Below are 72,089 nucleotides of genomic sequence, written 5' to 3' on the forward strand. Positions count from 1 at the left end.
CTTCCAATGTAAAGTTCCTGTGTGAACATTTACATTTTATGGTTTATTGATGAAACAATCAAATCACTCAAAATCCTTTTTGAAAGAAGTCTGGCATTTATCCTAACAACATGAAATCTGTAATTGCCAAAATAAGGTTTTAAACAGAATTTCAAAAATCAAAAAATATAGATTTCCAAATAACATGGTTAAATTTACATGTCAAAAGCTATTTGCTTCCATTAAATGGTTAAATGGCTTACCAAGGACTCCAACAACGGCAAGAAAAGGGTAGTAAATGTCTTCTATCTGGTGGAATATTGTTGGTTCACGCATGTTCTGTGAGACGTGATGGTTTCTGTTGATGCCTGAGACACCAACTGTGTTTGGCTGCACAAAGCATCCAGAAGAACCTTGTATTTATACAGAAGGGAAATCTCCAGTGAGATATCAGTTACATCATTCTGGATATTAATTACAATTCATTGAACAAACAAGTGGAGACAATCATATGAAAACTAACATTATCTTCATGTAATAAAATATAATTAACTGGAGCTAATAATGTCTTAAAGCTAATTATTTCATAGAAAACTTAACTCAATGTGACCTGGTTAGAGGAGCATTATTGATCCATTAAAGGTAGGTCGTTTCATCTGCGGTATTGAAAATTTCTATGGATCATGTCCTTTCAATTAAATATTAAATGTCTTATTTTTATACAGTTTGTAGTGTATTTGTCTTGTGTCTTTGACACAGAAATTGTAAAAAAAATGTCTGATTTTCTGTGCTTAGCAAATCGAGAGGCTTAGTTTTTAAAAGAAATAAACTTCTTGCAAACCATATTATCTATCACAAAAATTTTTCATAAAGGGCTTATACATTGTAGATGGTGATACCTGTGGACCTGTATGTTGTAACAATAACTTGCATTTCTACACCACCTATGACATAGAACAATGTCCCAAGGTATCTCACAGAGACAATCGGAAGATGGCGCTGAGCAAAGGAATGAGAGACCACAGAATCATAGAACTGTTACAGTGCAGAAGGAGTTCATTCAGTCGATGGTGTCTGCACTGGCTCTTCATAAGAGAAATTCACTTAGTTCCATTCCTCTGCCTTGTCCCTGTAATCCTGCACATTCTTCCAAAAGAGCAAAGAACAAAGAACAGTACGGCAGAGGAACAGGCCATTCGGCCCTCCAAGCCTGCGCCGATCTTGATGCCTGCCTAAACTAAAACCTTCGGCACTTCCGGTGTCCGTATCCCTCTATTCCCATCCTATTCATGTATTTGTCAAGATGCCTCTGAAACGTCTCTATGGCACCTGCTTCCACAACCTCACCCGGCAACAAGTTCCAGGCACTCACCACCATCTGTGTAAAGAACTTGCCTCGCACATCCCCTCTAAACTTTCCCCTCTCACCTTAAACCTATGTCCCCTAGTAACTGACTCTTCCACCCTGGGAAAAAGCTTCTGACTATCCACTCTGTCCATGCTGCTCATAACTTTGTAAACCTCTATCATGTCACCCCTCCACCTCCGTCATTCCAGTGAAAACAATCCGAGTTTGTCCAACCTCTCTTCATAGCTAATGCCCTCCAGACCAGGCAACATCCTGGTAAACCTCTTCTGTACCCTCTCCAAAGCCTCCACGTCCTTCTGGTAGAGTGGCGACCAGAATTGTACGCAATATTCTAAGTGTGGCCTAACTAAAGTTCTGTACAGCTACAGCATGACTTGCCTATTTTTTATACTCTATGCCCCGACCGATGAAGGCAAGCATGCCGTATGCCTTCTTGACTACCTTATCCACCTGCCTTGCCACTTTCAGTGACCTGTGGACCTGCACGCCCAGATCTCTCTGCCTTACAATACTCCTAAGGGTTCTGCCATTTACTGTATACCTCCCACCTGCATTAGACCTTCCAAAATGCATTACCTCACATTTGTCCGAATTAAACTCCATCTGCCATTTTTCCGCCCAAGTCTCCAACCGATCTATATCCTGCTGTATCCTCTGACAATCCTCATCACTGTCCGCAACTCCATCAACCTTTCTGTCGTCCGCAAACTTACTAATCAGACCAGCTACATTTTCCTCCAAATCATTTATATATACTACAAACAGCAAAGGTCCCAGCACTGATCCCTGCAGAACACCACTAGTCACATCCCTCCATTCAGAAAAGCACCCTTCCACTGCTACCCTCTGTCTTCTATGACCGAGCCAGTTCTGTATCCATCTTGCCAGCTCCCCTCTGATCCCATGTGACTTCACCTTTTGTATCAGTCTGCCATGAGTGACCTTGTCAAAGGCTTTACTGAAGTCCATATAGATAACATCCACTGCCCTTCCTTCATCAATCATCTTCGTCACTTCCTTAAAAAACTCAATCAAATTAGTGAGACATGACCTCCCCTTCACAAAACCATGCTGCCTCTCGCTAATTCCTTCTCATGTAAAAGTCTAATTCCCTTTTGAATGCTTCAATTGAACCTGCCTGTACCACACTGTCAGGCAGTGCATTCCAGCACTTAACACTCGCTACGTGAAAAAGTTTTTCCTCATGTCATTTTTGCTTTTCTTACCAAATACTTTAAATCTGTGCCCTCTCAATCTCGATCCTTTCATGAGTGGGAACAGTTTCTCTCTATCTACTCTGTCCAGACCCCTCATGATTTTGAATACCTCTATCAAATCTCCTCTTAGACTTCTCTTCTCCAAGGAAAATAGTCCCAGCTTCTCCAATCTATCTTCATAACGGAAGCTCCTCATCCCTGGAACCAGTCTGGTGAATCTTTTCTGTACTCTCTGCAATGCCGTCATGTCTTTCCTAAAGTGCGACACAATACTCCAGCTGAGGCCGAAATAGTGTCTTCTTCCAAGTTTAACATAACCTCCTTGCTCTTGTACTTAATAAAGCCCAGGATACTGTATGCTTTATGAATTGTTCTCTCAACCTGTCCTGCCACCTTTAATGACTTATACACATATACACCCAGATCTTTCTGCTCCTGCATACCTGTTACGACCAGATGAAAAAGATGTCCACATGTCTTCTGTAACAGGGTTTATTTTTGAACACACTGTGTTTTGAGCTCCCCCTCGGTGAATCCTTGTTCACCACTTTCCAATTATAAGTCAAAGAAATGAGCATAAACAAGCTTTCTTAGGTTTAAAGAAGAAAAATTATATTTATTAAAACTTAAACTCTAATACAGTTGATGCCTATGGATACACACGGCGGCCCACGCCACCACGCAGACACGATACAGACATGCAAATGGAGACAGAAAAGAGCAGAAGAAAAATGAAGTAGAGAGGTTTGACGCAATCGGAAGAGTTTCTTGTTTACTGTCCTTCAAGCTCACTGTAGACCCTTTGTAAGTCGTCTTGCTTTTCGTTGGGACCCTGTATTCTTCTTAAACCTTGTTCACTGTCGGAGACCTTTCTCTCTTGGGGTCCATGCGTCTTCAATGGGTCTTCAGTGAGAAAGAGATGAGAGCAGACAGGAGAGAGGTGTTCTCAGTCCAGGAGAAAACAGCTTCTTGAGCTTCATTCTCTCAGCAAGTTCAAATTCAAATAACTCCAAAAGTCAGTTAGTCATGTGACTAAACTGGTCTGACCACATCTTCTGTGTATTGGGGAAGCAAGGACTGGGACCCTTGTTCCAACAGTGTCTGCCAGCATGCAAATTCTTTCTGGTCAGGAGATTTGTGATTCCTTGCGATGGGCCCTCTTTTCTTCCCAGCTACAATTTTAAGCTTTAATGTTGATGTGGTGCAATAATGTGTGCCTCAGTCTTGGCAGGTGGGCATGACAATCCACTTTAGAATTTTCCCCTTTATTTTATATTGTCTCTCCATGTTCTTCCTACCAAAATTAATCACTTCTCATTTCTCCGCATTGAACTTCACCAGCTACGTGTCTGCCAATTCCACCAACTTGTCTCTGTCCTTTTGGAGTTCTACACTATCCTTCTCACAGTTCACGATGCTTCCAAGTTTCATATCATCCACAAATTTTGAAATTGTACCCTGTACACCAAGGACTAGCTCATTAATATATATCAGGAAAAGCAAGGGTTCCAAAATTAAGCCCTGGGGAACTCCATTACAAACCTTCCTCCAGCCCGAAAAAACGTCCATTAACCACTACTCTGTTTCCTGTCACTCAGCCAATTCCGTATCCATGTTGCTACTCTCACTTTTATTCCATAAGCTATAACATGCTCACAAGTCTGTTGTGTGGCACCAGATCAAATGCCTATTGAAAGTCCATATCAACAGCATTGCACTCATTAATGCTCTCTGTTACCTCTTCAAAAAACTCCAGCAAATTAGTTAAACATGATATTCCCTTCAGAGGTCCATGCTGGCTTTCTTTAAACCCGCATTTGTCCATGTGACGACTAATTTTGTCCCAAGGTATTCTTTCTAGAAATTTCCCCACCAATGAAGTTCAACTGACTGACGTGTAGTTGCTGGACTTATAGTTACACACCTTTTTGAACAAGGGTGTAATGTTTGGAATTCTCCGGTCCTCTGACACCATTCCCGAGTCAAAGGAAGACTGAAAGATTATGGCCCGTGCCTCCACCTTCACTTCCCTCAGTATCCTTGTATGCATCTCATCCGGTCCTGGTGCTTTATCCACTTTAAGTGCAGACAGCCTATCTGATACGTCCTCTTTATCAATTTTAAACCGTTCTAGTGTCTGAATTACCTCCTCTTTCATCATTGCCTGGGTTGCACCTTCTTCCTCGGTAAAGACAGATGCAAAGTATTCATTAAATTCTTCAGCTATGCCCTCTGCCTCCATATGTAAATCCCCTTTATGGACTTTGATTGGACTCACTCCTGCTTTTGCCACACTTTCACTATTTATATGTCTGCAGAAAACTTTGGGATTCCCTTTAATGATAGCTGCCAGTCTCTCTCTTTGTGTTCTCTCTTTGCTTTTATTATGAGGAGGGGTGGCCAAATTTTCATCAAAGAGATGGGTTTTAAAGGTGGTCCATGACTTTGTCACTTCCAGCTTCAGTAATTATGATGCTCCCCCAGCCAAGTCCCCATCCTCCATTTAAACATCAGCTTATTTGAATATCTACAGCCCATATCCTAACCCAAACCAAATCCATCACACCTCTCAGCCCTGTCCCTGTTAACCGACATTAGCCAGTGGTCCTCCGATCGCTCAAGTTTAAAATAAACATCCCCAAGTTTAAATCTCTTTGCAGCTTCCCCGTCTCTATCTCTGTAACTACATACCTTCTTCCCCACCCCAGAATTGTCCTTTTCTCTGACACTGGTCTTTTGTGTATTGCTCCCTTCTTTTAACCTCCACTTGGTGGTCAAGCCTTCACACTCTGGTATTCCTTTTCTAAATCCTGCTGCCTCCCTATCTCCCTGTCCTTTTGTGGACTCTGCATAAACCAATATCTTCCACTCAGCTTTTGACCACTCCTCTAAATATCCCCTTCTTTAACTCAATATAAAGTTTTGAATTGTTACACTTCTGTAAAGCAACTTCGGAGGTTTTTTATGTTAAAGGTGAGATGGGAAACCAAATCCTCTTCTGCCCTCTCAGGTGAATATAAAATATTCCAGTGCGAAAGCAAACTCACCGATGTGAGATTATCTGTGCTGATGGAGGGGACGGGGGAAAGATTTGATGGTGCACTGTCTGAGGATCCTTCCTGCTCCTAAGAGATCAACAGTTGGTTTCCCTCCCCCTGCACTCTCCAACTGTGCATCCTTCAGGATTACAAAGACCTGCATGAGGGAATATAAATATTTAGGGTTGAATGCTTCACATCTCCTCATCCCAACCATGCCTAATGTGGATCTCCATGTGTCCAGTGGTGGATACATGAGCACTGTACCTCATGTGTGGGTCAGATGCATGAAGACTAGCACAACACTTATGCTGGTGGCAGCCCTTTAGTCCATGAGTGGGTCACAGGAATACCATATACCATACATCTGCTCTTGAGAGACCTTGTGAACGTGAGCAGAGATGGACTGCTACCTCTCCCTGAGAGGCAGCCATGCATCTGACAGGAATTGTTTGTGACTGAACCCCTTGCTGGCTGTGTCATCACTCCCTCCCACCGAGCCCAACCTCTTGCACTGCCAGATCACCCCAAAGTGGCAGGCGGTGTGGAGAACTTACCTTGGCAGAGTGATACAACCTTGTTCGGTGACTGGGTGGAGGTTGGGGCGGGATTCCACAGCTGTTGACCTCCTCTGCAATCTCCATCCAGGCTTCTTAGTCAGGCGGCCTGGTTTTTCCTTCCCATCCAGGACAATATCCAGGCTTGGGCTGATAAGTGGCAAATCACATTCGCGTCACACAAGTGCCAGGCAATGACCTTCTCCACCAAGAGAGAATCTAACCATTTCCCCTTGACATTCAATGGCATTACCACAGCTGAATCCCCCACTATCAACATCCCAGGAGTTCCCATTGACCAGAAACTGAACTGGAGTAGCCATATAAATACCGTGGCTACAAGAGAAGGTCAGAGGCTAGGAATCCTGAGGCGAGTAACTCACCTCCTGACTCCCCAAAGCCTGTCCACCATCTACAAGACACAAGTCAGGAGTGTGACTCCATGCTGCGATATCTCAGGTGTATGAGCACATGTTTTCCTCTATCTAGAGAATTGGTGACCCTCATGGAGAGGCAAATCCCACAAATGCTCGCAGACCTGCAGAACATCACCTTGGCCATGAGGTCAATGTAGCAGCACCAAGGCGAGGGAAGGAAAATGTGCCTGCAATCTTCTCCCGCTCCTCTTCCTCCTCTGGTTAGTAGGGTGGTTTAATCATCTTGGAAAGGGAGGAGGAGAGGCTGACCTCCATAGGTGGTGGCTCCATTCAGGGCACTCCGAGTTTGGGCAGCGGCTCTTGAGCACCTCCAGCAGTGAGCTCAGCTCCAGCAGCCGTGATGCTTGAAGGAAATGCAGAAAACTCTCAGGCAGCCGGAGACCTCCAGGCCTCAGGCAGCCGGAGGACAGCCACTGAAATCATCCCAGGCCAAGGGACAGCCTGATCAGCAGGTTGCCTCCAGCCCAATGTACATAATCTTTAAGTGATAGGGCTGCGATGGTAAACTCCATCGAAATAGTCTGGCATTCTGGTTTTTGACTTTTTCCACAAAGGCTAGGGGTTATGGTCAGTATATACCAGAGTCTCCCTGTAGCTGTGGCGGACATATACTCCAAAATGTTTAAGAGCTAGGGTTTATTTTTCCACTGGAGTGTATCTTTTTTGGTGTCAATTCAGCTTTTTTCAAAAGTATCCCACTGTCCTTTCTCTGTCCGATCCATCACCTTGTAACAGGACTGCACCTACCGTCAGGTCACTGGCATCAATTACTACCTTGAAGGGCTTATTGAAATTCGGGACATCCAACACTGGTTCATTGATCAAAATTGCTTTAAGCTTCTCAAATGATGCTTGGCATTCCCATCATCACAGTTCCTTGGCTTTCTTTTGTAGCAAATCCGTCAGTGGAGGAGCTACAGTGCTGCAATTTGGTACAAACTTGAGATCGAAATCACACATTCCCAAAATTCTCATGATTTCTAGTTTAGTCTTAGGGACAAGGGTCTCCACCAATGATTGCGCCTTTGCTGTTCTTGGAAAAGCTTGTCCTTGCCCTGATATATGCCCTAGATAGGTTATTCTCGCTTTTGCAAATTCACTTTTGGCAAGGTTTATCACTAAATCTGCTGACTGTAATTTTCTAAACAGAGCTTCTCGTCATTCCAAGTGGTCATTCAAAGTGTCACTGTGTACCAGCACTTCATCAAGGAAAGCCACACAGTTAGGAACACTGGCTACCACTTGGTTCATTAGTCTCTGGAAAGTAGCTGGCACATTTTGTTTAGCCCAAATGGCATCACTCAGCATTGGAAAAGATCATCTAGCGTGACAAAAGCCGATATTTATTTAGCTCGGGGTGTTAAAGGAACCTTCCAGTACCCCTTTAAGAAATCTATTTCGGTAAGAAACATGGTGCTGTCTACTCTGCCAATACAGTCTTCCAAGTGAAGAATTGGGTAGGAGTCTGCCTTTACTACTGCATTAACCTTTCTGTAGTCTATGCAAAATCTAGTTGAGCCATCAGGCTTAGGCGTTACCACAATTGGGGAACTCCAGCTGTTTGACTGCGTTCAACATGTATTGAATTTTTGATTTCACCTGGGCCTGTTTCTCTGGACCGAAGTGATAAGGATGCTGCTTTATAGGAGAGGACATCCACATCATGTGTGGCTAAGTTTGTACCTCCTTGTTAGTCCCTTACAGACTCCTTTAAATGCTGTGAGTAGCCTTGCCAGGTCTCCTCATTGTTCTGCTTCTAAATATGAAAGCATAGTGCCTAATCTCACTAACAATTCAGTATAGGATAACTGGATAGGAGGAGGTCCAATTTGTGAATTGTCTGGGCCTCCGTCTGCCTCATCCTCACTATCCTTTTCATCCTTCACAGTGCTTACTACCTGACATACCTGTGCTTGCTTATCCTCCTCCTGGCAGTGATATTGTTTCAACATATTGATATGACACAGCTGATTCTTTTTCCAGTGATCTGGAGTGTCAATTAAATAATTTACTTGACCAATCCTTTTGATTACTCTATATGGACCACTGAGCCTTGCTTTCAGCAGTTCACCCTGTAAAGGCAGTAATACTAATGCATCATCCCCTGGTTGAAATGTCCGGGTCTTGGCATGCTTGTCTGCCCATTTCTTCATTGTTGTTTGGGAAGCTTTAGGGTGTTCTGGAGCCATTTTGAAGGCTCTAGTGAGCCGATCTTGGATACATAATCTGACACAGAAGCTTCGTCCCTCTGTTCTAAAAACCTTTACTTGATCAGTTTTAGAGGACCTGTTACCTCATGTCCATAAACTAATTGAAAAGAATAAAACTGGTCGACACATTTGGTGCATTCCTGGTGACACACAAAATAAATTCCAGCTCTTTGTCCCAATCATGGGGATATTCTTGACAATATACCCAGATCATCGTTTTGAGGGTCTGATGGTACCGTTCTGAAGCCCCTTATATCTGTGGGTGGTATGCTCAAGACATTCATTGTGCTACACCCGGAATACTCATAAGGTCCTGAAAAATTTTAGACATAAAATTGGAACCTTGATCCGACTGATCTCAATTGGTAATCCATATCGAGTGAAGAACTGAGTTAACTTCTCTACCTCCAGCTTAGCAGAAATTGTTCTCAAAGGCATGGCCTCCAGGAATCGAGTAGCTGTATTATAATAGTGAGTATATATTGATGTCCCGATTTTGTTTTTGGTAAATGCCCACTCAGTCTAACAACACCCTACTAAATGGTTCCCCAAAAACCGGTTTTGAGAATTAGAGCTGACGGTTTTATTGCAGGTTGCAGCTTTCCCACAATCTAGCACATATGCCACATTTTACAAAACGCCACCACATCCTTGTGAAGACCTGGCCGTAAAAATATCGACTTATATGTGCTTCAGACTTCCAGATCCCTATATATCCCACCACAGGAATTTCATGGGCTCTCCTTAATATTTCCTGGCGATACTTGGGCAGTACTTTATCTGCCATTCTTTGGCCGCAGGTCTGTGAGGAGGTCTCCACTTCCTCATCAGAGTCCCATTCTTAATACAGCAACATTCAGGAACTCCACTTGCTTCAGCTTCACTTTGAGCTGATTGTGCCATTTTACTTCACTCTGGATTGGCTTGCTGAGCCTTGGTCAGAGAAGACTTATTGAAAATTTCCTTCGGATTATCCAAATCCCCCAAAAGGTTTCAGATAGCCAAATATATGCCTGTGATGCCAATTTGACCACTGACAATGGAACTTGTTTAGCCATCGCTCAGGTTACTACAGATGAAGGAAAAATTCCTGGAACCTTTGCCTGAAACTGCTGACTCCTTGACTTCACTTGGTCTTTCCGTCACTACTGGAGAAGATACTACCTTCGCTCTGGCCAAATCATTCCCCAGGAGCGGAACAACTCTGTCTATAGACAAACTATAGACAACACCTACGGTTACCATTCCAGACATTAGGCCACACTCCAGGTGCATCTGATACAAAGATATTGGTGTAGAAGCCCCGCCAATACCATTCTCTATAACCTTGGCATTCAATGCACTCTCTGGTGGAAAAATCATGACTTTCCCCAGCAAAAGAGTTTATGTGGCTCCTGCATCCCTAAGTAGAACTATAGGTTTAGCTGCCTCTCTTGACGGATAGGGCATTACTTTCCCTTTCAACAAGAATTCCCTGTAGCTCTCAGGTATCTTGTTGATATTCCCTGTACTCACAGTGGTGGCTTTACTTGACCTTAGAGCTGCAGTCTGAGCTAGAAGTTGGTCTGTCGTACTCTCAGTCAGGGCCCCTTTCGCTGTATTGGCCTTGTATAGCCAAATAAGTCCCATGGGTTTACCCCGCAACTTCCAGCATTCTGCACAAAGGTGTCCTACCTTGTGGCAATTAAAACACTTAGGTTTTTTCACCTCACTTTTACCCTCAGCATCTTCCTTTCTTGCTTGAGGAGGAGATCCCAGGGCATTCCCAGCTGTCCCTTCTCATCCCTGGCTATCTGCTTTCCTTTCACCCTCCCACCTTCTATCCTTCTCAGGTTTGTGGAGGTGATGGAAAAAGGGTTTGAGCTTGTGGACAAGCTCGTGATCATCAGTGATCTCGGCTGCTTAACTGGCTTTTGAAACTTTCTGGTTCTCGATGTGGGTTCTTATGAACGAAGAGAGTGAATTTTGAAATTCTTCCAGGAGCATTATTTCTCTAAGCATCTCATACATGGCCTCTACCTTTAGTGTTCACATCCGACGATCAAAGCTAATTTGCTTTACCCTCTCAAATTCTATATAAGTCTGCCCAGGCTGTGTCTGGATGTTCCAAAGTTTGTGCCTGTAAGCTTCAGGGACCAAACCATAAGTAGTGAGAATAGCCTTTTTTGCCATCTCAATCTGCAGAACTCTCCTCAGAAAGCATAGCATAAACTTCATGTGCTTTGCCTATCAACCTGCTTTGCAGGTGTCCAGTTTTCTTTCGGCCACCTCATCTGTTTGGCTATCGTTTCAAAAGAAATGAAAAAATGCCTCTACATCCCTTTCCTCAAACTTTGGGATGGCTTGCACATTTTTAAATAGCTCCCCACTGGGTCGTGGTTTGGAGTCAGGTCTTCCCTCACCAGAAATTTCATCAAGGTCAAGGGCATCCTTCTTTTTTAGTTCCAGCCTTTTTTAAAAAATTGGAATACCCCTTCTTGCTTCCTTCCTCTCTCCTGCCTCTCTTCTCTTTCCCTTTGCAATTCAAGCTCCAGATTATGAAATGCTCTTTCATTTCGCTTTTTCTCTCTGAAGTACTTCTCTTTCAAGTTCAAGTTTTCTCATATCTTTTTCCTGTTTAAGCTATTTCATCTGCAACAGACTCTAGCTAATTCAATTGAATTACCATCTGGGTTGCAGTTTCTTTCTTCCAATTTCAGATGCTATGCTATTACCTCAATTATGTCTGATTTCCTAGCCTCTGCTTTTGACTCTATCTCCAACTTTTCTGTCAATGCTATTAACCTAGCCTTGGTTAAGTTTTGCAAATCACTCAGCTCCGGATGTTTACTTGCTTTAAGACATGTGACTTCAGTATGTTTCGAGTTGAGAAAGATACAGCACTGAAACAGGCCCTCCGGCCCACCGAGTCTGTGCTGATCATCAACCACCCATTTATACTAATCCTATACTAATTTCATATTCCTACCACATCCCCACCTGTCCCTATATTCCCCTACCACCGACCTATACAAGGGGCAATTTATAATGGCCAATTTACATATCAACCTGCAAGTCTTTGGCATGTGGGAGGAAACCGGAGCACCCGGAGGAAACCCACGCAGACACAGGGAGAACTTGCAAACTCCACACAGGCAGTACCCAGAATTGAACCCGGGTTGCTGGAGCTGTGAGGCTGCGGTGCTAACCACTGCACCACTGTCCTTCCAGTGACTATTAAAAAAAAGAAGTCCAGCATTTCCTCAGGTATTGTCCACAGTCGTTAAAACACAAGTCCTCAAAAATATTAAAAGTGGTAACACTTTCATGATATAAAGAGGAATCCAAATCACACCTGCACTGGCAAGGGCAAAAGATTTCAGCAATCTTGATACCAGAAATGTCTACTGGAATGTGAAGCCAGATGAGGAATTTCCGCTGTTGATGCAATTCAACATAACCTTTGGATGATACAAATTCTTTCATCTACCTTTTGGCCTTAAAGTGAGTCAGGATTCGTTCCAGCAGGAAGAAGAGAAGATATACCAACGCAGTAAAGGAACAGTTGGCATAGCTGATGATATCCAGATAAATGATGCAGATGGAAAAGATCATGACTACTATCTGCAGGAAGCTACGGGGATAAGCAGAAACTTTGGAATCAAGCTAAACACAGACAAATGAATTACAAAAGTGACAGGATGCCAGTTCTTCTGAGTAGTGTACACACCCAGCGTAGTCATACAGAGTCCTGAAAGAATCTCAGTTTTATCTTGGTTTCGAAGCCCCAGGACACAAGAGAGACCTGAGAAGTTTCCTTGCTTTGATCCAATATATGAGCTCCTTCACACAATACATGTCAGAACACACAGTAAACCTGCGGGATCTGATGAAAGAAGATGTAGAGTACCAGTGGTCAGAACCACATGACAGAAATTTCAACAAACTCAAAAAGGTAGGTTGCAAGGAGACAAGTCTGTCATACTATGACAGGAAGAAAACGGTCATGCTGCAAGTAGACGCTTCGACAAAAGGACTGGGAGCAATCCTGATAAAAGAGAGAAAGCCAATAGCCTTCGCATCAAAAAAAGAGAGCTTTTGTCAATCTTGTACGAATGTGAGAAAGTCTATACATATCTATATGGGAGAAAGTTTATATTGCAGATTGATCATCATCCACTGGAGCAGAAATACAAGACAAATCTATGTAAAGAACCAGCAAGACTGCAAAGGTCACTCTTGTGGCTTCAGTTATGATTTCACTCTGAAATATAAGCCAGGAGGAGAAATGATCCTGGCAGATACCCTATCTCAGTTGTCGCCACAGGAGAAATACGAGATAGAAGATCTAAGTATAAAGATTCATCACCTCATGAAGGCGACACCACTGAAACTGAGTCAGATTAGAGATAAGACCAGCAAAGACTAGGAGTTACAAATGTTGAGTCAGCAAGGTGATCCAGGGATGGTCTGATGAGATAGAGCAAACACAACCAGCAATAAGGCAGTACTGGTCTATCAGAGATGACATCTCATGAGAAGATGGTGTTCTGCTGGCCAGATCCAGAATAAATCATACCCAAAACAATGCAGGAAGAATTTCTCCAGAAAATACACGAAAGCCACATTGGAATAGAGAGGTGTAAACTCAGAGCCAGATTAGCTGTGTACTGGATAGGTAAATACAGAGACATCACAAATATGGTATTTACATGCAATTTATGGTGGAGGTACAGAAAGAGACAGCAGAAATAGGAGATGATACGTGGTGAAGTAGTACTCAGACCATGGCATACTGTCGGAGCTGATTTATTCACACACAACCAAGAATGGTATCTCATAGTCACAGACTACAACGCAAAGTTCCCTCTTATCCAGAATTTGAAAGTGTTTAGAGGCACAATGACAATGTCAGTAGTACGAGTTCTGTTTGCTGAGCAAGGGATTCCTGAAAGATTAATATATGACAATGGCATCCAATTCACCTCTAGTGAATTTAAGGAATTCCCTGAACAGTCTGGGTTCAACACCATTCCCTCATCATCACACAACCCACAGGAACACGTGTTTATAAAAAGACAAGCCCAGATGGTCAAAGGAAACCTTGCAAAATGCTGCGAGATGAAGGAAGACCCAAAGCTTGCCTTATTGTCACTCTGATCCAAACCTTTCAAGGCTGACATGAGATCACCTGCAGAGCTGTTGAATGGAAGAAAGTATAAGCCAACACTGTCAAGCTGAATACATCCTCCAAGTGAGCAGGAGGAAGGGAGACAACAACTCACTGAAGCACATCAATGGCGAACAATTACACAAGTAACAGGAGGAGGAGGCTGCACAAATATTCCCATCCTCAATGATCCAGGAGCCCAGCACATCAATACAATAGACAAGACTGAAGCATTTGCACCCATCTTCAACCAGGAGTGCCCAGTGGATGATCCATCTTGGCCTCCTCCTGAGGTCCCCAACATCACAGATGCCAGTCTTCAGCCAATCCGATTCACTCCATGTGATATGAAGACACAGCTGAAGGCACTGGATTCTGCAAAGGCTATGGGCCCTGACAATAATTCTGACGACGGGTGTTCAAGAACTAGCCATGCCTCTAGCCAAGCTGTTCCAGTACAACTACAACACTGGCATCTACACGCAATGTGGCAAATTGCTGTATTACGGAAATTTGGTTTAAAGAGGGGCAGGAATGGCAGCTCAACATCCTTGGATATAGAGTTTTCAGGTGAGATAGAGAGGAGGATAAAAAGGAAGGGGTGCAGCATAAATAGTTAAGGAATCAATAACAGCTTTGAGGAGGGATGTTATGCTAAATGAATCATCAAATGAGGCCATATGGGTGGAGCTCAGAAATAAAAAAGGAGCAGCCACACTACTAGAAGTGGACTATACACCCCCAAATAGTGAGAGGGAGATAGAAGAACAAATATGCAAGCAAATTTCTGAGTGCAAAATCTATAGGGCAATAATAGTTGGGGATTTCAACTACCCTAATATCAACTGGGATACAAACAGTGTGAGGGGCACAGAGGGCACAACATTCTTGAACTGCATTCAAGAGAACCTTTTTAGCCAGCATGCAACAAGCCCAGTGAGAGGGGTCGCAATTCCAGACTTAGTTTTAGGAAATGAAGCTGGCAAATGGCTGAAGTATCAGTGGGTGACCATTTTGGAGATAGTGACCATAAGTTTTAGCATAATCATGGAAAAGGACAAGGATAAAACAGGAGTAAAAGTTCTAAATTGGGGGAAGGAAAATTTTATGAAGCTGAGAGGTGACCTGGCGAAATTAGATTGGATACAGCTACTTGAAGGAAAATCAGTGGCAAACCAGTGGGAGGCATTCAAAAGTGAGATACTACAGGCACAGCGTCGGCATGTTTGCATAACGATAAAGAGTGGTACGGCCAAATCTAGAGCCCCCTGGTTAACTAGAAGTTTACAGGATAAGTTAAAGCAGAAAAAAGAAAGCTTAAGATGATCACAAGAATCTTAATACTTGAGAAAGCCCAGAGGAGCATAGAAAGTGCATGGCTGAGGTAAAAAAAAAAAAGCAAATTAGAAAAGCAAAGAAGGACATGAAAAATTATTGGCAGGTAAAATCAAGGAAAACCCAAAAATGTTTTATCAGTACATTAAGAGCAAGACTTAACTAAGGAAAGGGTTGGGCCGATCAGTGATGTACAAGGGAACTTATGCATGGATGCAGAAAATGTGGGCATGGTCTTTAATGAGTTTTTTGGCTCTGTCTTCGCAAAGGAAAAGGTTGATGCAGACATTGTAGTTAAAGAGGAGTGTAAAATATTAGATACCATCAGCATAATGAGAGAGGAAGTACGAGAGGGTCTGACATACTTGAAAGTGGATAGGTCTCCAGGGCCTGATGGATTGCATTCCAGCTTTTTAAAGGAAGCCAGGGAGGAAATGGCGGATGCACTGAGGATCATCTTCAAATCCTCACTGGATACCAGTGAGGTGCCATATGATTGGATGTCTGCGAACGTTATACCATTGTGTAAAAAGGATGCGGGGGATAGGCCAAATAATTATAGGCCGGTCAGTCTGACCTCGGTGGTGGGTATATTATGTAACATGTCCATCATTTCCTTATTTTCACTGATAATATCACCATTATCAGTTTTAAGGGGCCCACATTGCTCTTAATGACTCTTCTGAATTAAATATAAAGGTTTTTTCACTTCTTTTTATATTCTTTGCAAGTTTCCTTTTGTACTCCTTTTAGCTCTTACTATGAGTTTTGTCCCTTTGTAATGCTGAATGGGAAGGTCAGGGAAGATGTGATTGGTGTTGCCAAGACACTTGAAGATGGTGGAAAGGGCAGAGAATGGAGGCTGGTGAGGTGAAAGGTGAGGATGAGGGAAACCCCATCATGATTATGAAACGGTGAGGACAGAAGTGTTGAAAAAGGGACGAACATGGTCGAGATCCCTGTAAACTTTGGTGAAGGGGAATCATCAGTTGAAGAAATAGGAAGACATATTGGAACACTCATTTGGAATGTAGTATCGTTAGAACTAGAACGGAGGTGATGGACACAGAGAAACTGAGAGAATGTAATAGAGTTCTTACATGAAGTGTAATGGGAGCGTGGTCATCGAGGTAGCTGTGGGAGTCAGTGGGTTTAAAATAGATACTTGTTGACAGCCTAACCTCAGAAAAGATAGAGAAGTTGAGAAAGGGAAGGGTTGGTGATGGACCATGTTAAAGTAAGGGGAAGGATTGAATTTTGAAGTGAAGCAGTTGAAACTGGAAATTGTTGAAGTAATAGAGAAGGTCGGATCAATTGTGGATCTATGTCAGAGGAGACTGGACAGGGAGAGGTAAAATAGCCCACAGACAGGAAGAAGTATTTCTGTGTGACGACAAGATCAACAAATGGGTTTACCAGGACATTTGTGTTTGTGGACCTTGGGAAGAAAAGCCAGATGGCTTGGATTTTACTGAGCCCCTGATCTCAGGCTCCACTGTGGGGGCGGGGTCAGTACTGGGCAGAGGTTCGTTCCACCTGTCACAGGGCCAGACGTCAGGAGTGCTGGGCCCCATCGTCCCAGCAACAGTGAAGCTCCATGGCGGCCTGCCCGCTGCTGGGCGATGGGACCCAGCTTTAAATATTTAAATGAAGGCACTAATGCACTTAAATATCATTCATCAGGATCTTACCTTCTTCCCAGGATCTTCTGAGCAGTGGCCTGCACTCACAAGCTTTCACTTTCCCATCCAGGGAAAGCCAGAGCCACCATGGTGGGGAAGGCGGGAAACTTATGATTTTTAGTGCAGCACAAACTTCAACTCCCCTTTTAAATTATCTGGAACCAATTGCTCAAATTTGGCAGAAAATCCCCACAGAAAATCAACATGCATCCTCAAGATACTTGTGCATTTCTCTCTGTGAAACTGGTAGAAAATTGCCAGATTTGCTTTCAGATGAATACAATTTACTTTCAGCAAGGCAGACATAACTGAAAAACACCACACTCTTGATGCATCATTCAATCCCTAAACTGATTTGTTTAGTATCAACAGCTTCTCTTCTACATCACCTGTTCCTTTAGGTGGTTTCAAAAAATACAGCATTGACATTTTTCACCCTGCAAAAATGCAACTTTTACATCAACCTACATTCCATGAGTAAGTGGTGAAAAAGTGCTAAGAAATTTTTCAAGATCACTTTTCCTGCTTTGGGGACCGATGGGGATGGAGAAGGGAGTGGTGGAGTCCACTCTCATCTTGATGTACAAGCTTCTCTTCAAAGCACCGAGCCTCTAGTCTCACTTTAACCTTATATGTTCCATCTGGGAGTACATTTGCCCTACATTTCCATTTGTGTGATAAGGCTGGTTGTCCCCCATCTTACTTCAGAATAGACATCAAATTAATTCCAACTCTTTTGTCTCTCAATTTTTCTTCTAATTTCTTTGCAGCCACCATAACTTCCCAGTCATAATAGTTCTACCTCTAATAGTGTTCCGAGACTCTTCTGCAGTCCTTGTTCTCGCCATGCTAGGGTCTCTACTTGCCCTCTCATCTCTTCCTGGAATACTGCTGCAGGACGTCTCCCTCCCACGATCAGAGGTTCTGTCACCAGTACACGACAGTTTCCTTGTGCCTTTGTCACTTCCAGACCCACTGTGGGGTTTTGAACTGTGTTTTCTTGATTTTCACTGTTTCACCTCATTTTGTCAGTCCATAGATCTCACCTCTTGCCCGTCATCTTGGCTGTTTGGACAACATTTGAATTTTCCAATGGCTTTCCCTGCTCTCCCTACAATGGAGACATCCCTTCATTTAGTGGATCCCTCTGGTATGCCCATTCCAAAATCCCGATAAAATTGTAGCACGATTTCCATATTCTTGTAATGAAATACCATTACAATAAAGGCCAACATGAAATTTGCCTTCCTAATTGCTTGCTGTATCTGCATGCTAACTTAGTTTGTTTCTTGCACCAGTACACTCAAATCCTTCTGAATATCATCATTTAGAATTCTCTCCCGCCTTTAAAAAACATCTGCTTTTCTCTTCTTACTACCAAAGTGATTAACCTCACACTTCTCCACATTCTACTCTGTTGGCCACCTTAATGCCCACTCACTTAACCAGTCGATATCTTTTTGCACGTCTGTGTGTCCTCACACCTTATCTTGCCAACGAGCTTTGTATTGTCATCAAACTTTGATTTATTACTCTCAGTCACCTCAGCTAAGTCATTAACACAGATTGTAAATAGCTAAGGTCCAGCACTGATCCATGCATTAATCCACTGTAACAGCCTGCCAACGTAAAAATGCCCCATTCATCCGTAATCGCTGTTTTCTGTCCTTTGACCAATCCTCCACCTAACCTAATATATTACCACCAACTCCATAACAGCTCATCTTGTGTATTAACCTTTTGTCTTGAACCTTATTGAATGCCTTTTGGACATCCAAGTATACTATATCGACTGACTCTGCTTTAACTGCCCTACTAACTACAACCTCAGAAATCTCTAATAAATTTGGCAAAGACAATTTCCCTTTTGTAAAACCATGTTGACTCTGTTTGATCAGCCGATGATTTTCTAAGTGTGCTGTTAAGACTTGCTTAATAATGGATTCCAGCATTTTCCTGAGGACCAATGCCAGGCTAACTGGCCTGTAGCTCCTTGTTTGCTCTCTCCCCCCTTTCTTGAATAGCGACGTTACATTTGCTAACTTCCAATGCACTGGGACTGTTGTAGAATCTAGTGAATTGTGGAAGGAGAGCAGCTACAGTAAATGTTGTTCCCTTAGAAACAGAGGTGGGAGAAATTGTTATGCGGGAATGAAGAAGTGGCAGAGACATTGAACAATTAAAAAAAAAAATGATTTTCCAATATCCCCTAGATTCTTGAATGGTCCCAGCAAATTGGAAGTTAGCAAATGTACCATTGATATTCAAGAAAGGAGGAAGAGAGAAAACAGGGAACTAATGGCCATTAACCTGACATCAGTCATCAGGAATGTGCTGAAATCTATTATGAAGGATGTTTTAACAATGCCCTTAGAAAATCATACTGTGATCAGACAGAGTACACATGGTTTTACCAAATCGAAATCGTGTTTGACAAATTTATTCAAGTTTTTTGCAGATGGAAATAGTAGGGTAGATAAAGGGGAGCTAGTAGATGTAGTATATCTCGATTTCCAAAAGGCATTTGAAAAGGAGCCACTTAGAAGGTCAATATACCAGATCAGGGCTCTTGGAGTTGGGAGCAATATATTAGCCTGGAGAAAGATTTGGTTAATGGACAGGAAGCAAATAGAAGGGATAAATGGGGCATTTCAAGTTGGCAGGCTAGGACCAGTGGAGTGCCACAAGGATCAGTACTGGGTCCGCAGTTATTTACAATTTATATTCATGACTTAGATGAAGAGACAGAGATCAATATATTTACGTTTGCTGACAGTACAAATCTAGGTGGTAATGTAAGCTATGAACAAAGAGGCTGCAAAATATATAGACAGGTTAAATGAGTGTTCAGCAAGGTGGCAAATGGAGTATAATGTGCGGAAGTGTGAGGTTATTCACTTTGGTCATAACAATAGAAAAGCAGAATATATTTAAAAGGCAGGAAATGTGTAAATGTTGATGTTCAGAGGGACTTGGGTGTTGTTGCTGTTGTCAGTCGAAATGAGGATGACGTCTGCCAGACTTCATGAATTGTGTGTCCTCAGATGACTCAGCAGATCAATCCTGGAGCCACTGGTCTTTGGTCAGAGAGGATGGGAGTTGCCCTGAGGAAGCAGGGTGGGGGGTTCTCAAGCCAGGGTTCTGCTCTCTGTCCTTCCACTGTCATTGCTTCTCCGATGCACAGTTTATACAGTCAGATTCCAACTGTGTTCTGGCTTGTTGGATGAGGCACTGCCACATGGTACAGTTTGTGGCAAGTTCCTCCCATGCACTGATGACAATTTAACCCCTTTTCAATGAGGTCCTGAGAGTGTCCTTAAAATGTTTTCTCTGCCCTCCTTGTGATCGGGTGCCATCTTTAAGTAGTGAGAAGAGGATCTGCTTCGGAAGCTGATTATTTGGCAGCAGATGCAGTGTCCAGACCAGCAGAGCTGATTTCTCATTCTCGTGGTTGTGATGCTGGAGGACTTGGCTCCAGTGAGGCTTCTGGAGTATGTTCGCCTGCCGTCCCACTTTACTTCCAATATCCCATGGAGACACTACTGGTGAAAATACTCCAGTGGCCTGAGGTGCCTTTGGTCGGTGACAAAAGTCTCACTGGAATATTACAGGGTGGTGACAGCAACAACGTTTTTGACTAAAGCCTTTGTCCTCTTTTGGCGATCTCTGTTGTTCGAGAGCCAGTTGCAAGTTTTTTGGGAGGCTGCTCTCGCACAGCTGATTCTGTGCTGGATCTCCACTTCAATGATGACCCTTTGAGAAAGGTGGCTGCCGAGGCATGAGAAATGTTCAACCACTTTGAAAGTCTCCCCATCAATATCTTCTTCTTTGGGCCTCCTTATCTCGAGAGACAATGGATACGCGCCTGGAGGTGGTCAGTGGTTTGTGAAGCAGCGCCTGCAGTGGCTATAAAGGCCAATTCTGGAGTGACAGGCTCTTCCACAGGTGCTGCAGAGAAATTTGTTTGTCAGGGCTGTTGCACAGTTGGCTCTCCCCTTGCGCCTCTGTCTTTTTTCCTGCCAACTACTAAGTCTCTTCGACTCGCCACATTTTAGCCCTGACTTTATGGCTGCCCGCCAGCTCTGGCGAACACTGGCAACTGACTCCCACGACTTGTGATCAATTCCACAGGATTTCATGTCGCGTTTGCAGACGTCTTTAAAGCGGAGATGTGGATGGCCGGTGGGTCTGATACCAGTGGCGAGCTCACTGTACAATGTGTCTTTGGGGATCCTGCCATCTTCCATGCATCTCACATGGCCAAGGCATCTCAAGCGCCGCTGACTTAGTAGTGTGTACAAGCTGGGGATGTTGGCCGCCTCGAGGACTTCTGTGTTGGAGATACGGTCCTGCCACCTGATGCCAAGTATTCTCCGGAGGCAGCGAAGATGGAATGAATTGGGACGTCGCTCTTGGCTGGCATACGTTGTCCAGGTCTCGCTGCCATAGAGCAAGGTACTGAGGACACAGGCCTGATACACTCGGACTTTTGTGTTCCGTGTCAGTGCGCCATTTTCCCACACTCTCTTGGCCAGTCTGGACATAGCAGTGGAAGCCTTACCCATGCGTTTGTTGATTTCTGCATCTAGAGACAGGTTACTGGTGATAGTTGAGCCTAGGTAGGTGAACTCTTGAACCACTTCCAGAGCGTGGTCGCCAATATTGATGGATGGAGCATTACTGACGTCCTGTCCCATGATGTTCGTTTTCTTGAGGCTGATGGTTAGGCCAAATTCATTGCAGGCAGCCGCAAACCTGTCGATGAGACTCTGCAGGCACTCTTCAGTGTGAGATGTTAAAGCAGCATCGTCAGCAAAGAGGAGTTCCCTGATGAGGACTTTCCGTACTTTGGACTTCGCTCTGAGATGGGCAAGGTTGAACAACCTGCCCCCTGATCTTGTGTGGGGAAAATTCCTTCTTCAGAGGACTTGAACGCATGTGAAAGCAGCAGGGAGAAGAAAATCCCAAAAAGTGTGGGTGCGAGAACACAGCCCTGTTTCACGCCACTCAGGATAGGAAAGGGCTCTGATGAGGAGCCACCATGTTGAATTGTGCCTTTCATATTGTCATGGAATGAGGTGATGATACTTAGTAGCTTTGGTGGGCATCCGATCTTTTCTAGTAGTCTGAAGAGACCACGTCTGCTGACGAGGTCAAAGGCTTTGGTGAGATCAATGAAAGCAATGTAGAGGGGCATCTGTTGTTCACGGCATTTCTCCTGTATCTGACGAAGGGGGAACAGCATGTCAACAGTCGATCTCTCTGCACGAAAGCCACACTGTGCCTCAGGGTCGACGCGCTCGGCCAGCTTCTGGAGCCTGTTCAGAGCGACTCGACACCGGAAACATCAGAGGAATGTATGATGGCATGAAGAGAGCTCTTGGGCCAACCATCAAAAAGATCGCCCCCCTCAAATCTAAATCAGGGGACATAATCACTGACCAACACAAACAAATGGACCGCTGGGTTGAGCACTACCTAGAACTGTACTCCAGGGAGAATGTTGTCACTGAGACCGCCCTCAATGCAGCCCAGCCTCCACCAGTCATGGATGAGCTGGACATACAGCCAACCAAATCGGAACTCAGTGATGCCATTGATTCTCTAGCCAGCGGAAAAGCCCCTGGGAAGGACAGCACTACCCCTGAAATAATCAAGAGTGCCAAGCCTGCTATACTCTCAGCACTACATGAACTGCTATGCCTGTGCTGGGATGAGGGAGCGGTACCCCAAAACATGTGCGATGCCAATATCATCACCCTCTATAAAAACAAAGGTGACCGCGGTGACTGCAACAACTACCGTGGAATCTCCCTGCTCAGCATAGTGGGGAAAGTCTTTGCTCGAGTCGCTCTGAACAGGCCATCAATATCAATAGCTGGAATTGTAAATGCTTGTCTGGGGAAGGGCTGCTGGAGGATTTTGGTCTTGCTGATATTTAGTGAGAGATCAAACCTTCTACATACAGAGTTGAAGAGGTTGAGATTGGTCTGAATGTCACTTGCAGTGTGGGCCACAACTGTGCAGTCATCGATATATTGTAAGTTGTGGATATGCTGGAGGGTCAACTTGATCTGGGCTCTCAGCCTGTTGAGGTAGAAAAGCTTCCCATCAAGTTCAAACTCTGTTATGACCCCTTGTGGAAATTGGTCACAAATGAGTTCCATGAACAGGCTGAAGTATATAGTGAAGAGTGTAGGCACAATCACACAGCGTTACTTGACGCCCGTCCGGATACAAAAGGGCTCCATCTCCCATCCATTGCAAAGGTTACTGTCATATTGTCATGCAGATGTCGCAGAATAGTAACAAGTTTTGCTGGACACACAAGTCTCTGGAAAAATTGTCAAAGGGCTTAGCGTTTGATGGAGTTAAATGCCTTTGACAGATCAATAAAGGCCATTTAGAGCTATTTGCATTCTTCCCAACATTTTTCTTGAATTCGTTAAACAACAAAGATAATGTCTGTGATTCCCCTGGATGGCTGGAAACCACATTGGGTCTTTGGAAGGATGTCATCGCTGACAGATAAGGAACAGTTCAGGAGGATTCATGTGAGATTCTTCCTGACAATGGACAGGAGAGACATGCCTCTATAATTCCCACAAATAGATTTATCACCCCTCTTAAAAAGTGACACAATGATGGCATTGTGGAAGTCGGGAGGCAGTACCTCTGCTTCCCAGATGTTTGTAAAAAGTTCAGAGAGTTTGAGTGAGATTTCATAACCACCAGCTTTTCGATCTCTGTGGGAAGGTTGTCTGATCCTCAAGCTGTTGAGTGATTATTTTGGTGGTTTTCTGCAATTCTGTAGCCTCCCGACTGAGAAGGTAAAGGTCGTGTTCCTTCCAATGGTCTTGGATGGGTGCATCACCTTTGAGAAGAGGATTACCATCTTTAGCTCGGAAGGGGGATGGGCCATTTGTTTTTTGTCTGTAGGTGTTCTTGGTGGCAGGAGGAAGTTGTGCATTGTTGTACCGGTCTATGTAACATTGGGTTTCACAGGCCTTCTCGACCCATCACTTATTATTGATGACACATATTCTCTGAGCTTCAGATATGATTCGTAAATATTCTTCTCGTTTTTGCTATGAACTAGGCTGATTTTGACATATAAAGAAGTCTTGACATTCTGATCTAGAAGTTTGTACATTTCTTTATCATCCTTGTCGAACCGGTCTTGGTGCCTGCGAGATTGAAATTTGATGATCTGGATAAATGTCACTTGGATTGCAGACTGGATCTTGTCCCAAAGCCTTTCTAGCATCATTGGAGCCTGTGAGAGCAAGGCAGGAAGAAATTTGCACCTGGAATTTATCTCTGTTTTTTATATCCAAGAGTGTATGGATGTTGAATCTTCTCCTGGATTTCCTTGAGGATCTTCGTGGTCTGGGTGCCAGTCGTATGCTCGTGGTGGAGAGTTCAAGTCTGTGTTCTGTCCAGCCGTTGTTTACAGCCCAGTTTCGGACAGCCTATGTTTGAAGCATCTTTTCTAGCCCCTTTCTCAAGTGAGGTTAGCCTAAATGGACTGCTCAACCATGGATGCTGCCTGGGAGCTGAGAACCAGTACCAGTGGAAATGTGTTACTCAGCAGAACCCTTGAGCCCAAGAAACAAAGTTAGCATGCAGGAACCGCAAGCAATTAGGAAGGCAAATGGCATGTTGGCTTTTATTGCAAGGGGACTGGAGTATATGAATAAAGACTTCAAAAGGAATTTGGATTGCGACATGAAGACAATAGACTTGCAAGAACGCAAGAACACAAGAAGTAGGATTAGGAGTAAGCCATTCAGCCCCTCATGTCTGCCCCGCAATTCAATAAGTTCATGGCTGATCTATCCCAGGCATCAACTCTTCTTTCGGGCCTGCTCTGCATAACCCTCGACTCCACGAGATTTCAAAAATCTATCTGCCTTCTCCTTAAATATATTTAGTAACCTAGCCTCCACAACTCTCTGAAGTAGAGAATGCCAGAGATTCACCACCCTGAGAGAAGAAATTCCTTCGCATCTCAGTTTTAAATGTGTGACCTCTTATTCTGTAACTATATCCCTAGTTCGAGATTCCCTCACCAGTGGAAACATATTCTCCCCACCTACACTGTCAAGCCCCCTTAGAATAATATATGTTTCAATAAGATCGACTTTCATTCTTCTAAACTCCAATGAATAAAGGCCTAACCTGTTTAGCCGTTCTTGATAAGACAACCCCTTCATCCCAGGGATCAGCCTAGTGAACCTTTTCTGAACTGCCTCCAATGCTATTATAGCTGTCCTTAAATATGCAGACCAAAACTGTACATGGTACTCCAGGTGTGGCCTCACCAACACCCTGTAGAGTTGTAATAAGACTTCTCTATTTTTAAACTCTAACCCCATAGCAATAAAGGCAAAAATTCCATTTGACTTCCTAATTACTTGTTGCACCTGCATGCTAACTTTTTGTGTTTTCTGTACAAGAACGCCCAGATCCCTCTGTCCTGCAGTATTTTGTAGTCTTTCTCCATCTAAATGATAATCAGCCTTTTTATTCTTCCTACCAAAGTGGATTACCTCACACTTTCCCACATTGAACTCCATCTGCCAAGTTTTTACCCACTCACTTAACCTATCCCTTTGCAGATTCTTTGTGTCCTTATCACAACATGCCTTCCCACCTATTTTTGTATCGTCAGCAAATTTGGATACTCTACACTCTTCCCCTTCCTGCAAGTCATTAATATAGTTACGGCTTTCCAACTTGAAAAATATCCATTGATCCAGACTCTCTGACTTCTGTGTGTGAGCCAATCCTCAATCCATGCCAACACATTACCCCCAATACCCTGAGCTCTTATTTTGTTCAATAATCATGTGGCATAAAAAATCTAAAAAATCCAAATCCTCTGGCCTACCACTAGCTTTCGCCGCTGTGTACGCCTTTGTTTCTGATTTGATACTCTCCTTAACTTCCTTTGTTATCCACGGGTGGTTCATTGCTCTCTTAGAGTCCTTCTTTCTGACCGGAATAAATGTTTGCTGAATGTTATGACATATCTGCTTAAAGGTCTGCCACTGCTCATCTACTGACTTCCCCTGTAGTCTGTTTTCCCAGCCTGCTTAGACAACTCTTTCTTCATACCTCTGTAATTGTCCTTGGTTAAGTTGAAGACACTGGTTTGAGACCCGAGTTGCTCACCCTTAAACTGAATTTGAAATTCTACCATGTTATGATCGCTTCCCCCTAGAGGATCCTTAACTATGAGATCTCTTATTAATCCTACCACATTACACATTACCAAGTCTAAAACAGCCTGTTTCCGGGTAGGTTCTGCAATGTATTGTTCTAAGAAACAATCCCTGATGCACTCCACAAATTCGTCTTCAATTGTACCCTTGCCAATTTGATTTGTCCAGTCTATATGCAGATTAAAATCACCCATGATAATTGCAGTGCCCTTCTTACATGCCTCCATTATTTCCTGATTAATATTTTGGCCTACAGAGAGGCAATTCCTCAGGGGCCTATAGACCAATCCCACCCGTGGTTTCTTCCCCTTGCTATTGCTTATTTCCACCCAAACTGATTCTACATCACGATCTATTACACCAATATCATTATTCACAACTGCACTGATCCCTTCCTTTAATAACAAAGTTACCCCACCTGCTTTTCCTTCCTGCCTATTCTTCCGGAACGTCGAATATCCTTGAGCACTGAGATTCCAGTCCTGGTCATCCTGCAATCACATCTCTGTGATAGGTATCAAATCATATTCATTTATTTCTATCTGTGCTGTCAGCTCATCTACCTTGTTACAAATGATACATGCATTCAGGTAAAGAGCCTTAAGCTTTGACTTATTACCATTTTACTTACTCAGGTTCTAATTTCTGCTGTACTCTTATGCTCGTATTCTCTGTCCCGACCTGTCATATTCTGATTAATGTATGCCCTTTCACTACCCTGCACCTCTGCTTTCTCTTAACTTTTCGACTTTTTAAACTTACCTTCAATTGAACACCCCCCCCACCAGACCCCCACCCCCCCACCCCAACTATTTCATTTCAAGCCTTATCTACGACCCTAGTTCTACGATTCGCCAGGACACTGGTCCCAGCATAATTCAAGTACAGCCCATCCTAATGGAACAGCTTTCTCTTTCTCCAGTACTGGTGCCAGTGTCCATGAATTGGAACCCATTTCTCCCACACCAATCTTTGAGTCATGCATTTACTTCTATTTACCCTACGCCAATTTGCATATGTCTCAGGTAGTAATCCGGAGATTATTACCTTTGTGGTTCTGCTTTTTAATTTAGCCCCGAGCTGTTCATAGTCCCTCAGCAGAACCTCTTTCCTAGTCCTACGTATGTCATTGGTATCTACGTGGGCACAATACTTGGATCAGTTCCTTCCCACTCCAAGTTCCTCTCTATCCCAGCAGAGATGTCCTTAACCTTGGCACTGGGTTGGCAATACAGCCTTTGGGACTCTCTATCTTTGCTGCAGAGAAAAGTATCTATTCCCCTAACTCTGCTATCCACTATGACTACAACATTTCTCTTTTCTCCCCCCACTAGAATGGCACTCTGAACCATGGTGCAGTGGTCAGTTCTCTCATCCTCTCTGCAATCTATGCCTTCGTCCATATCGGGAGCAAGAATCTCGTACCTATTGGATAAGGGCACTGGCTGATGCTCCTCCAAAGCTAAATTCTGGATCCCCATACCTGCCTCACTCGTAGTCACACCCTGCTGTCCCTGGCTATGGTCCAAATTGTATGTAATTACTCTAAGGGTTGTGACTGTCTCCTGAAACACAGTGTCCAGGTAACTCTCCCTCTCCCTGATGTGTCGCAGTGTGCGCAGCTTGGACTCCAGCTCATCAACTCTGAGCAGAAGTTCCTCGAGCAGCCAACACTTGCTGCATGGATCACAACAGTGTCCACCAGCTCCCACATACTACACCTGCAACACATCGCCTGCCCAGCCATCTCTATTCTATTTCATTAATTAATTTGGATCTCAGTATTTAAAAAAAATATTTAAGTGCAATCTTAACCTGTAATGACGCTTCCTAATTTAAATCACTTGGCCAAGACAATACAGAGGCAAGGAAGAAATATCCACCAATCACTTACCAGCTCTCCTGTGACGTAACATTTTGACTTTTGCTTGTCAAGCAGGTCCACAGAACTGAACAGAGCGCTCTCACCTCCGCCACTTCTGGTCTCGGGCCTCGACTCCCCGCTCTTTATACCCCGGCTCCTCTCACCGCTGTCGCTGCCACTTCTGGTCTCGGATCTCGGCTCTCCACTTTTATTACCCCAGCTCCTCTCGCTGCTGGGCTACAGTAATTAAACACAGGAGTGAGAATGACTGAATAGCTCCGTGGTGAGCCAGCATGGACTCAATGGATAAATGGCCTCCTTCTGTGCTGTAAAAGACTTTATGACTCAAAGACTTGCTGCAATTTTACAAGGCTTTGGTGAGATTACACCTGGAATACTGTCTGCAGTTTTGGTCTCAATATTTAAGGAAGGACACACTTGCCTTTGAGGCAGTACAGCCAATGGTCACTGGATTCCTGGGTTCCTGGGATGAAAGAGTTGTCCAATATGAGAGGCTGAGCAAATTGGGTCTATATTATCTGGAGTTTAGAAGAATAAGAGGTGATCTTATTGAAACATACATGTTCTGAAGTGGCTTGACAGGTAGATACACTGGTTGTTTCCCTTGGCTGGGTAATCTAGAACATGGGGCATAGTCTCAGGATAAGGGGATGATCATTTAGGACTGAGATGAGGAGAAATTTCATCAGTCAAAGGATTGTGAATCTTTGGAATTCTCTGCCCTAGAGGGTTGTGGATGCTTCACAGTTGAATATATTTAAGACTGAGATAGACAGACTTTTGGCCTCTCAGGGAATCAGGGGATATGGGAGTCGGGGGAAAGTGGAATTGAAGCCAAAGCCGTTACTGACAGGTGGTAAGGGGTACGGGTTGTTTTCACTATTCACCTCCCAATTGACCACAGCAAGTGTTTTTGTTACTGGGATTGTAACCCCTTTGTGTTTTATTTGTCAAATAAACAGACAGCAATGGGTTTTCTTGTAAGTTTACAACAAAAAATTAACAATTTATTTAACAGCATTCATTCTGCAAATTTTCACAACTGCACCCACAGATGCATTCTCTCTCGCTCTCTACCTCTCTCTCTCTCTCCCACACACACACACACTCATACACACACGAAAAAAAGATAGAGTGGAAAAGGGGTAAGTGGTTTGAAGTGAAGTAGGTGTTCGGGTCACACAGCAAACCTGTTGAATTTTCTTGGAGATCAGTTTCTCTTTTAAAGTTGCAGGCCTGGGTTGTTGGTAGATTTTTCTGATGGTTGAGATTTCACTCTGGAGATTGTGATCACTTTCAGTTCTCTCCTGCAGAAAGTTGAATTGTAGAATTCACAGCAGGGCTCCGTCTTTGGCTTTTGATGAGTGTCTCAGCTTTTGGCTGGATAGGCGTTTGTGATGTTGTTCTGATTCTCTTCCTCTCTCTCCTGAGAGCCACTTTTTAAGGTGAATGTCTCTCACATGTTGCCTCTGTTGGGAGACACAGATCCCCTCCATGTGGTGAACAACAATGGCCCAGGTTACGGCAACTTCACATGTTCTTCGTTTAAGATGAACCCATTCAATTCAGAAATGGCTGTTGATGGGTGTAATTGACACCTTGTAAATTGGAACGTATCCTTTTCTCCTTAACAGACAAAAACCAGTTTGAAAATGCAGGGCCAAGTCGTTTTACCTTCAGTGACCAATTTGTAGCACATTGTCCACTTTTAAAAGAAAAAGTCAATTTTTATAACTCTTCAGTTTGGGTTCTGTATTTCCATCATTGCACTTCTTGTGAGCATGACAAAGCTGAACCATGATCATATTAAAAAGTGGAACAGGCTCGATGGGCAATATGGCCTACTCCTGTTCCTATTTATTTTGTTCTTCTGTTTTTGTGAAAGGGTGACACCCTGAAACGTTAAGTCTGTTCATCTCTCCAAAGATGCTGCCTGACCTAATTTCTGATTTTGTTTTGGATGATTATAGTTAAGGCATCAGCAATGTTTTAATCTACTTCATTTAAACCCCTGGGATGAAAAGCACCTAATCCTAGGGATTTGTCACTCTTCAGTGCCATTATTTTCTTCAAGACTGTTAATTTGCTTACAATAATTTTGGTGAATCACCATCCTTGATTCAATACTTGTTTCCTTGGGATGTCCAGCATGCTATCCTCTTCCTCCCCTGTAAATACTAAGAACAAAGAACAAAGAACAGTACAGCACAGGAACAGGCCATTCGGTCCTCCAAGCCTGCGCCGATCTTGATGCCTGCCTAAACTAACACCTTCTGCACTTCTGATGCCCATATCCCTCTATTCCCTTCCTATTCATGTATTTGTCAAGATATCTCTTAAACGTCACTATCGTATCTGCTTCCACCACCTCCCCGGCAGCAAGTTCCAGGCACTCACCACCCTCTGTGTAAAAAACTTGCCTCGCACATCCCCTCTAAACTTTGCTCCTCACACCTTAAACCTATGTCCCCTAGTAACTGACTCTTCCACCCTGGGAAAAAGCTTCTGACTATCCACTCTGTCCATGCCGCTCATAACTTTGTAAACCTCTATCATGTCGCCCCTCCACCTCCGTCGTTCCAGTGAAAACAATCCGAGTTTTTCCAACCTCTCCTCATAGCTAATGCACTCCAGACCGGGCAACATCCTGGTACACCTCCTCTGTACCCTCTCCAAAGCCTCCACGTCCTTCTGGTAGTGTGGCGTCCATAAATGAACGCAATATTCTAAGTGTGGCCTAACTAAAGTTCTGTACAGCTGCAACATGACTTGCCAATTTTTATACTCTATGCCCCGACCGATGAAGGCAAGCATGCCGTATGCCTTCTTGACTACCTTATCCACCTGCCTTGCCACTTTCAGTGACCTGTGGACCTGTACGCCCAGATCTCTCTGCCTTACAATACTCCTAAGGGTTCTGCCATTTACTGTATACCTCCCACCTGCATTAGACCTTCCACCATGCATTACCTTACATTTGTCCGGATTAAACGCCATCTGCCATTTCTCCGCCCAGGTTTCCAAGCGATCTATATCCTGCTGTATCCTCTGACAATCCTCATCATTATCCGCAACTCCACCAACCTTTGTGTCGTCCGCAAACTTACTAATCAGACCAGCTACATTTTCCTCCAAATCATTTATATATACTACAAACATTTATATATACTACATACTGATGCAAAGGACTTATTTAACATATATGCCACTTCGTTATTTTCATTTATAATTTCATCACCATCAGTTTTAAGAGTCCCACATTGCTCTTAACGACTCTCATTTTCCAAATATAAACACAAAAACATTTGTCTTGATTTTGGTATCCTTTTCAAGTTTCTTTTCATGCTAACTCTTACGATTTGTTTCGTCCTTTCCAGATACCGAATGGGGAGGGGAAAGGAAGACGTATTTGGTGGCAGAAATGGCAGAGAATGATCAATTGAACATGGAGGCTGATGGGGTGGAAGTTGAGGATAAGGGGAAACCTATCAGGGATCTGCAGTAGTGAGGAGAAAAGTGTGTATAATGGGATGAATATGATAAAGGGCCCTGTCAACCTTGGTGAAGATGAATGCTCAGTTGAAGAAACAGGAAGTCATATGGTGTGGAAGTTTTATCATCTGGTCTGAGGTGATGGACACAGAGGAACTGGCAGGATGTAATAGAGCTCTTGCAGGAAGCGCGTTGGAAGTATGGTAATCAAGGTAGCTGTGGGAGTCAGTGGCTTTTTCAAAACTTTTATGTGACGTAGGCGTCATTGGCAAGGCCAGCATTTGTTGCCCATCCCTAATTGTTCTTGACAGCTGAGTGACTTGTTCGGCCATTTCAGAGGACAGTTAAGAATCAACCACATTGTTGTGGGTCTGGAGTCAGATGTCGGGCAGAGCAGGTAAGGACAGCAGATCTCCTTCCCTAACGGACATCAGTGAACCAGATAGGATTTTATAACACCTGATAATAGTTTCATGGCACCATTATTGATAGTAGTTCTCAATTCCAGTTTTTATTTTATTAATTAATAGAATTTTATGAATGAATTGAATTTAAATTCCACCAATTCCCATGGTGGAATATGAATCCATGTCCCCAGAGAATTAGCCTGGGCCTCTGGATTCTTCAACCAGTGACATTACCACGATGCCACTGTCTCCCCGCATAGATATTAATGGATGTCCTATTTCCTGAAATGAAGATAGAGAAGTTGAGAAAGTGAAGGGAGGTGTTGGTGATGAACCTGGTTAAAGTAGGAGAAGTGTTGAATTTTAATGCAAAGCTGATGAAACTGGAAAGTGTTGAAGTGATGGAGAGGGACAGATGAGGCACGGATATTGGTTGGAGGAGATTGGAAAGGGAGTGATAACCTATCCTCAAGATAGGAAGAAATAAATTCCGGGTGACAAGAACAGACCGATCCGATGGGTTTACCAGAGCAGTCCGGTTTGTGGAATTTAGGAAGGAAAGTAGGACGTGCAGGGTTGGGAACCATGAGCCTGGAGGCCATAGGGGAAGATCTCTAGAGGAGATGAGGTCACTCATAGTCTCGGAAACAAAGTAGATGCAGTGATCTGTTGCAGAATATTGTGGAGAGTAAATAGATGAAGAAGTTCTGTAACCAGAGTCAGTGATAGAAAGGCAGCTCTAATTTTAGGTGATCTGCTTTAATTATTTAAATAATTTACCAATTGCAGTGAATGGATATTTGACTGCATTCTTCAGCTGCTCTCTGAATTTAGTCTGGGTCACTGCGTAAATACAGGTGTTGGTGCAGGTGCTCAATAGCTGCAGCATGTAGCCAGATTGTTCAGTGATATATGCAGGATCATGGGGATCTGTGTAATAATAAATTTTAGCAATTCTCCAATAAAGGAAAAATGTTGCATTTGTCATCCATAACAGTATAAAACTGCCAGATATAGTGAACATTAAAATGATGGATTTCCTTCGGTTCTCCATCTCTGGGTCAGTGTGATTCTCACTCTTGCTGTGATCCAGTAGTTTCCTGCGGATTCTGCTGGCCACTAAAATGTATCTGACAGTCAGAGCATTGAGCAGTAAAATCAGAACGAATGGAAGGAAAGGGGTTAAAATAATACTGAGGCTCTCAAATGCTGTCCAGGCAGCTTCGGTGTTAAAGCTCAGTGATACAGTATAGCCCCAGGGTACATTGTCAATTATATATTCAGATTCATATATGAAGTACCAAGGAATATTTTTCAAGCAGAACAACACACTCATTGTCGTTATAACCACGGCCGCATTTTGCTCTGTGCAATATTTTGTTTTCAGCTTTGGGCAACAAATTGTAACAAATCGATCAAAGGTGAAAGCGACGGTGAACCAGACAGAAATGTCTGTGGCTGCAGAAAGCAGGACGTGGATGAGAGAAACTGCAGGAGTGGTGTCCAGGTAAGTCCCTGGGAAATGAAAAGGAATAACTGTAAACAGTATCACATCAGTGAAAACGACCAGTAGATCTGCCACTGCCATGGCCACCAGGTAGTGGGTGATACATTTGGAGAGTCCGCACTTTCCCCGTGACAGGATCAGAATGGCCACTGAGTTAACTGGAATAAATGGAACAAAAATATTTATAGATAACCATCTCAGAGAACATGGGAATTACATAGGAACATGGGGACGCTAGAAGGTGAGTTGACCATTCAGCCCATTGAATTTATTCTGCCATTCAATTAGATCATTGCTGCTCTGTACCTTAATTTAATTTAACTCCATCGGTTCCTAAACCTTCAATATCCTTGTCTAGCAATAGTCTATCAACATCGTTTTTGAAATTTTAGATGGAGCTAGATTTTGAGGGAAAGAGTTCCTCATTTCCATTACCCTTTGTGTTAGGAAGTGCTTCCTGACATCACCCCTGAACAGCCTGGCACTAATTTTAATGTGGTGCCCCCTTGTTCTGGATCCCCCACCAGAAGAACTAGTTCCTCTCTATTTACCCTATCAAGTCCTTTAATCAAGTTGAACATTTCAATTAGTTGACTCCTTAATCTTTGATAGTCAAGGGAATACAAGCCTAGTCTTTTCAACCTGTGCTCAAATTTAACCCTTTCAGGAAAGCTATCAGTCTTATGATTCTGCGCTGCACCACCTCAAAGGCCAATATATCCTTCCTGAGGTGAGGAGCTCAGAACTGAATTCAATAACTCCAAATGGGGTCTAACCAGAGACCTGTACAGCTGTAACTTAATTTCCTTCCATTTGTATTCCAGCCAACCTTGAAATAATGGATAACATTCCATTTGACAGTTTAATTATTTTTTAATGTGTGTCTCCCAGCTTTTATTCATTTCTATGTTTAGACCCCAAGTTTCTCTTCTGATCCACAGTTCCAAGCTTGTCCCCATTTGAAATACTTTGATCAATATTTCTTAGGTTCAAATTGATTGACTTCGTACTTTCCCACGTTAAACTCCATCTGACGTAGTTTTGCACTCTCACTCAAGCAATTAATGTCCTTTTGCAACTTTCTGTGCCATCTAACATAATGTTGTCGGAAAACTTGCATATGCAGCTCTCTATTTCATCATCAAGCTTATCAATAGATACAGTGAAAAGCGGAGACTCCCTTATGTACATGTTAGTTACCTCCTCCAAATGTTCAACTAGGTTAGACATGTCTATCCACTTACAAACCTCGTTCCAGATAAGGATGTCAGAGAGCAAGTGAGTCACACACAGCGGTCTGAGAGGCAGGAAATTACAGCTAGTGATACCAGGGTGCAAGGTGATTATAGCCAGGGATTGAAGAGAGCATGGGATTTATGGATCATGATCCCAAAGACAGCGCTAGATTGAGAAGAATTGTGTGGTCAGTACAAAAGAGACTTGCATTTATGTAGCTCCATTCACAACTTCAGGGCATCCCAAATTGTGTTATAGCCAAAGAAGTACTTTTACTTTTGAGGTGTAGTCACTGTTATAATATAGGAAATGCAGAAGCTAATGTTCATTCAGCAAGCTCCCACCATCAGCAATGTGATAATAACCACGAAAGCTTCGCAATATCAAGGCAATTGAATCATTTATAGCTGTGTCAGCATTTTGTTCTGGAGATATATTTCAAAAATCAATAATTATTTTGGAACTCAGTAAAGAAATGATAGCATGAATCCGAACAAATATCAGAGTACAAGGGTAAGGGGAAGAATGGACTTAGATACATTATTTACTGAAGAAGTTGAACTTCAGAATTAATTCAGACTTTGCTGTCGCAACAGAGTTGAATGTATGTGGGGAGAGCAGGAAGATGAGGCAATTGAAGAAGGGCTGATGGTTAATGAACTCTGGTTTTAAAATTGGACAGATTCTGACAGCTCACCAGACGGAGCCCTGGATGTTTAGTTACTTTTAGGATAGGGCCAGTCTACCTGCTCAAAATATGACCCCAGTAAGGGTCAAGGGGAATATATCTAGTTACTGCACACAAACCCATCATTTTTGGTCACACTTCCTGCCAACATTTAGTATTGAAACTTCTGATGTAAACATTTATAATGGCATTTCCCTATGTAAACAGTTGCCATTTATGGTTTGTTCATAAATCAATCGAATCAATCAAAATAATTACTGAAAAAAGTCAGGCATTCGTCCCAAAACTGAAGACTGTAATCAGCAAAACAAGGTTTTGAACAGAGTTCTAAAAAATGAAAAAAAATTCAAAATAATCTGGTTAAATTTACATTTCAAAAGTTATTTTCTTACATTAAATGGTTAATTCGCTTACCAAGAACTCCAACAACTGCAAGTACAGCATAGTAAATCTCTTCTATCTGATGAAATATTGTTGGTTCACGCATTTTCATGAGATGTGATGGTTTCTGTTTGTGCCTGAGACAATAACTCTGCCTGATTACATGTAATATTCAGAGGAGCCATGTTTTTATACAGGAGGCACCTCTCCAGTGAGATGTTAGTTACATCATCATTAATATTAATTACAGTTCATTGAACAAACAATTGGAGGCATTCATGTGACATTTCACATGCTCATCATGGAATAAAAATAATTCACTGGAGCTGACACCACCTTCAATGAAGATATTCTGCAGAAAATATAATTGAATATGACCCTGATAGAGGGGTAGCTTTGATCTATGGCATATAAATTTTGCCTGGACCATGTCCTTTCAATTCAATATTAAATATTAGCAATTTCTAGACATTTTTAGTGATTTGCCTGGTGTATTTGACACAGAAAGAGTTAAAAACTAACTTATTCTTTTCTTTGCCAATTGAGGAGCTTAGGTATTAGCAATATAGACTTCTTTCAAACCTCATTTTCTATTTTGCAATCAGTAAATATAAAGAAGCTATACATTGTGATATCTGTGAACACCTGTGTGTTGGACCAACATACTGTATTTATACACCACCTAAAGCATAGAACGATGCCCCAAGGTGCCTCACAGAGACAGAAAGAAGATGGTGCTGAACTAAGGACTGAAAGATGAGGAGGGGAGAACAAAGCTTCATCAAAGAGATGGGTTTTAAAGAGGGAGCGTGCCTTTGTCACTTTCAGATTTAATTATTCCGATGCTTTTTTATAATTCATTTATGGGATGTGGGCATCACTGGCCAGGCCAGTATTTATTGCCCATCCCTAATTGGCCTTGAGAAGGTGGTGGTGAGCTGCATTCTTGAACCACATTTGGGGTAGGTACACCCACAGTGCTGTTAGGAAGGGAGTTCCAGGATTTTGACCCAGCGACAGTGAAATAACGGCGATATAGTTCCAAGTCAGGATGGTGTGTGACTTGGAGGGGAACTTGCAGGTGGTGGTGTTCCCATGCATTTGCTGCCCTTGTTTTTCTAGTTGCTAGAGGTCGCGGGTTTGGAAGGTAATGTCTAAGGAGCCTTGGTGCATTGCTGCAGTGCATCTTGTAGATGGTACACACTGCTGCCACTGTGTGTCGGTGGTGGAGGGAGTGAATGTTTGTAGATGGGGTGCCAATCAAGCAGGCTGCTTTGTCCTGGATGGTGTCGAGCTTCTTGAGTGTTGTTGGAGCTGCACACATCCAGGCAAGTGGAGAGTATTCCGTCGCACTCCTGACTTGTACCTTGTAGATGGTGGACAGGCTTTGGGGAGTCAGGAGGTGGTTTATTCGCTTCAGGATTCCTAGCCTCTGACCTGATCTTGTACCCACGGTATTTATATGGCTACTCCAGTTCAGTTTCTGGTCACCTGTAGCCCCTAGGATGTTGATAGAGGTGGATTCAGCAATGGTAATGCCATTGAATGTCAAGGGGAGATGGTTAGACTCTCTCTTGTTGGAGATGGTCATGGCCTGGCACTTGTGTGGCGTGAATGTTGCTTGCCACTTATCAGCCCAAGCCTGGATATTGTCCAGGTCTTGCTGCATTTCTACACGGACTGCTTCAGTATCTGAGGAGTCACGAATGGTGCTGAACATTTATGCAATCAGCAGCGAATATCCCCACTTCTGACCTGAAAATTGAAGGAAGGTCATTGATGAAGCAGCTGAAGATGGTTGGGCCTAGGACACTACCCTGAGGAACTCCTGCAGTGATGTCCTGGAGCTCAGATGATTGACCTCCAACAACCGCAGCCATCTTCCTTTCCACTCGGTATGACTCCAGCCAGCGGAAGGTTTTCCCCCTGATTCCCATTGACCTTAGTTTTGCAAGGGCTCCTTGATGCCATACTCGGTCAAATGCTGCCTTGATGTCAAGGGCAGTCATGCTCACCTCACCTCTTGAGTTCATCTCTTTTGTCCCTGTTTGAACCAAGGCTGTAATGAGGTCAGGAGCTGATTGGCCCTGGTGGAACCCAAACTGAGCGTCACTGAGCAGGTTATTGCTAAGCAAGTGCCACTTGATAGCACTGTTGATGTCACCTTCCATCACTTTACTGATGATTGAGAGTAGGCTCATGGGGCGGTAATTGGTTGGGTTGGACTTGTCCTGCTGTTTGTGTACAGGACATACCTGGGCAATTTTCCACATTGCAGGGTAGATGCCAGTGTTGTAGCTGTACTGGAACTGCTTGGCTCAGGGCGCGGCAAGTTCTGGAGCACAGGTCTTCAGAACTATTGCCGGAATATTATCAGGGCCCATAGCTTTTGCCGTATCCAGTGCCTTCAGTCGTTTCTTGATATCATACAGAGTGAATCAAATTGGCTGAAGCCTGGCATCTATGATGCTGGGGACTTCAGGAGGAGGCCGAGATGGATCATCAACTCAGCACTTCTGGCTGAAGATTGTTGCAAATGCTTCAGCCTTATCTTTCGCACTGATGTGCTGGGCTCCCCCATCATTGAGGATGTGGATATTTGTGGAGCCACCTCCTCCAGTTAGTTGTTTAATTGTCCACTACCATTCATGGCTGGATGTGGCAGGACTGCAGAGCTTAGATCTGATCCGTTGGTTATGGGATCACTTAGCTCTGTCTATCGCATGCTGCTTCCGTAGTTTGGCACGCAGATAGTCCTGTGTTGTAGCTTCACCAGGTTGACACCTCATTTTGAGTTATGCCTGGTGCTGCTCCTGGTATGCCCTCCTGGACTCTTCATTAAACCAGGGTTGGTCTCCTGGCTTTATGGTAATGGGGGGGGATATGCCGGGCCATGTGGTTACAGATTCTGGTTGAGTACAATTCTGCTGCTGCTGATGGCTCACAGCGCCTCATGGATACCCAGTTTTGCACTGCTCGATCTGTTTGAAATCTATCCCATTTAGCACGGTGGTAGTGCCACACATCACGATGGAGGGTATCTTCAATGTGAAGATGGAACTTGGTCTCCACAAGGACTGTCTCCACAAGGACTCCTACCAATAGTGTCATGGACAGATGCATCTGCGGCAGGCAGATTGGTGAGGACGAGGTCAAGTATGTTTTCCCCTCTTGTTGCTTCGCTCACCACCTGCCGCATACCCAGTCCAGCAGATATGTCCTTTAGGACTTGGCCAGCTCGGTCAGTAGTGGTGCTACCGAGCCACTCTTGATGATGAACATTGCAGTCCCCCACCCAGAGTACATTTTGTGCCATCGCCACCCTCTGTGCTTCCTCCAAGTGCTGTTCAACATGGAGGAGTACTGAGTCATCATCTGAGGGAGGCCGGTAGGTGGTAATCAGCAAGAGGTTTCCTTGTCCATGTTTCATCTGATGCCATGAAACTTCATGGGGTCCAGAGTCGATGTTGAGGACTCCCCGCGCAACTCCCTCCCTACTGTATACCACTGTGTCACCACCTCTGGTGGATCTGTCCTGCCAGTGGGACAGGACATACCCGGGGATGGTGATGGCAGTGTCTGGGACATTGTCTGTAAGGTATGATTCCGTGAGTATGACTATATCAGGCTGTTGCTTGACTCGTCTGTGAGACAGCTCTCCCAACTTTGGCACAAGCCCCCAGATGTTAGTAAGGAGGACTTTGCAGGGTCGACAGGGCTGGGTCGATGCCAGGTGGTCCGCCCGGTTTCATTCCTTTTTAATGACTTTGTAGCGGTGAGATACAAATGAGTGGCTTGCGAGGCCATTTCAGAGGGCATGTAAGGGTCAAACACATTGCTGTGGGTCTGAGGTCACATGTCGGCCAGACCAGGTAAGGAGATCTGATTTCCTTCCCTAAAGGACATTAGTGAACCAGTCGGGTTTTTAGAACAATCGACAATGGTTTCATGGCCATCATTAGACTAGCTTTTTAATTCCAGATTTATTAATTAAATTCAAGGTCTCCCAGCTTGGCTCCCATTCTGCACATTCTCGAAATTTCAGCATATTGGAAAACTTGAGCCCCTATCCGAACACGCACTACGCCCTTCACATTTATTAGCCCTGCCCTGTTGACCTACAATGGTCTCTGGTGCTCCCATGCCTTCTGGCTATCCGATGTTGAAAATTTAATATCTTTAAATCCCTTTGCAGCTTCCCTTGTTTTTGTCTCTGTTACCTCCAACCTTTGACCTCATCACAGAATTGTTCAGTTCTCTGACCTCTTACGCCCGCAACTGCCCCCCTTGGTGAGCACAGTGGCACATTCACCTCTATCCTGCTGAGCATATCACCCCTTTCCCTCAGTTTATGTTCTTAAGCCTACTCGAAAACATCGCTCCTCACAGTCACTTACCTTGCAGGTGCACTCATCCTTCTCTTTCTGTGCATTTCCTCACATGCCCATCTATCCATTTACCACTGTCACTCACCCTTACTCTTGTACAAAGTCATGCCTCTCCCTCATAGTCACCCTCACCAAATGCACTCCATCCATCAGATGAGCACATGCCATTACACTCACTCATAAGACTCTTCTTTCCCTCTGAGCACTAAGTTAGAGAACCAGCGGGGGCCTTTCATGGATCATGCAGCACACAACTGTAGAGGAGGAGGTGTTGGAATAAGTGGATGTGCAATGCCCCTGGCTGTAGGAGATGGGCAGACAGGGAGCTCTCAGCTACCTGGTCAAACTCACATGTATGCACTCAGTCATGTTCATTTGGTTTCAACAGTGGGTGAAATATGATCATCTTCATCATGATAACATGCAACATTCTTACCTTGCCAGGACTAATTCATTTCTTCTGTCTCCAATTGGGCCTTTACACATGCAGCAGCAGAACTGAGTCCTTCTCAGGGGGCATCATCATGGGACACATTCACACCACATACTGATTCAGGTACTCACACTTCAGTGGGAACAGTAAGAGCGATAGTTGAGTCTTCATCTGGAGTCTCATTTCACAAGTGAGCAGGAGCAGATGATGGAAGTGTAGAGTTGGAGGGTGCAGACTTCACCAAGCTCTGCTCAGCTGGACACTGATGCTGAACCCCTTGGGCCATTGATGAAGAGGAGAATCATTGAGCATCAGCACACAGTGGGCAATGCACTAACATGTTTTTGAAGTCAACTCACCGTGATTGCAGAGAGATGAGAGGAGTGCACCTCAAGAATGAAGGTCATGAGGTGGTAGGCCACTGGGATGATGTCTTCTTCCAAGGATAGGGAGCCCAACGCCATGGACTGTTGTACAAGTACATGAACTGGGGATTCACAAGTGCTCCTATGAATAGGAGCAGACTGAAACTGTGGTGGGTGGGTTTAGAGGTGTATGCTTGTAATATGGAGCTCTGTAAATAAAAACTTACAGAGTCTCTTAAGATTAGGCTCCACTTTTATCCTTCACCGCCTGGCTTCCTGGAGGAGAACATGGTAGCAGAGTATGTTTGCCTAAAGGTGAAGGTTGCAAACTATGAACACATCTTTTTGAGCCATAAAATGCAAATGTGATCAAGAACAGAATGATGGAATGAAGTTAAATGCAGAGCAAACATGAAATTTAGAGCTACACCGCTAAAGCCAGGAGATAAAGATAAACATGGTAATGTTGGAAAGGAAACAACCTTCATGACATCCAACCGTTTGTTGTGACCAACACAAAAGGATCAATGATCACTGTTAAGTGCAGTTCACAAATCATCACAAGAAAGGTGCCATTCTTCAAAGCACTGAAAACATCGGAAGCATTGAATCCAATTCTGACATCAACACCTCAAATGAAGAACATGATTCAAATGGGACAACACCAGTAAATAATATCCAAACGTGAGTGAAAACGTGACCACACTTAAGTAACTATGTTACAAAGTGAACAATTTACGTTTAAGTTTATTGTTTACAGTTGTCTGGAAACAAACCATTGAAGAATGCTATGTTTCTCATTTAATAAGAAGGGAAGTGAGGTCGTGTTTTGAGAACTGCATTGTACACATTGCCCAATGAGGGTACCATGCAGACATGAGCCAGCAGAGGGAGTTGAAAGAACAAGTGGAGGTAAAACAGAACAATGAGTCCATTATGTTCAACAGCATGCTGCCTTTGTCTCAGTCTTTGCCTCATATCTCTTATCAAACTTGGCAAAACCCAACTCCAGTCCCACGTACATCACATCGTCCACCTCTGGGGAGGAGAAGCACTCAGAAAATGCACTATCACTCGACTCTCCTGCACCTTTCACCAGCGCAGATACTTTCACCTTGGTGGGTTTCCACTTGGCTGTTGTATCAGGATTACAAGCAGGTTAGAGTACCGCACAAGCACCCGAGCAGCAGCGTGAGACAGACAGCCAAAACCCCTGACAGTCAGAGGACTGTGGGTGGCCACGCCCATGCTGAGCCCCAGGCTCATGATGAGCCTCTGATATTGACAGCACAGGGCATGCTGGAACTGTACAGAGTGCTAAGACAACATCTGGTGGAGCTGCCAAAGGCAATGTGCGGCCATGATCGGACGATGGAAGAGTTCATACATACCATGAGTGTTTTCCTGTCTCAGGCATGTGAAAAAATGGCTTTCTCCATTGAGAGGTTGGCGAAGTTCATGGAGAGACAGATCCCACAAACCTGCACATCATCACCTTGGCCACGAGCTCAACTCAGCAGTGTCAGGGCGAGAGAAGGACAAGGCACCTGGAGACTTCTCCAGCTCCTTTTCCTTCTCTAGTGAGATGAGCAGTTCAAAAGAGCCTTGAAAGGAAAGAAGAGCAGCTGGCTTTCACAGCTGGGAGCTCCCCTCAGGGAACTCAGACTGTGGACAGCGGTTCCTCAGCCCCTCTGCCATTGAGCCCAGCTCCAGCAGCCGTAACACCTAAGGAGAGTCTGCACCTTTGCATGAAACCCTCAGGCAGCCAGGGCTCTACAGGCCTCAGGCAGCCAGAGGACGGCCGCCAAAGTCATCCGAGGCCAAGGCGCAGCCTGTCTCCAGCCCAGGAGCTGTCAGTGGGCTCAGATCTCATTGGAACATCATGTAGCCAGACTCGGGGATCCATAGGTGTCTGACATCGGACATGTATTGAATAATATAAAGTTATTCTGTTCAAGTCATTGATGATCGTTGTTTCAAATTTATTTTTCCATTATGGCTTAATTGTGAGCTGTTGACTTCCCCCTTCCCCTTAGTGGAATATTAATGTAACCACAGGCCTCATTAATATATGATCTCCAATGAGCACCAGCATGCTTTGCAGCTGGGTGCAAGTCAGGGAACACAAATGGAAAGGAGGTGACAGACTACATGCATTTACAGGAGTGTTTATTGCTTCCTTTGTGAGTGGGAATCAGGGAGGCTGGAAGTGGGCAATTATGAGATTATCTCTTGTCTCCTTCAATCTGCCTGGAATCCGGTGCAAGGGTTTTAACATCCAGTGCTGCTTGCTCATCTCCCTCCTTCATGCCCGCCTCGTCAATGAAGGACTGACGCTCAGGCATCTCATCATCATGCAGGGCCTCCCCACCCCCCGCAGCCCCCCCGCAGTGCTAGATTGTACCGAGTACAGCAGACCACCACGACACCTGAGACCCTCGCTGGGGTAAACTGCAGGGCTCCACTGGATCAATTGAGGCAGTGGAATCTTATCTTCAGAAGCCCAATTGCCTGCTCGATGGTTGCTCGGGTGGAGTCATGGTAGGTGTTGTACCTCTCCTCTGCTGCATTGTGAGGTTTCTTCACAGGTGTCAGTAGCCAAGTATTCAATGGGTAGTACTTGTCCCCGAGAATTCTTGACTGAAGGTGAGCGGGGTGTCTGAAGAGCTGCATTAGCTGGGACTGTCTAAGTATGTAGATGTCGTGGCTGCTTCCCGGGAAATGGACACACACCTGCAGGAAATGCTTTCGATGGTCGCAGACCAGTTGAATGTTCATTGAATGGAAGCCCTTCCTGTTGATGAAAGTAGCTGGCTGGTCCTTGGGAGCCTTGATGGCCATGTGCATGCAATCTATCAGACCTTGCACCTTAACCCTAACCCTAACGTGTGGAAACGCAGTGATGGCGACGAATCCAATATCCCTCTCTGTCTGACTGTCAGGGTCAGTCTGGTAGTGCACATAGTCACTGGCCCTCTTGAATTGGACATTGGTCACCTTGTTGTTTCAGGGGTGGACTGCTGCCTGTGAGACCCCACACAAGTCCCCAGAGGATCCTTGAAAATATTCAGGTGCGTAAAATTTCAGTGCCAATGTGATCTTCAGAGCCAATCGAAAGGGTGACCGTCCAATCCCACAGGTTGCAACCCATCCTGCAGCAGGGTGCAAATGTCAGCCTCCCTGGGGAGCCATATTCTTTGCTGTCAATGCCGCTCAGTTCAACAACATTCAAATTTCCGAGTCCGGTACACTCTTTTACAATGTGGGCCCTTCATCGCATGGCTGGCTGCTGCTGCTCTTGTTGTGGAGCTTCACGGGAAGGCACAGCTGCATCTTGGCACTCCCTTCATCACACCATGGGGATCCAAAAAGACAGGGTGTATGAGACCCATGCCAGGTGATCAATGGACCTACACAGCACTGTCAATGCAGAGATGTTCTTGCCCTGGCAGCTGAGCTTTTGATACTTCTTTCAGTGGATGTCCTGATGTTCCTCAGTGCCCACTCTTGCTGATAGCCGACCGTCTCTTCCAGCAATATGGTCAACCTAACATCTCACACAACAGTTTGGTCAACCAGTACAACCATCCCAACCCAAGCACCTCCCTTGCAGACCCGTCAATCCCCCCAACCAGGTTGCTGAACCCCGGCAGAGATCCCAAAACCTCGAAGCCCCAGCAGAGTCACCAAAGCCCCTTCCAAAGCACACAGTGACACAGGCCGAATATGGCTTCCCATTTCCCCCTCCCCCCCACCCATGCAGTACTGGACATGGCTGCTTCACCTCGCCTTGATGCCACCAGCGTTTAACAGTTGTGAATTCAAAGGCACGTGAATGCCACCCACTGTCCACTTCATCCCAAGGCCCCATTGAATCACGCTGGATAAGATGTTAATGACAGTAAAGTTCGTGATTTACAATGTAAAATAGATTCCCGTCACATTGAGGCATCAATTCCACTGCTGACAAAACAGTTATGGGGGCTGCAGCTGCAGTACCTCTGCGCCAGCCACATGACCGGAAGATGGAGCAGGGTCTGCAGAGAGGCCAGCTTTTGCGTGATGCCAAATGCCATGTTGGAGCTGGACATCTCCATGCTCCTTGCCAGTGGCAGGCCAGCCAGTGGACCCAGCATCTCAATGTACATCTTCATTTACATTCTCTTGTATGCTGCCCCATTGAGATCCTCAACCGAGCCATCTGTGGCACAGCTTTTCTGAGACCTTGTCTTCTCGCGAGCGGCACACAGACAATCCTTTACCCCTGTCCTGGCTGCAGCCCATGCGTGCCCAGTGACTGACTAGGTGCAGATCCCAACTCTTTACCTGCCTCTCAGGTACGTGCAGTTCCAATATTTGAGCTGGTGGCTATGAGTGTCAGATCAAGTGACAGGGTCTCCATCAGTGCTGTGCTGTTGCTCTCTCTCTCCTTCTCCTGGATGTGGTGTGTCTGGGCAGACGGCAGTTCTTAGGTTTTTGAATGCAGGAACTCAGAGAGGGGAAGGTTGGGGTGAGGGAAAGGGGGTGGAGAGGAAAGCAAGAGGTCCATAGTCACACCATGTGCAGCTTGCTCATCATGTCAGACAGCAGGATGAGGGTGAGTTGGGAGTTGAGAAGGAGCACAAGACACGAACATACTTCCATCCGAAATATTCTCAGTGATGCAGGTTTCCACAGGCTCTGTCACAGCCAGCCCCATGATGTGGAGACGTCCTGGTCCCCGATAGGTTCTGCTCTGCTTCCTTCTATTGTGTGTTACCTTGTACTGCAAGAGACAGGACAGAATGTCAGTGATTGTGTTGCACTGTGTTTGGCTGATGTGCCTGCCACAGCTGAATAGCTGGAAGTATGTTGATGCAGTGGGAGCTGGGTTTGAGTTTGGCATCATTGGAATGTGTTTGAGGGTGAAGTGGAGTATCTGGATGGTAGGCATGAGACCTGAGTGCCAGGGATTGCATGTGAAGGTGCATTCTCTGAGCTTGACCACCCACATGAACTTCTTGTAGCACTGTTACCAGGTCATCGGGGCCAGACTCTGGGAATTGACCTGCCTGGATTCCTGCTCCCAATCCCTTCTGAGAGTGTCTTTGAGGTCTTCTTGGACCTTCCCATAGAAACGTGTCGTCTCTCCTCCTGTCCACCTCCATGACCAACAACTTGAACGCTGCATCCATGATCCTAGGAGCACTCTCTCTGTCCTAGTGTTCCATTTTCCTCCTTCATGTTTGCAGTAATAGTATTCAGCAGAAGCTGCTGTGATTCGGTGCAGCTTCTCTTTCAGAGGGACAGACTGCCTTTAAAAAGAGCAGGCCAGCAGAATTCCATTCTATAAGCACACACTGCTGGGCTCCCTGCTGAGCACTCAGGCAGCCAGCAGCACAAGGCCCACTCGGTCCAGTGCAACAATCAGGTAAATGAGGTGACAGCACCAAATTTGCATGTTGCCTACTGCTGTGTAAATGGACGCCGGCAGGACTTGAATTGTGACCCCTGTGCCCAGAAGATAATGGGGCCAATTTCTCGCCCAGAATGTTTAATTTCAGTTCAATGACCTTTCACCAGAACTGGGAAAGGTTAGAGATGTAACAGGGTTTAGGCAAGTACAGAGGCAGGGAAAGTGGGAGAAGGGATGGAAAGAAGTAATGATAAGGTGGCAGGGAGGAATAATTAAATGACAGCAGGGATGATGTTGCAAGGCCAAAGGGATGGAAGCACACACACACACAGACACACACACACAGACACACACAGACAGACACACACAGACACACACAGAGTCGCAGACAGTTTTTTCATTTCTGGGGAGAGAGTAAGGAGAGGGAGAGAGATGGGGAGAAGCAGCCTTCTTTGCTTCTGTACACTTAGTTACTGCTTGTCTCTTTGCTGTGTAACAAAACTTTTTTCTTCAGAGAGGAACAGGCAGTCACGTAGTTCTTCTCAATCCCTTTGTTTCTAATGAGGTTTTTCTAGAATCTTCTAATGAAATTCAAGGTTTTACATGCCCCAGGGTGTCCATTCGCGCTTGGAGGGGCTTGTCTCTATCAATGAAAATGTGTGAGGATGGCCTTTGACAGCCATGCTAATGAAGCCATTTGAGGTAATTCAATCACTTGAGAGTCATGCAGCACTGAAACAGGCCCTATGGCCCACTGAGTCTGTGCCGACCAACAACCACCGATTTATACTAATCCTACATTAGCTCCATATTCCTTATCAAATCCCCACCTTCCCGCAATTCTCCTACTTACACGGTGGGCAAATTACCATGGCCAATTTACCTATCAACCTGGCTGTGGGAGGAAACCGGAGCACCCAACGGAAACCCACGCGGTCACAGGGAGAACTTGCAAACTCTGCACAGACAGTACCCAGAACTGCACCCTGGTCGCTGGAGCTGTGAGGCTGCTGTGCTAACCACTGCGCCACTGTGCTACCCCAATAGAGCAAGCCATTTTCCTGGCTGGGATTCTTTTTAAACCAATGGTCTCCAGTCTAATCTCCTGGTATGTCAGATGTAAATGGCAGTGGCCATCTTGGCTGCTCATTAATTTTAAGAGTCATACAGCACTGAAACAGGCCCTTTGGCCCACTGAGTCTATGCCGACCAACAACCACCCATTTATACTAATCCAACATTAGCCCCATATTCCCTATCAAATCCCCACCTTCCTTCATTTCTCCTACTTACACTAGGGGCAATTTACCATGGCCAATTTTTGTCTTTGGCTGTGGGAGGAAACCGGAGCACCCAGCGGAAACCCACGTGGTCACAGGCATTTGTAGGCATTTTTTCCCCATTTGAAGTCTAATGTAAGTTGCCAATCAATTAAAGTAGTATGTCCCATTTGGCATTTAGGTTTTTGCCTGACACCTGGAAGGACTGATTCAGGGCCAGGAAGGTTTGAAGGGAGATGGCAAAAGGCTCAGCATTGCATCTGCTGTGCTGGCATGGAAAGGAGCCTTGGGAAAGGGACTGGTTGTTTGGAATGATGGAAGATTAAACCAGGATGTCCGCGATGGAATAATCCTAGGAATTTAAGAACATGGAACATAGAAACAGGAGTAGGGCAACTAACCCCTCGAGCCTCTTCCACCATTCAATGCGATCATGGCTGATCTGTGCCCTATTTCCATATACCCGCCTTTGCTCCATATCCCTTAATACCTTTAGTTAACAAACATCTATTAATCTCTGATTTAAAATTAACAAATGACGTCGCATCATCTGGCATTGCAGAACAGATTTTCAAACTTCTGGCACTCGTTGTGTTTAGAAGAGTTTCATTATTTCACTCCCGAATCACCTGACTCTAATCTTTAGACAATGTCTCCTAGTCCTAGATTCCCGAACCAGCAGGACGTTTTACTCTCTATCTACCTTCTAAATTCCAGGGGATTCAACCCTAGTTTGTGTAATCTCTCCTTCCCTTGGAGTCCAGGTATCATTCGACGTTCTTCCCGAGATGTGGTGCCCAGAACTGCTCACGGTACTCCAGATGTGGCCTAACCAGGGCTTTGAGTAGCTGAAGCATGACTTGAACCCACTTGTATTCTAGCTCTCTAGATATACATGACAGCATTCCATTCACCTTTTTGATATTTTTGTACCAGTCAATGACATTTTAATGATTTGTATTCCTGTATATGTATCTGTATCTCTGTGCCTGGACCTCCACTGTTTTTAGATTTCACAATTTGGAAAGTGCTCTGATCTTTCATTTTCAATCTTCAAATGTATACCCCAAAACTGGTCGATACTGAACTGCATTTACCATAGTTTTCCCCATTCTTTTATTCTATTATTATCTCTTTGTCACGTTTTGCTTCCATCTACACTGCTTACAATGCTGCCTATCTTTGTGGCATCACCAGACTTGACTATATTACTCTCTATAACCATCTTTTAAGTTATTAAATACAGTGAATATTTGTGGCCTGAAAAAAGATCACTGTGTGATGCCACGAGGCACATCCTGCCAATTAGAGTACCTGCCTATTATCCCTACTCTGCGTCTCCTGCTGCTCAACCAATTTGCTAACCAGGTTTATAACGGCCCTCAATTCCTGTGAGCTTCAACTTCAGCTAACATTGCCTGATGACGGACTTTATTAAATGCCTTCTGTAAATCTGTCTCATTAACATAAATAGACGCTTCCCTGGTCGGTACATAAAGTTGTGACCAGGTAAGAAAGCGTTCCAGGGGTCCCTCTCAGCCTTCACCTGGTTTTACTGTAACAGGGTGGCGTAATTTTAAACGCTGTGCTTTTTTTCAGCTCCCCCTCAGTGAATCCTTGTTCACTACTTTCCAATTATAAGGCAAAGAAACCAGTAAAATCAGGTTTTCTTAGGCTTAAAGAAGAAAGGTTGAAATTTATTCAACTTAAACTCTAATTCGGTTAACACCTATGGAAACACGATGCAGCCAGGCCAGTTTGCATGCGCAATACACACATGCAGTCTTGGCTCTATGGATTGTATTATCTTGGCAGGGCCTGGAATGCGCTTCATTGCCTTCAATGTCTGGTGCTCAATGTCCATTGTGGGTTAAATGGATAAGGGGAGTAACCTCTTTTTCCTTCCAAGCACTGCCTATTAGTATGCAAATGTTTTCCAGACAAGTGGCTGGTGATTTTTTAACAAGTCCTTTCTTCACTCCAGTAACAGTTTGAAATCAATGTTCATACGTCAAAATCAATATGCCTCATTCTTGACAGGTGGGGTCTAACATGACACCTCCACACCCAGCGGAATGAAATGCAATTTGAGAAAAGTGCATCTCATTAAAAGAGTTGAGAGAAAATTTTCAGATACAGAAGAAAAACATACATTTCTGTCATTCATTCACATTCATTCATAAATCCTAAAATTTATTACAACCTGTCTTTTCTTAGTGCTACTGCTGCTTTAATTGCTCCTTTTTTGGCACCCCCAAAAATATGTGTTTTTTTTTCGGGAAGTTTTTCTTCAGTTTGCCCATTTCCTTGGCTGCCCAGTGTCTTTGAGAAGGTTAGGCTTAATTAGCCCTGAGTTGGATGTTTTTGTCAGGAGAGTCAGTATTGAACTCTCCTTCAGTTCTTTGCTGGGTCATGAAAAGGCTTCTGACTTTAGGGGGATGGGTGGTTCCCTTTTTTCTGACTGCTGGGGGGAGGATTCTTTGCTAATCTCCCCTTTGTTCTCTGGGACACTTCTGCCTGCAAGTACTTGTGCAGGCTCTACTGTACTCCCCTGTGGCACATCGACTATGTGAAGCATCACCCTCACAGTTTCACTGCCCCCTAGAGGTCTTTCTTTGTCTCTGCAGGTTCCTGTAAATGCTGTTGGCATCGCTGGTGGGGTGCTCCTGTTGTCTGCATTTACATAGGAGGATGTGCGATCTAACCTCTCAAATCTTTCGGACTTTGTTGACCAGACATTAAGGGTTTTCATCCTGGTTTCCTCCTGGACTTCCTTGCACCTGCCCTCTTGGTCGCTTTTCCCCCTTCCCTTTCTAACCTTTTGCCAGCCTTGTGCCTGCTTGTCCCCTTTCTTGGTGGGGGTCCCTTACAATTCACCAGCTCTCGATTGGATGGTCCTCCTAACACAGGACTTAGTGGTGCAGGTTTCACTGTAAGTTGGGGTTTCCCCTCGACCTGGCACATGTGGCAACACCTGCAGTACTCCACCACATCCTTGTGGAGATTTGACTAGTCAAACCGTTGTCTTATGCGGCGTTTGGTCTTTCATATACTGAGTCTCATGGGCTGTTCTTAATATTTCTCTCCAGTACCTCTGCGGCACCACAAATTGGTGAACTTCTGTTCACTTCTTGCTCTCAAGTCTGTGAGGAGAACTCAATTACCTCATCAGTACCTCATTTTTAAATAGTAACAATCAGGGACTCCCTCTGCTTCACTTGCACACTAGGCAGCCTGTACTAACTCTCTCAATACTGGGTCAGCTCGCTGAGCCTCAGCTAGGGAAAATCCATTTACTTCATTCCCTGGGTCTTCTAACCTTCCAAAGAAAGTCTCAGACAGACAGACCTGGTCATCTGCCTGCAGTGCTAATTCACTGTCCTCTGGGGGAGCTGTTTTGATCATGGCCTGATTTACTGCACATTCACGGAAACTGCAGGGTTCTGTCTCCTGCCATGGCCCTGTCTCTCTGAACTACTCGGGGCCTACCACCTTCACCCCTGCCAGATCATTACCTAGGAGCAGGTCAACCCCGTCCACAGGCAAACTAGGGGCAATCCCTACGGTTACCAGTCCCGAAACTAGGTCTCACTCCAAGTGTACCCGGTGTACAGATACAGGCATACACTGCCCTCCAATACCATTCACCACCATTCTGGTGTTCAGCACACTCTCTGGGGGAAAGATCAGGCCTTTTCACAGCAACAAGGATCTAGTGACCCTATGTCCCTCAGAATTACTATGGACTTGCTTGCCCCACTCGAGGGGTATGAAGTTACTTTCCCTTCAGGCACAAACCTCAGATAACCTTCAGGAATCCGATTAAATGTTCCTGCACTTGCAACCTTAACCTTCCTGGGTTGCACTCTTACTGCAGTTAAAGCCATAGCTTGTTCTGCTGTGTTTTCCATCAGGATTGCTTCTTCACTGAGCAGATGTGCCCTGATTAACCCTTTAGGTTTTCTCTTTAGTTTCCAGCAGTCAGCTTTTAGATGACCTGCCTTATCACAATGGAAGCACACAGGTCTCCAGATCTTGCTTCTGCTCACAGCACCTTCTTTTTTGGCTAGCGGAGGGCCCCCTGTGTCTCCTGTTTTTTTTTCTCTTCCAGGACTGCTTGGACTCCTATCACCTTCCCACCCTTTGTCCTTTTCGAATTTGTGGGGGGTGACTAGGAAAGGTTCTCCTCGGGAAACTGATTTATAAAGTAAGGCAAACTCATTGGCCAGAACAGCCACTAGCCAGGCTCTCTGAACACGCTGCACCCCTACATGGGTCTTTATGGAGAGTGGGAGAGAGTGTTTAAATTCCTCTAACAGAATTACTTCTCTGAGATTCTCATAGCTGAGCCATAACAGGGCTTAATTTTTAAAACACCGTTTTTTTTTTAGCTCCCCCTTAGCGAATTATTGTTCACCACTTTCCAATTATAAAGTAAAGAAGCCAGCACAAACAGGTTTTCTTAGGTTTAAAGAAGAAAGGTTGAAATTTATTAAACTTAAACTTATACTATAACTCGGTTAATGCCTACGGATACATGACGCACCCATGCTCGCATGTATACACGATACATACATGCAGATAGAGACAGAACACAGCAGAAGAAATCAAATGGAAAAGTTTGAGGCATTATCTGAAGAGGATTTTTGGTATGGATCTTCAGGCTTACTGTATTGTCCGTCGATCTTGCTATTTGTTGGAGCCCAGTTTTCTTCTTAAACCTTGTTCGCTGCAGGAGACTTTTCTCTCTTGGGGTTCATGTGTTTTCGGTGGATTTGGAATTCCGTGAGAAAGAGATGGGACCAAATAGGAGAGGCTGTGGCGAGCCAGTCAAGAGAGGTCTTTTCAGACAGGAGTAAACAGATACTCAGAGTTCAAACTGTTTAGACCATTCAAAAAACCACAGGTTGCCAAGCAGGTTAGTCATGTGACTAGTTGGCTCTGTGGATTATATTATCTTAGCAGGGTCTGGAATGCACTTCCCGTCCATCGATGTCTGGTGTTCAAGGTTCATTGTGGGTTAAATGGATAAGGGGAGAAAACATCTTTGTCCTTCCAAACACTGCCTGTTAATATGCAAATGTTTTTCCAGCCAAGTGGCTGGTGAGTTTTTAACAAGTCCTTTCCTCACTCCAGTAATGGTTTAAATTCAATGCCTCATTCTTGTCAACTGGAGGTCCAGCTTGACACTAATAACATAAATAGGAGCAGGAGCAGATCATACAGTCCCTTGACCCTGCTATGCCATTCAATACATTCATGGTTGATGTTCTGCCTCAACTCTAATTGCCCACCCGCTCCCCATATCCCTTGGTACCCTGAGAAACAAAGGACTGGATTTTCACTGCGGAGCTGGAAACAGGAACCAGGTCTGGAAACCGGCCTCCACTGGGAAGCTGATTCACATTGCAATTTTCAATTATGTGTGGGAACAGGTTTCCTGTTCTTAGAGTCAGTCGGATTGAAAATGGCAGTGAGTCAGAACAAGTTTAGGGCTCACATGGACTTCCATGGCAGCCATCACCAAGGCTGCTGGTTGTCTTGAGGGAGAGATCTGTCTTCCACAGAGGAAAGTGAGATATCACAGAGGATTTGGGGGCCTGCATGAGTGGCAGGGAAGACCTTCGGTTCATTGATGCCCACCTGGATCTAATTCTGGAGGTCATGAGGTAGAGGAAGGATGTCCTCCCCGGAGGATGGGAGGAGGTTGTTACCTCCGTGTGCAGCAGGGACACCTCACTGTTCAGTGTTATCACCCTCTGCTCCTCTTCCTTCTCCTCTCTTACCTCCTGCTCCTCTCCTTTCCTGAACTGTATCCTTCCAGCGCCTCACTGTCGTCAAGGCCCACACCTCTCTGGAGAGCCATATTTTGGAATGAAGCAAACCACCACAATGACTGAGAGCCTTGCAGGATGGTATTGGAGGGTGCCACCAAATAAATTCAAGCACCGGTATTGCATTCTCAGAAACCCAATGCCCTGCTGAATGCTTGGCCTGCTGAGCAGGTGGCATTGGTGGTTTTGCTGATCCAAGGAATGACCCAGTTGCATAACAATTCAGACCAATGGAGACCTTGATGGCTGCAGGTAGGGACTGCCATGGGGGCCGTGAGGACTCAGGTCATTGTGGATCAGAGCACAGAGGACTGAGACTATCTGCCTGGGTAGGCACAGCCTCCAACAACACTGGCACTCTGTTATTTGCAGGTCGTGATTCTTGGGCCATGCACCTGATATCTTGGGGGTATCTTTTTCCCCTTGCAGTTTCCCCATGTGCTCTTTTGGCCTCCTGCTGTCCAGGGGGATGCATCTGCTGCATCTCATCCTGGCTGCCCTGGCCAAGATCAGAGTAGCCTGTTCTGATCTGAACTCCCTCAGCTGGACTTAATGCATTCACCAGGCCTTCTCCTGCAAACATCAGCTGCCCAAGTGATACCGGAATCCTCACATCCCTCTCTGGCATCCTATCAAACACCACTGAGAAAAGCAAGTCTTACAGGTGCAGCAATGGCCACAATGTGGCTCTTGTGGAGCATCCGAGCTTTACATTGAACTTCTGCAGTCTTTTAATTAGCCCTTGCCATAGTCCTAAAGGCTCTCCACACTGCTCATGTCTCCACAGCCCTGTCACCTTCCCCACATGGTATCTATCCCATTGCCAGCCATTAAAAATTGTTCACTGCTATTGACAAGCCTGTTCAGAGATCCTTACTGGGCTCAACAGGCACTTATTTGGAGGAGTGACCCCAACCAGTTCCCTCACTGCTGGCCATCCTTTTAAATCACATTTTGTTCCAGAGGTGGTGGGACTCAGTGCCGACCTCTGAGAATGTGATCTTCAAATTCCAATTGCATCCATTCCCGCCACCAGAGGCCTTTAAATATCCAGCCCCAAATATCTATTTATCTCAGCCTTAAAAAATACTCAAAGATGAAACATTCAGAACCTTCTGGGGTAGAGAATTCCAAAGATTCACAAGCTTCTGAGTGAATAAATTTCTCACCAGTCCGAAATGAGCAACCCCTTATCCTGGGACTGTGCCCCTTGTGTTCGAGATTCCCCAGCCAGGGGAAACAACCTCTCAGTGTCTACCCTCTCAAGCCCTTCAGAATCTTATATGTTTCAATGAGATCACCTCTCATTCTTCTAAATTTACTCAGCCTCTCATCAGTGGACAACCCTCTCTTCACAGGAACCAATCTAGTGAACCTTCATTGTGTGGCCTCCAATGCAAGTTTCTCCTTCCTTAGATCTGGAGAACAAAATTGTGCACAATACTCTCAACAAAGTCCTATACAATTGTAGCAAGACTTCCTTGTTCTTGTACAGTAATCACCTTGCAATAAAGGCCAACATGTCATTTGCCTTCTGAATTGTTTCCTGTAACAGCATGCTAAGTTTACTGGTTCCTTGTATGAGTACACCCAAGTTGCTCTGAACATCAACCTTGGGAAGTTTAAAAGATTCTGCTTTTCTATTCTTACTACCAAAGTGAATAAATTCACACTTCCCCACACTAGACTCCACTTTCTACCTTGTTGCCCACTCACTTGACCTGTCTCTAACTCTCTAGAGCCTCCTTATGTCCTCAATTTACATTCCCACCTAGCTTTGTATGGTCTGCAAACTTGGATATATTACTATAATAAAAGCAAAATACTGCGGATGCTGGAAATCTGAAACAAAAACAAGAAATGCTGGATTCACTCAGCAGGTCTGGCAGCATCTGTGGAAAGAGAAGCAGAGTTAACGTTTCGGGTCAGTGACCCTTCTTCGGAACTGACAAATATTAGAAAAGTCACAGATTATAAACAAGTGAGGTGGGGGTTGGGCAAGAGATAACAAAGGAGAAGGTGCAGATTGGACCAGGCCACATAGCTGACCAAAAGGTCACGGAGCAAAGGCAAACAATATGTTAATGGTGTGTTGAAAGACAAAGCATTAGTACAGATTAGGTGTGAATATACTGAATATTGAACATCAGCAAGTGCAAACCTGAAGAAAAACAACCTGAAAAAAACAGTGGGTGAGCAAACTGAACAAACTAAGATGAACTGAAATATATACAAAAAAAGATTGTAAAAAATGTAAAAAGGAATGCCAAAAAAAAAAGGAAGAAAAAATAACTAAAAATGACTAAAAATGAAAGTAAAGTGGGGGGCTGTCATGCTCTGAAATTATTGAACTCAATGTTCAGACCGGCTGGCTGTAGTGTGCCTAATCGGTAGATGAGATGCTGTTCCTCGAGCTTGCGTTGATGTTCACTGGAACACTGCAGCAATCCCAGGACAGAGATGTGAGCATGAGAGCAGGGGGGAGTGTTGAAATGGCAAGCAACCGGAAGCTCAGGGTCCTGCTTGCGGACTGAGCGGAGATGTTCCGCAAAGCGGTCACCCAGTCTGCGCTTGGTCTCCCCAATGTAGAGGAGACCACACTGTGAGCAGCGAATACAGTATACTACATTGAAAGAAGTACAAGTAAATCGCTGCTTCACCTGAAAGGAGTGTTTGGGGCCTGGGATAGTGAGGAGAGAGGAGGTAAAGGGACAGGTATTACACCTCCTGCGATTGCAAGGGAAGGTGCCCTGGGACGGGGACGAGGTGGTGGGGGTAATGGAGGAGTGGACCAGGGTGTCGCGGAGGGAACGATCCCTTCGGAATGCTGACAGGGGAAGGGAGGGAAAGATGCGACTGGTAGTGGCATCACGCTGGAGGTGGCGAAAATGGCGGAGGATGATCCTTTGGATATGGAGGCTGGTGGGATGAAAAGTGAGGACAAGGGGAACCCTGTCACGGTTCTGGGAGGGAGGGGAAGGGGTGAGGGTAGAGGTGCGGGGAATGGGTCGGACACGGTTGAGGGCCCTGTCAACCACAGTGGGGGGGAATCCTCGGTTGAGGAAAAAGGAGGTCATATCAGAAGCACCGTCATGGAAGGTAGCATCATCAGAGCAGATGCGTCGGAGACGGAGAAACTGGGAGAATGGAATGGAGTCCTTACAGGAGGTAGGGTGTGAAGAAGTGTAGTCGAGGTAGCTGTGGGAGTCAGTGGGCTTATAATGGATATTGGTAGACAACCTATCCCCAGAGATGGAGACAGAGAAGTCGAGGAAGGGAAGGGAAGTGTCAGAGATGGACCATGTAAAGCTGAGAGAAGGGTGGAAATTGGAAGCAAAGTTGATAAAGTTTTCTAGTTCGGGGCGGGAGCAGGAAACGGCACCGATACAGTCATCAATGTACCGGAAAAAGAGTTGGGGGAGGGGGCCTGAGTAGGACTGGAACAAAGAATGCTCGACATATCCCACAAAAAGACAGGCATAACTAGGACCCATGCGGGTACCCATAGCGACACCTTTTACTTGAAGGAAATGCATGGAGTTGAAGGAGAAGTTGTTCAATGTGAGAACAAGTTCAGCCAGGCGGAGGAGGGTGTTGGTGGATGGGGACTGGTTGGGCCTCTGTTCCAGGAAGAAGCGGAGAGCCCTCAAACCATCCTGGTGGGGGATGGAGGTGTAGAGCGATTGGACGTCCAATCGCTCTACACCTCCATCCCCCACCAGGATGGTTTGAGGGCTCTCCGCTTCTTCCTGGAACAGAGGCCCAACCAGTCCCCATCCACCAACACCCTCCTCCGCCTGGCTGAACTTGTTCTCACATTGAACAACTTCTCCTTCAACTCCATGCATTTCCTTCAAGTAAAAGGTGTCGCTATGGGTACCCGCATGGGTCCTAGTTATGCCTGTCTTTTTGTGGGATATGTCGAGCATTCTTTGTTCCAGTCCTACTCAGGCCCCCTCCCCCAACTCTTTTTCCGGTACATTGATGACTGTATCGGTGCCGTTTCCTGCTCCCGCCCCGAACTAGAAAACTTTATCAACTTTGCTTCCAATTTCCACCCTTCTCTCAGCTTTACATGGTCCATCTCTGACACTTCCCTTCCCTTCCTCGACTTCTCTGTCTCCATCTCTGGGGATAGGTTGTCTACCAATATCCATTATAAGCCCACTGACTCCCACAGCTACCTCGACTACACTTCTTCACACCCTACCTCCTGTAAGGACTCCATTCCATTCTCCCAGTTTCTCCGTCTCCGACGCATCTGCTCTGATGATGCTACCTTCCATGACGGTGCTTCTGATATGACCTCCTTTTTCCTCAACCGAGGATTCCCCCCCACTGTGGTTGACAGGGCCCTCAACCGTGTCCGACCCATTCCCCGCACCTCTACCCTCACCCCTTCCCCTCCCTCCCAGAACCGTGACAGGGTTCCCCTTGTCCTCACTTTTCATCCCACCAGCCTCCATATCCAAAGGATCATCCTCCGCCATTTTCGCCACCTCCAGCGTGATGCCACTACCAGTCGCATCTTTCCCTCCCTTCCCCTGTCAGCATTCCGAAGGGATCGTTCCCTCCGCGACACCCTGGTCCACTCCTCCATTACCCCCACCACCTCGTCCCCGTCCCAGGGCACCTTCCCTTGCAATCGCAGGAGGTGTAATACCTGTCCCTTTACCTCCTCTCTCCTCACTATCCCAGGCCCCAAACACTCCTTTCAGGTGAAGCAGCGATTTACTTGTACTTCTTTCAATGTAGTATACTGTATTCGCTGCTCACAGTGTGGTCTCCTCTACATTGGGGAGACCAAGCGCAGACTGGGTGACCGCTTTGCGGAACATCTCCGCTCAGTCCGCAAGCAGGACCCTGAGCTTCCGGTTGCTTGCCATTTCAACACTCCCCCCTGCTCTCATGCTCACATCTCTGTCCTGGGATTGCTGCAGTGTTCCAGTGAACATCAACGCAAGCTCGAGGAACAGCATCTCATCTACCGATTAGGCACACTACAGCCAGCCGGTCTGAACATTGAGTTCAATAATTTCAGAGCATGACAGCCCCCCACTTTACTTTCATTTTTAGTCATTTTTAGTTATTTTTTCTTCCTTTTTTTTTTGGCATTCCTTTTTACATTTTTTACAATCTTTTTTTGTATATATTTCAGTTCATCTTAGTTTGTTCAGTTTGCTCACCCACTGTTTTTTTCAGGTTGTTTTTCTTCAGGTTTGCACTTGCTGATGTTCAATATTCAGTATATTCACACCTAATCTGTACTAATGCTTTGTCTTTCAACACACCATTAACATATTGTTTGCCTTTGCTCCGTGACCTTTTGGTCAGCTATGTGGCCTGGTCCAATCTGCACCTTCTCCTTTGTTATCTCTTGCCCAACCCCCACCTCACTTGTTTATAATCTGTGACTTTTCTAATATTTGTCAGTTCCGAAGAAGGGTCACTGACCCGAAACGTTAACTCTGCTTCTCTTTCCACAGATGCTGCCAGACCTGCTGAGTGAATCCAGCATTTCTTGTTTTTGTGTTGGATATATTACTCTCAGTTTCTTCATCTAAATCATTAATACAGATTTAAATAGCTGTGGTCCCAGCACTGATCCGTATGGCACTCCTCTATTTCGAGCCTGCCAACTTGAAAATGCCCCATTTATCCCTACTCTCTGCTTCCTGTCCATTAACCAATCCTCCATCCATAACAATTGTATTGCCCCCAAATCCATGAGCCTTTGCCTTGAGTATTAACCTTGTGTGGCACCTTCCGACTATCTTTTGGAAATCGAAGTATACTACATCAACTGGCTCTCCTTTATCTACCCTAGTAGTTATATTGTCAAAAGTATCCGATAAATTTGTCAAGCACAATTACCCTTTTGTAAAGTCTGATCATATTCTGATTTTTTAATTGCATTAAGACTTCCTTAATAATAGGTTCCAGCATTTTCCCAATGACTGATGTTAAGTTAACTGGCCTGCTGTTACCACTTTTCTCTCCCTTTTTTCTTGAGTAGTGGTGTAACATTTGCTAACTTCCAATCCACTGTGACAATTCTAGTTAATTTTGGAAATGCAGAACCATTGCATTCAATATCTCTGCAGCTACCTCGTTTAGGAACCCTAGAAAGTAAATCCTCAGGTCCTGGTGATTTGTCGAATTTCAGTCCCTTCATTTTTTTTTCAAAACTTTTTCTCAGTGGATATTAATTGCTTTAAGTTCTTCACTCTTATTAGCCCATTGGTTGCCCTCTATTGCTGGTATGTTATCTTACTTCTACTGCGAAGACTGGTACAAAATATTTCTTCAATGTCTCTGCCATTGCCTCATTCCTCATGAAAATTTCTCCTATCTCTGCTTTTAAGGGACCAATGGTTACTTTAGCTTCTCTTTTTACTTACTTGTAAAAAACACTTACAATTCACTTTAATTAACTCTTCAAAAACTCAATGAGACTCGTGACCTACTTTTTACAAATCCATGCTGGCGTTCCCTGATCAGCTGAAAATTTTCAATGTTCTCTGGCAATCTATCCTTAATTATAGACTCCAGTAATTTCACGAAAACAGATGTTAAGCAAACTAGTCTATAAATCCTTCGTTTCCCTCTTCCACCTTTCTTAAACAGCAGAGTGACATGTGCAATTTTCCAATTGAAAGGAACAGTTTCTGAATCGAGAGAACTTTGTAAAATCAGAGTTAGGGAATTAGCAATGTTTTGATCCACTTCATTTAAATCCCTGGGATGTCCAACATGCTATACTCTTCTGCTACTATAAATATCGATGCAAAGTAATTATTTAACATGGCCACCATTTCCTTATTTTCATTGATAATATCACCATTATCAGTTTTAAGGGACCCACATTACTCTTAATGACTCTGCTGAATATAAATATAACACTTTTTTGTGTTCATTTTTATATCCTTCCCTTTCGTGCTCCTTTTCGCTCTTACTCCGAGTTTTTCCTCTTTGGAATGCTGAATGGGAAGGTCAGAGAAGATGTGACTGGTGGTTCCATCACACTTGAGATGGTGGAAAGAGCAGAGATTGGAGGCTGATGATCTGGAAACTGACGATAAGGGGAAACCCTATCATTGTTCTGGGAACATGAGGACAGATGAGTGCAAAATGGGATGAACATGGTCAAGGGCCCTGTAAACATTGGTGAGAGGAATCATCAGTTGAGGAAATAGGAAGACATATCGGAAAACTGGTGTGGAAGGTGGTATCATTAGAACTTGAAGTGAGGTGATGGACACAGAGAAATTGAGAGAAAGTAATAGAGTTCTTACATGAAGTGGGATGAGAGCGTGGTCATCAAGGTTTCTGTGGGAGTCAGTGCGTTTAAAGTAGATATTGGTTGACAGCCTATCCTCAGAAAAGATAGAGAATGAGAAAGGGGAGAGTTGGTGATGGACATTGTTAAAGTGAGGGGAAGGATTGAAGTTTGAAATTTAGCTAATGAAACTGGAAATTGTTAAAGTAATAGAGAAGGTCAGATCAATTGTGGATGTATGTCGGTGGAGACTGGACAGGGAGAGATAAACTAGCCCACAGACAGGAAGAAATAGTTCCGTGTGGCAACATGATCAACCAGGGCAATCCTGTTTGTGGACCATGGGAAGGGTCGGGGTGGGGTGATGGGGGTGGGGGTTGTGGACCTAGTTCATTGCAGCAGCGGTCAGCTACAGACCCCGAAACCAGGAGTGCTGGGCCCAAATTTCCCACGGACAACGAGGCTCCGCCCCCCCTCCACTGGGCAACGGAACACAGCTTTATATATTTAAATAAAGGCAACGAATGCATTTTAATAAAAACAAGAAATGCTGGAACCACTCAGCAGGTCTGGCAGCATCTGTGGAAAGAGAAGCAGAGTTAACATTTCGGGTCAGTGACCCTTCATCGGAATTTACATCAAACTACATTTCCATGAGTATGTGGCTAAAAGAGCTAAGAAATGTTTCAAGGTCACTTTTCCTGCTGTGGTGGGGTGGGGGAGAATGTTGGCATTGGTGAGGAAGTGGGTAGTGGAATCCACTCTCATCTTGCTCAACAGGTCTGTCTTCAAAACCCTGAGCCACTGGTCTCGCTTTAGCCTTATATGACCCATCTGGAAGTACATTTCCCATACATTTCCATCTGTGTGATAAGGCTGACTGTCCCCTACCTTACACTTCAGAATAGGCATCAAATTCCTTCCAACTCTGTTTTGTCCTTCAGTGTTTCTTCTAATTTATTTCCAGCCACTGTAACTTCCCAATCATAATAGTTCTGCTTCTCCTAGTGTTCCTAGATTGTTCTGTACTCCTTGTTCTATTCAAGCTAGGGCCTCTACTTGTCCTATCATCTCTTTCTGGACTACTGCTACAGGACCTCTCCCTCCCACGATCAGAGGCTCTGTCACCAATACGTGACAGTCTCCTAGTGCCTTCGTCACTTCCAGATCCACTATGGGGATTTGCATTGTGTTTTCTTGCTTTCCACTGTTTGATCTCATTTTATCAGTCCGATCTCACCTCTTGCCCATCATCTTGGATGATTAGACAATGTTTGAATTTGCCAGTGGATTTCCCTACTTTCCCTACAATGGTCACATTGCAGATGCAGTGTTCATATTTTCGCACATGTCCCAACTTGTCATTGACAATAGTTTGTGTGGGGTGGGTGGGGGAGTGCGGTGGTGAAATTTGTCAATCAGGAATTTCACCATTTCCCCATTGCAGTCCCTATCCATTTTTGCATGACTTTATCTACAATTACTCTTTTGTCTTTACCATGTATCACTGTTGAAAGACTGAATCTTGTTGCCGTCTCTATGAAATGCAAAATGAAAAAGTTCCTGTCCTTGTCCCACATACTTGAATCCATAGCTACTACTTCATGAAAATCTCTTGCTAATGGAAGACATAAAATTGGCCATGGCAGTGTCTAACCTCTTCAATAAACTTAGTGTCCTCAACCACACGTTGCATCTTTTAATAGGATTTTTAATCTGTGAGAAGAGGGACAAGCAAATTATTGATGAAACTTCTTCACTCTCAAACACCTCTAACATGCTTTGAGATGCTAGTTTCTATTTAGGGGATGCAAAAAGTGTCCTGATTTGTAATTTACCCTATCTACTGATTTCCCAAAGAAAATTGCTTTATAGTGTTCCATGTCTAATTTCATTGTGCCTTTTTCATGGATGGCTTGCTCAGCAGCATGTGTATCTCACAGGATACCACATCTGTACTGAAGTGGCTACACCAGCTATTTTGTATGGAATCACCACCCTTTTCAAGTGACTTTCATGTGTTGTCATCTCTGAAACCATAGCAAATAGAACTTTAATACTCCCTGATCTTACTTCGATCCTTCCTACTTGTGAATCTGAGAACATTTCAACCAATGAATTCCACATACTGTGGATGTACAACCACAGTCCAACATGGCACAGTTAAAGGAATCCATGACTAATACACTCATTGCCGGATTAAATCTACTTGTGACTAGAACATTCATCTTCTTCCTCCTCCTCCACTTCCAAGCCATGCATCACCTCAAAAACCCTGTTGTTCCATTTGGGCAGTTTACTGCACAATGATATTTTGATACACATCGGAAACACCTATTAATAATTCCCCAGGTATTCCAGGGTGTTCATTCGTCTGTTGCTGTTACTCCATTCCTTATTCCATTCATCTGCCAGATCTGCCAAAAATGTCTTAAACATTTCTTTGGTCTGTGATTTGTCTGCTGTATTGATGCCTGCACCCATGTCTGAATTACTTCAAAATGCTGCAGCCATTGATTCCTCCATCTTCTGCGTCACTGCTGAATGTCCCATTTGTGCCATGAAAGCTGCTGGAAATGAATGTTTTCCCGGGAGTTTAAAAAAAAATACATCAAACATCTGATCCAAAAGCATGTCTCTTTCTGAGAATCTAACTCCAGTTAAGACCAGGAGCCTATCCAGGCACAACACGTCAGCACAATCAAACAATCTGAAAGCACTGAGCAAGGACATTCCAAATAGAATTTCTCTGGTCTGTTATATTGTGTGTTAAGTTCAATATATTCTTCGATGGAAGGATCATCCATCATCTTAACCTTATCAAAGCTTGGCCATGCTGAGTATGCACTTAAGAAAGATGATCTATATGTTTTATGCATAAAACTTAATAGAAACTCCAAACCTTCCTCAGTGTCCAACTGACAGGCCTCTAGCTCACAAAATACTTTGCACCTGATCTTGTTTTTGTTAGGAAGGGGCAGTGCCGAATCATACCTTGTTTTTTCTTCAGCAAGGACATAACCCATATCCACATATCTACATCATTTTCCCATTGGTCATAGCATTCATAGTCAGAGAACATCAGTGGGAAATCATATTGACTAAACTTCCGGGAGAGCAGCGGAGTGGAGCGGACCTGTGGGGAGAATGCCAAGAGCGGAGCCGATAAATTTGAGCCCGATGATCGTGGCCCAGGAACTTACCTTCCGGGAGAGCAGCAGAGAGGAGCAGACCTGTGGGGAGAACACCGAAAGCTGAGCTGATAAATTGAGCCGAGGATCACGGTCCAGTCACTTACGTTCCAGGAGAGCAGTGGAAAGGAGCAGACCTGTGGGGAGAATGCCAAGAGCGGAGCCAATAAATTGAGCCCGTGGATGGCAGCGCAGTCACTTACCTTCTGGGAGCCGAGAGGTGTCCAGACGGGCAGGAGTTTGAAATCAAAGTGAGCAGTGACATCACAGGAGAGCTACAAGGTGACTGGTTGGTGAGTAACTGCTTTGAGGGCAGAACTCTAAATAGCTGAGTAAGTAACGAAAAGTAAGTGGAAAGCTTTATAAGTTTTTTTAATGTCATTAGTTTTTTTTTCAGGGAATCAAGGTTCCTCATGTAAATAATTAAAATTTTGGGCAAATTAAGGGAATAAATTAAGGGTCAGTCATAGCAGGGCAGCTCGGCAACGTGGAGTGCTCCTCCTGTGCAATGTGGGATGTTAAGGCCAGTTCCAGTGTCCAGGCCTCACACCTGTGAAGGAAGTGTCTCCAGCTGCAGCTACTCAAAATCCGCATTTAGGATCTGGAGCAGTGGCTTGAGATACTGTGGAGTGTCCACGAAGCTGAGATCATTGTGGATAGCATGTACAGGAAGTTGGTCACACCGCAGGTAAAGACTGCTCAGGCAGAAAGGGAATGGGTGACTGTCAGGCAGAGTAGAAGAACTCGGCAGGTCGTGCAGCAGTCCCCTGGGTCCATTTCCCTATCGAACAGATTTTCCACTTTGAATACTGTTGAGGGGGATAGCTTCTCAGAGGAATGCAGCAAGAGCCAAGTCTGTGGGACCACGGGTGGCTCAGCTGCACAGGTGGGGAGGAAAAGGAGTGGAAGAGCTATAGTGATAGGGGATTCTATCATAAGTTGTACAGATATGCATTTCTGTGGCCACAAACGAGACTCCAGGATGGTATGTTGCCTCCCTGGTGCTAGGGTCAAGGATGTCACGGTGCGGCTGCAAGACATTCTGAAGGTGGAGGGTGAACAGGTTGAAGTTGTGGTAAACATTGGTCCAACGACATAGGGAGAAAGAGGGATGAGGTCCTGCAACACGAATTTAGGGAGCTCGGAGGCAGATTATAAAGCAGGAACTCAAAGGTTGTAATCTCTGGATTACTTCCAGTGCCATATACTAGTGAGTATAGGTATAGGAGGATAGAGCAGATGAATGCATGGCTGAGGAGATGGTGCAGGAGGGAGGGCTTTAGTTTCCTGGATCACTGGGTCTATTTCTGGCAAAGTTGGGACCTGTACAAGTTGGACAGGTTGCACCTGAACTGGAACAGGACCAACATTCTTGCTGGGAGTGTTGCTAGTGCTGTTGGGAGGAGGTGGGGGAGGGGGGTTTAAACTAATTTGGCAGAGGGATGGGATACAGAGTGGAGGTACAGTAGGGGGTGATGCACAGTCAAATATAAAAGAGAAACTGAGTCAGTCTAGAAGGCAGAGCAAATATTAACCTGTTAAGGCACAAGTGAAAAATACAAGGCTGGATTGCATCTATTTTAATGCAAGGAGTCTTATTACTAAGGCCGATGAATTGAGGGTGTTGATTAGCACATGGGATTATGATAATATTGTTATCACAGAGACATGGTTGAGGGAGGGGCAGGACTGGCAGCTCAATATTCCAGGGTATAGAATCTTCAGGCGACACAGGGGAGGTGGTAAAAGAGGAGGTGGCATTGCACAGTTGATCAAGGAGTCAATTACTGCTGTAAGGAGGGATGATATCTTCGAAGGTTCCTCAAATGAGGCCATATTGGTAGAACTTAAAAACAAAAAGGGGGCAATGACATGGCTGGGAGTGTATTACAGGCCTCCAAGCAGTCAGGGAGAGATAGAGGAACAGATCTGTAGGCAAAGCTCAGAGAGGTGTAAAAATAATTGGGTAATAATTCCCCAATATCAACTGGGATAGTCTTGTGCAAAAGGCTTAAATGGGGCGGAATTCTTAAAATGCATGCTGGAAAGCTTTTTGAGCCAGTACGGAGAAAGTTCGACAAGAGAAGGGCAGTACTGGACCTTATCCTCGGGAATGAAGCTGGACAAGTGGTAGAAGTGTCAGTGGGAGAGCATTTAGGGGACAGTGACCATAACTCTGTAAGATTTCAGGTAGTTATGGAAAAGGACAAATATGGACCAGAAATAAAGGTACTGAAATGGGGGAAGGCCGATTTCAATATGACAAAACAGGATCTGGCCAAAGTGGACTGGGAGCAGCTACTTGTAGGAAAGTCTACATCAGACCAATGGAAGTCATTCAAAGAGGCAATAGTGATAGTTCAGAGCCAACATGTACCCGGTAAGGTGAAGGGTAGGACTAACAAGTCCAGGGAATCCTGGATGTCAAGGGATATAGAGGATTGGATCAGGAAAAAAAAAGGAGGCTTGTGGCAGATTCAGAGCACTGAAAACAGCAGAGGCCCCAGAGGAGTATAGAAAGTGTAGAGGGGCACTTAAAAAAGTAATTAGGAGAGCGAAGAGGGGACATGAACAAACACTGGCGGGCACGATAAAGGAAAATCCTAAGGCGTTTTTTAAGTATATTAGGTGCAAGAGGATAACCAGGGAAAGAGTAGGGCCCATTGGGGACCAAATTGGCAATCTGTGTGTGGAGCCGGAGGAGGTTTAAAATGATCACTTTTCATTTGTGTTCACCATGGAGAAGGACGATGTAGGTGTAGAGATCAGGGAGGCGGATTGTGATATACTTGAACATATTAGCATTGAAAAGGAGGAAGTATTAGCTGTTTTAGTGGGCTTAAAAGTGGATAAATCCCCAGGCCCAGATGAGATTTTTCCTAGGCTGTTGTGCGAGGCACGGGAGGAGATAGCAGGGGCTCTGACACAAATTTTCAAATCCTCTCTGGCCACAGGAGAGGTACCAGAGGATTGGAGGACAGCAAATGTGGTACCATTATTCAAGAAGGGAAGCAGGGTTAAACCAGGTAATTACAGGCTGGTGAGTCTTACATCAGTGGTAGGGAAACAATTGGAAAAAATTCTGAGGGACAGGATTAATCTTCACTTGGAGAGGCAGGGATTAATCAGGGACAGTTAGCATGGCTTTGTTTGGAGGAGATCATGTCTAACTAACTTGATTGAATTTTTTGAGGTGGTGACTAGATGTGCAGATGAGGGTAAAACAGTTGATGTAGTCTACATGGACTTCAGTAAAGCTTTTGATAAGGTCCCGCATGCGAGATTTGATAAAAAAAGTAACAGCCCCATGGGATCCAGGGCAATGTGACAATTTGGATCCAAAGTTGGCTTAGTGACAGGAGGCAGAGAATGATGGGCGAGGGTTGGTTTTGCGAGTGGAAGACTGTGACCAGTGGTGCACCACAGGGACCCTTGCTGTTTGTAGTGTACATTAATGATTTAGAAGTGAATATAGGAGGTATGATCAGTAAGTTTGCAGATGACACAAAAATTGGTGGTGTCATAAATAGTGAGGAGGAAAGCCTTAAATTACAGGATGATATCGATGGGCTATTCAGAAGGGCGGAGCAGTGGCAAATGGAATTTAATCCTGAGAAGTATGAGGTGATGCATTTTGAGAGGACTAACAAGGCAAGGAAATATACAATGGATGGTCGGACCCGAGGAAGTACAGAGGGTCAGAGGAACCTTGGTGTACTTGTCCATAGATCACTGAAGGCAGCAGCACAGGTAGATAAGGTGGTTAGGAAGGCATATGGGATACTTGTCTATATTAGCTGAGACATAGAATATAAGAGCAGGGAGGTTATGATGGAGCTGTATGAAACACTAGTTAGGCCACAGCTGGAGTACTGTGGGCAGTTCTGGGCACCACATTATAGGAAAGATATGATTGCACTGGAGAGGGTGCAGAGGAGATTCAGCAGGATGTTGTTAAGAAGTATTTAGATAAGCACTTGAACCGCCATAGCATACAAGGCTACGGGCCACTGGAAAATGGGATTAGAATAGTTAGGTGCTTGATGGCTGTATAACTCTATGACTCTATGACTTTACACTTGGTTTCAGCCATTCTTCTCAAAAGTAATTCCGATGGCAACCTTACATCTGAAAAATAAAATCTTAGCTTCCATGCTATCATGTTATCATGTTAAATAGATCCAAGTTAACAGTGAAGAATGAAACTAGATACAAACACTTTTATCTTGATAGCCCATTTATTCACAGGATACACCGTTACACAACTCCACCTTCTGTTCACCAACACCACTTACATCCGGAAGGTTCTCTTCATATCCACTTCAAATCCTTAATTGAACAATGAAAGTCCTTCAGCTCTTTACCTTTAACAACATAATTAACCAGGAACACGCCAGAGGAGATAAGGCCAGTGATGGGCTGGGAAACAAAGCAAATGCAGTGATCTGTTGCAGAATGTGGTGGAGAGTGAACAGATGAAGAAGTACTGTAACCAGAGTCAGTGATAGAAAGGTAGCTCTGTTTTTAGGTGATCTGCTTTAATCATTTAAATAAGTTAACAATTGCAGTGAATGGATATTTGACTGCATTCTTCAGCTGCTCTCTGAATTTAGTCTGGGTCACTACATAAATACAGGTGTTGGTGCAGGTGCTCAAAAGCTGCAGCATGTAGCCAGATTGTTCGGTGATGTATGCAGGATCATGGGGACTTGTGTAATCATAAATGTCAGCAATTCGCCAATAAATGAAAAATGCAACATTCGTCATCCATAACAGTATAAAGCTGCCAGATATAGTGAACATTAAAATGATGGATTTCCTTCGGTTCTCCATCTCTGGGTCAGTGTGATTCTCAGTCTTGCTGTGATCCAGTAGTTTCCTGCGGACTCTGCTGGCCACTAAAATGTGTCTGACAGTCAGAGCATTGAGCAGTAAAATCAGAACGAATGGAAGGAAAGGGGTTAAAATCATACTTAGACTCTCGAATGTTATCCAGGCAGCTTCAGTGTAGTAGCTCAGTGATTCAATATACCCCCAGGGTACATTGTCAATTATATATTCAGGTTCATATATAAAGTACCAAGGAATATTTTTGAAGCAAAAAAACACACTCACTGTCGTTACAATCACAGCCACAGTTTTCTCTGTGCAATATTTTGTTTTCAGCTTCGGGCAACAAATTGCAACAAATCGATCAAAGGTGAAAGCGACGGTGAACCAGACAGAAATGTCTGTGGCTGCAGAAAGAAGTACAAGTACGAGAGAACGTGCAGGAGTGGTGCCCAGGTAAGTACCTGGGAAATGAATATGAATAAGTGTAAACAGTATCACATCAGTGAAAACAACCAGTAGATCTGCCACAGCCATGGCCACCAGGTAGTGGGTGATACAATTGGAGAGTCCGCACTTTCCTCGTGACAGGATCAGAATCGCCACTGAGTTAACTGAAATAATGGAACAAAACAAAAACGAGGGAATTATAGATAGCCATCTCAGAGAATATGGGAATTCCATCGGAACGTGAGGACTTTGGAAGAGCAGTTGGCTATTCAGCCCATCAAATGTGTTCTGCCATTCAATTGGATCATGGTTGACCTGTACCTTAACTTCATTTATCTCCCTCAGTTCCATAACCTTCAATACTCTAGTTATGCACATACTGGCTGCTGTGTTTCCTACATGAGAGCACTGATTATTCTTCAAAAATTCTCCAATGGTTGTAAAGCGCTTTGAGACATCCAGCTGTTCTGAAAGGTGATATATAAATGCAAGCCATCTTTTTCCTTTTTTCTTTCTAACAACAATCTTGTTTTTGAAATTTTGAATGGACTGAGCCGTAACAGCTTTTATGGGTTGAAAATTCAAGATTTCCACTGTTCTTTTGTTTGAGGAAGTGCTTCCTGAACTGCCTAGCTCTAATTTTACAGTTGTGTCTCCTTGTTCTGGACTCCCGAACAGAGGAAACAGTTTCTCTCTATCTACCCTATCAACTCCTTTAATTATCAGAGGCATTTCAATTGGTGATGCTTAATCTTCCATATTCAAGGGAATACAAGCCGAGTCTCTGCAAACTGTGCTCATAATTTAACCCTTTCAGCATCGGTACCAGTTTTGTGATTCTGTGCCTCATCCCCTCCAAGGCCAATATATTCTTCCTGAGGTGAGGAGCCCAGAACTGAATCCAGTTACTTTAAATGGGGTCTAACCAGAGTTCTGTACAGTTTTAACTTAACTTTCACCCCTTTATATTCCAACCGCCCGTTGAAATAAAGGATATCATTCCATTAGACATTTTAATGTTTTATTTTAATATATGTATCAACAAGTTTTAATGATTTCTGTACTTGGACCCAGAATGTCTTTTCTCATCCACAGGTCAAAACTTGTCCAGATTTCGAAAAACGTTGATCTATCTTTCTGAGGTCCGAATTGGATGACCTCATGCCTTCCTGCATTAAACTCCATCTGCCACAGTTTTGCTCTTTCACTTAATTAACTAATGCCCCTTGGCAGCTTTCTGCTCCCATCTAACTTACTGTCATCAGCAAACTTAGATATGTGACTCTCTATTTCATCATCCAAGTTATTAATAGATGCACTGAAGAGCTGAGACTCCCTCATGTACCACGTTACTTACCTTCTCAAAAAATTCGATGAGGTTAGACATGACTATCCACTTACAAATCTAGTTGCAGATAGGGATCCCAGTGAGCAAAGGAGTTACACATAATAATCTGAGATGCAAGAAATTACAGCTACTGATAACACAGAACAAGCAAATATAGCCAGGGATTTAAGACAGCATCGGAGTTATGGACTGGGATCCCAAAGGAAGCGTAATTTTGAGAACAATCGAATTGAATTTAAAAAAAAGACTTACATTTAGTAGCACCGTTCATTTCCTAAGGACACCCCGAAGTGCTTTACATCCAACCAAGTGCTTTTCCTTTGAAGTGTAGTCACTGTTATAATGTAGCAATTGCAACAACCAATTTGCACACAGCAAGTTCCCAAAAACAGCAATGTGATAACGACAATGAATGCTTCACGATATCAAGGCAATTGAACAATTTGTAACTGTATCATCATTTTGTTCTGGTGATATATTTTGAAGATCATTATTGTTTTGAAAATTTGTCAAGAACGGATACCATGAATCCGAACAAATAGCAGACAGGAAGAATCAGGTCAAGAGGAAACGAGAGCACAGACCTTACTGAAAAAGGTGAATTTCAGAATTAATTCTGGTTTTGCTGTAGTAACAGAATTGAAAGTGTGTGAGCAGATCAGGAAGATGAGGTGATGAAAGAAAAGCTGATGAACTTTGGTTTTAAAATTGGACAGGTCCTGACAGCAAAAGAGACACAGCCCCTGTGGTTCAGTTATTTTTAGGATAGGGCCAGTCTACCTGTTCAAAATATGTCTCCAGTAAGTATCGAGTGGAATATATCTAATTAAAAGTCTTGGGTATTGTGCCATTTGTTGCACACAAGCCCATTTCCCCTTGTCACCATTTATGGTCACACTTTCACAACAACATTTAGTATTGGATCTTCTGATGTAAACATTTAGAATGACATTCCCCTATGTAAGCAGTTACCTTTTATGTTTTGTTGATGAAACAATCGAATCACTCAAAATGTTTTTTGAACAATGTTTGGAATTTATTCTAATAACTGAAATATGTAATCACCAAAATATGGTTTTAAATAGACTTTTAAAAGTCAAAAAAGGATACAATTCAAAATAACGATCAAATAAACATTGCAAATGTTATTTGTTTGACATTAAATTGTTAATGGCTTACCAAGAACACCAACAACTGCAAGAACAGGATAGTAAATGTCTTCTATCTGATGAAGTATTGTTTGTTCATGCATTTTCTGTGAGATGTGATAGTTTCTGTTGCTACTGGATGCAATAGCTCTGGCTGGTTGCAAAATGCATCCAGAGGAAGCTTGTATTTATACAGGAGAAAAATCGCCAATGAGATGCCAGTTGCATCATTGTTAATATTAATTACAGCTAATTGAACAAACAAGTCGAATCAATCATGTGAAAACTTATATACTCATCATGGAATAAAATATAATTGACTAGAGCTTACATAGTCTTACAGCAAGATATT

The 72,089-nt window shown here is 44.3% G+C and overlaps 1 protein-coding gene and 2 pseudogenes across 1 annotated transcript; all 3 read right to left on the reverse strand.

Moving 5' to 3' along the window:
* Window positions 1-315, reverse strand: part of LOC137373367 (probable G-protein coupled receptor 139) — a 13,369-nt pseudogene extending 13,054 nt beyond the window's left edge.
* A 32,414-nt stretch (window positions 316-32,729) lies between these two features.
* On the reverse strand, window positions 32,730-35,902 carry LOC137373368 (probable G-protein coupled receptor 139; annotated as a pseudogene).
* Window positions 35,903-68,503: 32,601 nt separating this feature from the next.
* Window positions 68,504-69,973, reverse strand: LOC137373369 (probable G-protein coupled receptor 139). Its single transcript, XM_068038189.1, has one exon. The coding sequence runs from the start codon at window positions 69,971-69,973 to the stop codon at window positions 68,504-68,506; it is 1,470 nt and encodes a 489-aa protein (XP_067894290.1).
* Between the last annotated feature and the right edge of the window lie 2,116 nt (window positions 69,974-72,089).

This window comes from Heterodontus francisci, chromosome 9 (genome assembly GCF_036365525.1).
Source record: "Heterodontus francisci isolate sHetFra1 chromosome 9, sHetFra1.hap1, whole genome shotgun sequence".
NCBI lineage: Eukaryota > Metazoa > Chordata > Chondrichthyes > Heterodontiformes > Heterodontidae > Heterodontus > Heterodontus francisci.

What these genes read in the sequence shown, in the direction of transcription:
- LOC137373369 (XM_068038189.1), bottom strand. Translation starts at nt 69,973, where the DNA reads ATGCCTCTGATAATTAAAGGAGTTGATAGGGTAGATAGAGAGAAACTG.